This window comes from Pleurodeles waltl, chromosome 3_1 (genome assembly GCF_031143425.1).
Source record: "Pleurodeles waltl isolate 20211129_DDA chromosome 3_1, aPleWal1.hap1.20221129, whole genome shotgun sequence".
Lineage (NCBI taxonomy): Eukaryota > Metazoa > Chordata > Amphibia > Caudata > Salamandridae > Pleurodeles > Pleurodeles waltl.
Window position 1 is genome coordinate 967,193,706 of NC_090440.1, and position 72,089 is coordinate 967,265,794.

General features: G+C 44.5%; 1 protein-coding gene across 1 annotated transcript; it reads left to right on the forward strand.

Annotated features, from left to right (window-relative positions):
• The first annotated feature begins 1,928 nt into the window (after positions 1-1,928).
• Positions 1,929-22,615, forward strand: LOC138284833 (uromodulin-like). The gene is made up of 10 exons (XM_069224021.1): positions 1,929-2,078; positions 5,255-5,331; positions 5,703-5,795; positions 7,143-7,348; positions 8,148-8,308; positions 10,321-10,569; positions 12,956-13,112; positions 14,719-14,788; positions 21,094-21,126; positions 22,202-22,615. Exons 2-10 carry the CDS (start codon positions 5,283-5,285, stop codon positions 22,264-22,266), a joined length of 1,083 nt encoding a protein of 360 aa, XP_069080122.1. The 5' UTR covers positions 1,929-2,078; positions 5,255-5,282; the 3' UTR covers positions 22,267-22,615.
• Positions 22,616-72,089: the final 49,474 nt, after the last annotated feature.

Here is a 72,089-nt window from a genome sequence, read left to right on the forward strand (position 1 = left end):
TTTCGCACAGACGCCGCAATCCCCGACTTCGCGCATCGGCTTGTTTTCACTCTTCACCAAAGGTACTGTACTTGGGGGTCTACACGACTCCGTGTCCGGCGCCACTGGTGTCGGCTTGTTGGGAACATCTCATCGAAGCATTTTTGTTTCTAAGCGCTATTTTTGAGTTTAATCTCTAAAAATTCATAACTTGACTTTTGTATGTCGAATTTTTGTCGTTTTGGTCTTGTTTTGTTTAGATAAATATTTCCTATTTTTCTAAACCGGTGTTGTGTCATTTTGTAGTGTTTTCATTAAGTTACTGTGTGTGTTGGTACAAATACTTTACACCTAGTGCTCTGAAGTTAAGCCTACTGCTCTGCCAAGCTACCAAGGGGGTAAGCAGGGGTTAGCTGAGGGTGATTCTCTTTTACCCTGACTAGAGTGAGGGTCCTTGCTTGAACAGGGGGTAACCTGACTGTCAACCAAAGACCCCATTTCTAACACTACACAAGAAGAGAGATTCAGCTACTAGAGCCTCCTTAAAATATCCAGGGCACTACAGAACTCAGACCTCATCTATGTGAACAGTTACATCCCCTTTCACCAAATACCCAGACACCTCTTCTCCGCAGGACTCTCACTCGCACACATCCCACACATACACAAAACCAAATCAGGGGGACAGGTGATCTCTTACATCACTCCTAAAGAGTGAAACAGCTTACCACTGCACATCAGAGCCACCTCTACTCTTCTTGAAATCTGCAAGAAACTTTTCAATTGAGCAACTTAGCATAGGGAGACCTGGGCACATACACTTGCACTGTGCCGGGATACCCTCCCCGGTGATAGTGTGCTTTACAAATACACATAATATATGGATTGCTGTGGGTCTATAAAATAGAACTAAATCAACATACACATGGATGTATTAACTGTGAATTTCTTCTGACAATACAAGCAATTAGTAGATGGAGTTTCTGATATCGAAACAGAATCTAACAAGTGTTGTTAAGCTTCACTCACTGCGCTCATACTGTAAGTCGACAAATCTGATTAGCTGTGCCCGTTAAAGTACTCAGTTCTAGCTCATTGGTGCGATTACTAACGGAGCTTGTACACCATCCCAAAGGAATAGTACACTTACACATCGACAGTGTCATGATCCCTCGGCTGGAATTACTGCCTCCTAAGTGAGGGCAGAAGCCTGCATTTCAAAGCTCTAAAAGCATGTGGTCAATAAAGTAATATCACGCATTTGTGTGTTTGTATATGGTTTACCCCTTATTTGCACTAGCACAGTTGAGTCTTAGTGCTTTAGTGCTGGGGCAACAAGGGAAGATACACCCCAGCAGTACCGACCTCTCGCTGGACTAGCAGGGAGTGCAGCAAGCCAGTGTAGGGGATGTAAGTAGGGTCCCTGCTGTGGCACACAAATGGATTTTCAGGTCATTGCTCAAATAGACGTACTGGTGAGACAGGGCTGTATGTTAGCGGTCTTGGTACTGGAGTAACAATTGTTACATATCAGTGTTGGATTACTACAAAATGTGCTGCAGATAGGCATTAAGGTGTTTCATTACTCTGTAATGGAGGGATCACTGGTTCCGGTTGGAAATGTGCTGTGTGCGTGTATACGCATACACAAGAACAGCATAGCTCACAACAGGTAGCACCTTGTAATTATAGGGGACATTAGAAGATTCCTTCTAAAGGCCCGGCCTAGGAAAACAAAGGTATTCGCTGCACCCTGTGGCCCGCAGGCCCAACTCCATGTCCGCACTATTAACCACTGGTGATCCCATCCTACTGGCGTCACGGGTAAGGTGGAGTTCTGGCACCCTCAGGGGTGAGTGTCACCACCAAGGACAAATGTCACATTCCACAGCCTCTGTCAGCAGCCAGTGATGGCCAACTACGCAAGCCACGCCAACCCTCCAAACCGGTCAGACTCTCCCCTGCCACCTCTCCAGGGCCTATAAAATAGAAAGGAGAGGATGCAAAGCACAGAGCTGAAGCAAGGAAACTTGGAGTGACCAGGAGTAATCTTCCTGCAAAGATTTTCACAGACAGAAAGAAGACGAATAGATTATACGGTAACAAACAATACCAATACTAATCATTGAGAGAGCCGTCACGGGGAAACAATTATGTTATCTGATGGAATATGTTAATATCACTTTTAGGTATCTGACAGAATGTGTTGTATGATGAGATGTATTAGATGATGCATTATCTGTTGGGATAGGTTATCTGATGATTTATTTTTAATTTTATTTGCGCGCAGATTGAAAATGTTTACAACGTCAACACAGGTTTAAAGGGTCTGCACTAATGTGATGCATTAGCTGAGCTGTAATAATATGTGGTGTATTATCTCGCGTGTTATGTGTTGCTGCTTATTAACTTGTACTTTATCTGAAGAGAGATATTTGGGATGTGTTAACTTATCAGCCCTACTTTCTGACTGCATATACTAAGCACTCTTGTGTTCTGTGTATCTTTAGCTTCTGCTCTGGTGTGGACAGAGTGCTTTTACGGTTAAGTGGCACATTGTGGTGTCTTGGTGAGTCACTTGTGATGAGACCCTTTCAAGTAGCATTATGGCGTGTTAACTACAGCAGCACGAGCTGTAGAAGGGCCAGCAGTGCTACATAAGCAGGTTTAATCTACAAAGAGGAAGTCATCTATTTTCGCCTCAAAAGGTGTGCCTCTGTCTATTCACTGTAAAAATAACAGAAAGTTTGAGATACCCCGCCCAAAACTGGAGTGTAACTGGCCCCGGCCCGCAGTTCCTGCTCTACATGACATGGGAGTCATGGGACTGTGGTAGCAGACATTGACGTCCTGAAACATAAACAATGAGGAATATTTAAAATACTGGTGTTTGCTAAGAAAGTTTGGTTTTCCGAGGCATAATATATCTTGGAAACAGGCATCAGTCTTCACCCTGAAGCCTTCTCTATAGTCCTCTCTCAATACATAATCATTTATCAGCCCTAGCCTTACAGCTGTGCTGTCGTCCAGAATCCAGAGATATCCCTGGACCCCTAAACTGGTGCTATGCTCAGCTTCAAACCTTTCCATTTAAAGCTTATTTGTCGTCTGCATCTCATTGGCTTCATGGTGAGCACAAGAATATGTCCTTTGATCAAGTGTTTTGTTCCACACACAGAGTGCCACTGGGTTCCAGAACCTCAGGCCTGGTTCACAAACATCTTTAATCCCATGCCAGATAGGTACTAGTAAGAACAGGTTCAGCCATTTGCCTGACAGCAACGCAGCCAATCAACTTTGGCTGCTGAGTGATCATAGAAGGGGACTGGCGGCCACCGTCATGGGCACTAATTCTCTGGTCTGCTGTCCCATTTTTGGAATATTACTATCTCCCTCGCATCCTGTTACTTATTGTGAGAGTAACTATGTGAGAGAAACATCAGTAAATTTAAATCTGACGTACTATCCAGCTCCATGTTTAGTGTGGATTTGTATCGCTCTTTGTGCTATTTCATTATTCTTGCTGCCAGAGTTGGCAGGTCTCGAGGGATACGAGAAATTGTAATGCTTACAGGTCTCAACATCCTCTCGTCTGCCCTTAGTCAGCATCTTCCAGACACCTTAAACCTGCAGTTAACTAGCTGCTTTAAGAGAGAGGTAGACGAGCGTACTTGCCCTAGTGCATACAAGGCAGAGGCCCACACTACTGGTGGCCCCTTTGTTCACATCAGCTCTGTAAGGGGGGTTACTAGCCCCATCAGAATTATGAGATCCACGGTGAAAGCAGCTGAAACCTCTGGGTGAAAACCCTGGGAAAATTGAGGATTTAACAGGGAAATCTGAGGAGAAATTATGAATATCTTCGAAACTACTGATTTCTATGGGTGATTTTCCCCACCCCCAGATTTACTGATACAACAAGCATTGGTAAACCATGGCCATTTTCTGGGTCAGTCATAATGAGGGCCTCCGCTTTACTTACCATACCCTGTATGTTAATACAGCAAACGCACTATGTATACCCTTGGGTATTTGCTACAAGAGCAATACATTGGTCCAGAGTTTATAATCTCTGTAAAGTGCGCATGTTGTACGATTTGTACAGTACCCTACAGAATTTGATAAATGTCTGTGAAGAATATATATGTGTATTACAACACAGCATGCAAAACATCTGTGAGTGTGTCTATAGTGTTTACTTTTCGAATGGGTATGCACCAGGTGTCTACTCCCCATGAGGTGAGAGCACACAAACCATACAACGTACATACACCATAGGGATGTAAACATACTGTACTTCAATACACAAACAATGCTGTTCAAGCACCTCAGGTGGAATAAACCAATGCTGCGTAGTTATTGAAAAATAGGATTTGCTTGGCACACACCTGAAGTGAACAGTGTCTTTTGAGTCTAGCGCATTGTGGTCCATGTGACAAGTGCCATGACCACGGTGACTGGTTCTTGCACGGATGCTCTCACAGGAGCTGCTGGGACAAAGAAAGGATTTGTGCGGTTCCACAGAGAAGGGAGTTTGTTTGCCAGTGGGGTATTTTCATGAACGCTGAGTTTTTATAAAAGGGTTTTTGTGAGCGGGAGTTACTGACATAAGTTCAGTTGGTGAAGTGGGGTGCTCTACTCTTAGCTCTTCAGAGGCCAACGTTCTTATACGTTTCTGTGAGTAAACTGCTGTTATAAAATAGATCTAAGACGTATGGAATCCTACAGTGTGTCTAAGGATGGGTGTGCTATGTGAGGACATGTACCCTTTAGGCTGTGAGTCATAGAGGATCTCCTTCAAGCTATGGACATGCAGAATTTCTTATAAGTTCCCATGAGCAGGCCACTCTTTTACCACTATGCCTAAAGAACGGGTGACCCTACAATGTGTCCTAGGGATGGATGCACCATGTAAAGGTCTTTAGCTCTGTAGGGAGATGGTTGAGAAGATCTGATCTGATCAATGCCCCAGACAGCCACAAGTTCTTATATGGGAAGGTTCCAGAGGCAGACCTAATTTGAATTTATAACCCTGAAGGGCATGCGGTCCTACAATTGGTCCTAGGGATGGAGATGCTGTACTCCTGAAGGATGTGCAAAGCCAAGGATCTAACTCAGCTCTTCAAATCGAGACATTCTTATTAGTTCCAGTAAGCAGGCAGGTCTATGTGCATGAAATCCCAAAATGTGTTATTGATGCAGATGCATCTATGAGGGTCGCTACCCCAGTGCGTAGCTGGCTACACAGGATCTAACAGCTAACTTTGTCTTCTAGAGGCTTCAGCAATACCACAGATTGGAAGATGAAGGCTTGGTTGGGTCTTACCCTCGCTGTCAGCATTTTCTGCACAGGTGAGGATTTAAAACCCGTTGAATTTTCACTTTCTCCCCTCTGATTTTCTTTTCTATCCATCTACATCAGAAAGAGAGGACAACAACGCTCCTTTCCTTGGTACCCTTGAGTTTTTCTCAGTGGGAGGAAGTTCATTAGGAGGGGCATTTTGCTGCCGTCCTACAACTTCCTTTCATTCTTAACCTCCGTTTCTGCGCATGTATAATATTTCATTAAAAGAACTGAACTCTCGGCACTCCCAGAGACCGGTAACTGTGTTGTTTGTTCTCTTATGGATTGTTGCACGTTGAAGAAGGGTTTCGATGTGGATAAGGAGCCTGAGTGATTTCACTAACGTGTACCTTTTCTGTATCTCTGTCTTTCCCTGCAGCCTCGGCCCAGGCCTCATCATGTGCTACAGATGAGTATTTTAATAATACCACGAACACCTGCTCGTGCAACCTGACCATGTACACTTCTGCAGGTAAGAGAAGTGACCCCTCCCATCTCACACGTGCACCTCTAATAAGTTCCCTTATTAACAGCTTTACATAGGGCCAATATGAGGCGAACCTACAACCGCATGCACACATAGGGCGTTTATCACGAGATGGACCTTCAGGAAAGCAACACTGAGAGTCAAAGGGGCACAAATGTACGGGAGGTTTACACACTTTCTTTCCATGCCTGATACTAAAATTCTATTAACTCCTTGCAAATGTCATGAAATATATATATTTTTTATTTTTTTAGTTGTGGGATGAAAAGGTGTGCATAAATAGTTTCTTCGAGAGAAACAACAGCTTGACTTGTTGCATTTATTTTTAGCTAAATCGTTGCTTGAACAAAAATTAGCTAAAAAGTCATTATGTAGATTATTTTCACTAAGTACTTCAGCAAAAAATCAATCATCAAACTTCTTTGTGGCAAATTATTTTGCTGAAAAAACATTTTTTTTTGTTGTAAAAACTCAAAATTCTGCAATTTCATCAAATGGTTAATGTACACATTTCAATTATAATAGCATAATAGTTATTACTTCTATATGGGCAGAGATGTTGTTACTTAGATACATATTTTGCTTAAATATATGTCTACAAAAAGAGAATTTGCATGTTTCTTCTCCCTAAACCATTCTTGGGATTGTCAAAACACTGTACAAAATTTGTGAAGTTTGCCCAGATTTTCAGAAAATCCGCAGGTACGTCTCGCTATGTTTATACACCACTCAGCAGCACTCGATGTATGGAAATTACTCACAATTATATTCCCGTGCAGGTTGCATCCTAGTTAATACCCCTTGTTGCCACGCTCCCCCATACCATCACAGAGGGTTATCTAGGTCTTAGCTGTTAACTCAACCTCCTGTGCTTGGTCTTCTGCAAACTGGCATTAACCCGGCATACTCGTGAGCTAACCTGAAGGCCCTCCCACGATCCAGGCAGCACTATTTGAATACAGTCTTTGGAGATGGCACTTTTAGGTGGAACGTGTGGTGAGCATTCAATTGCATGACAGGTTAGCATGCCCTCTTTTGAAGATGGTTGTTTTTTAAATGTATTTATTTATAAACTGTGTAGAAGAAAACAACAAAACAGATTTATGGCACTGGACTTCTTGAGAACATAAAGAGAAAATAAATATAAGAAAATACAAATACTGATTAACAGGACACATCGTGAAAATGAGTCATCATGGAGTAAACTCTCCGAAATTAAGGAACTGACAATATTTTTAGCAAGACATAACTACACCTTTCCATACCTTTCTAATTCTCACCTGTTTCCTGCTTGCCCCTATGTTGAACTCTCCTGTTTGTCTCCCTCTACAGGTTCTCCTCCACCCCCCACCGTGCAGTGCCTGTCAGGCCTGATGAGGGTGAAAGTGAGCAAGTGCCAACTTGAGAGCAGCAAGTATGACTCGGCCAACCTGCACCTTTTGGACTCAAGCTGCAAAGGTGTTCGAGTGGTTGAAGGCACTGCCCTGGTGGTTGTATCCACCAACACCTCCTCACACGACTGTGGGAACAAACTGTCGGTGAGAGCTGCTTCTGTACAGTCACCCCATATATGCACAACGGTTTCTGCACAATGGGCCATTAATGGGCGGTAGGGAAGTGAGCACCCAAAATAAAAAATAAAATAAAAAAAAACTGAAAAACAGGCAGTCATGAAAGATTTTCATGGCATATTCATGACAGGCTTTCCCGGTCACACACAATGAGCCCTAAGCTCCAGTGGTGTGATCGGAAAACTTTTTTCTACCGTCTACTAGCCTGAAAGCACTGCTAAATGGGGTCTATACCCCATATGGGAACATCCCTTCATTAAAAAAACCCGTTCCGATCTTGCCAATCACAATCAGCAAAAGTGGTCAGATCCGGGCGTGTGTGTGTTGCCTTGATGAAATAGGCAAACTTTATTATCTTGCAAAGTTCTGAAATTGTGAATGTGTCTTAATTATGCCGCAAGTGAATTCACCCTGAATTTGTATAAAAACTGTGGTGTGTATAATCCTAGTTAAAACGGAGCACTTAATTTCAATCCCTGCACCTTGCTGCCTCTTCAACAACCTCTTAGTTAATATGCAACATGTCATCTGATGAAAGAGACCACCATATCTTGTGTGTCTAACAGGGTTTGAGCATCTTCTGCTGGCAGGGACCCCATCTCCTAGCCTCATGGACTAACCATCCTTGTGATCTTCATGCATCACCCGACCAGTTGTCTGCACCATCTTCTTACGACGCTTGATGTGTGCCACCCTGATCTGGTATTATGTGCTTTTTACCTGAATGTGTGCTGTCATCTCCTAATGTCAATTTTTTCACTTGCAGGTCAACAACACACATGTTTTTTATTCCAATAATCTCACCATCCCAGCAAAGGTGTCCCCATCGGGGTTAATTGCCAGAAACAACTTTACTTATACCTTTTCCTGCTCATATCCTCTCAACATACCTGTCTCCCTCGCAACTACACTAAACGTAACAATGGGGTGAGTATGATTGTGAGAGGGTGAGTACCTAATAGTTGTGATGGGGTGAACACTAAAAGAATGGGATGGGCTAACCACACAAGTGTGATGGAATGAACACGTAATGAGTGGGATGGGCTTATCACACTGTGAGTGTGATGGGGCTAGCATCGGATGAGCGGAGTGGGTTTATCACAATGTGAGTGGGATGGAGGGGGCATGTGATGAGTGGGATGGGTTTATCACAATCTGCATGTGATGGGGCGAGCATGTGATTGGTAGGACGGGCTGATCACACCATGAGTGGAATGAGCTGAACATACAAAGAGTGTGATGAGATGAGCATGTAATGAGTGGGATCGGATGATTACAAGAGTGTAACGGGGCGAGCATGTAGTATTTTGGATGTTGTGCCTGCAACATGAGTGTAATGGAGTAAGTAAGCCCTTTATATATATGTGGCTTTGGCCTTTTAACAGGCTACGTAGATGTGCCCCAATGTAGGGCAATTTGGCACTGACATTTTCACAGACCAGCCACTGCAAAACTACATTTGCATCAGTGGACACTGGCTGCTGGGTGCACACAGTGTGGATTTCATATCTTCATCCGTCAGTTACTGCACATATTTCTGCTCTGGTGAGTTAGTGGAGATGTCAGTGCAAAACTGCACTGCTACACTGCAATCTAGTTCCGGGTGAAGGCTTCCATCTGAAGACTTCGGGGTGGGGATATTGGATCCAATAAGGCATTTGTGTGAAAACTAGCTATAGAGGATCTTATTGGCAATTCAAACAAAACAAAAACAAGTATGTTTTTTGTTTAACTCTTTAATAATAAATGTTTACTTTTACTCTAATTTTCCTTCTCGGTCCAGTCTTAAATATTGGGTCTTTCTTGTTCTTGCCATATTTCTGCTCCATTGCCCTCTATAGCACCACAACGGAAGAACACATGCAATTGTTTGAAATGCATTGCAGCATAACATTTTAATGAATAATCATTTATAGGCAGGTAACTACACACTAGCTCCATGTTTTTGCAGGTCAGTGGAATTCATGTGTTGTTTCTTATTTGATAGAAAATGGCTCATTAATACTACATTCAGGTAGAAGCACGACTTTCCCACTGAGAACTAGCAAAAGTAGGTCAGAAGTGTCCAGCCTTGTTCTATGGCTGATATAGTGAAGATAGTGATGTGACATCATTTTACATGCAAGAGATCTATAAGAGAATTATTTATCCTGCAATGTGGCCTGGTCGGGCCCTCCTGCTTTAGAACTGATTATTGACACGTGAACGGTTATATCCCTGGTTTTATATTTACAGTCCATGTCCCTTCTCCCCTAAGCACCGTGATGAATATTCGCAGAGTCCAGTACAACCGGTTCTGGATCTAGCTAGTGCCTCTCATAAGGAAGTCTGGGATCCATTGACCTTCTAGAGTGAACATATCAGTTGATTTCACTTTAACTGCCAGTCAATGTCTTTTGGTTTTTACTGGTGATTTATTTTAACCAATCCCTTTGTTTTCACCACTAGGACATTAAATAGCCCAGTGTTCCATGTTCCATGTAGTACAAGTGGATCCAGTGGAAACCATTTTAACTGGACAGTTGTAATCCCCACCACGGCCAAAAGGACCCAGCTCTTTAGAAACCGCCCCTGAAGGAGAAAATATTTTATTCTGTCGTGCTCTGTCTGTCAGAGAAGGAGAAGGGTGTGTACATCGTAAATCCAGGGGAGTTGGATCTATGCCACATTTTCAGGAGAGGCACTTATTATGTCAATGATTTCCAGTTCGATTATTTGCATATAAATTATCTTGTGTGGATATCACAATAACCTTCTTCGAATCAAGCATTTGTGGACCTGCCTTGGACACCTCTTGTAAAGTAGCTGTGAGGGTTTGTATACTGTCGTTTCTTGGCTGCATTAGCTGGTGTCTGAACGCAAGAACCTGAGGGAAAAGATGTCTGTGACACACGGGCAGGAGCAGTGACAACTCACCGTTGTTTTTTTTTCTATTTCAGTGTGACAGATATCACACTCCCTGGAGGGGTTGGTGCAGTGACGGTTCTCATGATCGCCTACACGGATTCCACCTTCACCGTCCCTTACACCGATGCAACTATGGATATCAATGTTCAAGACCCCCTGTATGTATCTGTGTGGATTCCAGACCTCGATGCAACAACATTCTCAGTTTTGGTGACGCGCCTGTACGCCACAGGGACCAATGACCCCAACGCCACCCCGTCCTACAACATTATCAATAACAAGTGAGTACTGGAAGAGAGCCACATGAGAGCTTATCAGGGGCCTGGTGTCGAGTAGCTGGCCGTCACCTGTGCTAAGTAGGATCCCCAAGTATAGGCACTGACCTCAGGGAAAATGTGAGCAGGTCTCATTCAAAGGTGTCCATTCCAAGGAGAGCTTGAGCAAAATGGAGGGTGGGCGGGGGTAACTGAAGCCACAGTTCAAGAGAGCATACCTGTTACTCAAACAAAAACTAAAGAATGTGGAAATCTAATTATGAAGCTACACGCGCTTGAACTGCTACAGTTTACGTTCCAAACGCATCATTCATATCCGGGATGACAAATTAAGTGAAAGGCAAATGTGTATGGAAGTTTAAAAAATGACTAGGTGTATGAGGTTTGTGGTCACGATTTGCTTTATATTAGTGCTTCGACGTGGCTTCCAACAGCATGAGCGTTGTACATATGCCTAGTCACACACAGAAATGTGGAAATCACTTTGTAGGCTTCAGTTTTACTCTTGGTAAATATATGCATATTTCTACATACATAAAAAACAAATTGGGGTTAGAAATGAACTCACTGAGACTTGTAACATTTCTAATGAAAGGGAGGGTACTTATACATATGCGTTTTTTTAGAGGTATTGACTTTGTGGTAATAAAGGACCTCTGTTTCGGATTAATAACATCCAGTGTAGGGTCACCTTAAAAGTGTACGAAATCCTGGGATAGCATGTATTTATTGCATATACAGTTTTCTTGGTAGAGCACAAGGTTAACAGTTAACACCAAGATGTTATTAACAATAGTGGTTAGATATTATTAATTAACAGTGGTTACACCTCGTCCGCCCTCGGGCTTGGGCAGCGTCCAATCGTTAAAAATAGTGCATGGGTGCTTTCCATTCACCCACTCTTGAATTGTACCCCGAATGTGAGGAAAGTATTCTACACTAGCAGTTTCTGCACTGTCTGGTGAAACGCTCGCCTTTCATGCACTCTATGGTGATGTGGACTACCCCCCAGCGTTTTTGCGACATGCCTATCCAATGCTGTTCCTGCGGTTTAAAACGATGGCCCATATTTATACTTTTTGACGCTAAACTGCGCTAACGCAGTTTAGCGTCAAAAAATTTAGCGCCGTCTAACGCCATTCTGAAGCGCCATGCGGGCGCCGTATTTATGGAATGGCGTTAGCCGGCGCTAGCAGACCGGCGCTGCCTGGTGTGCGTGGAAAAAAACCACGTAGACCAGGCAGCGCCGGCGTAGGGGGAAAATGGCGTTAGGGCGTCTTAAAATGGGGCAAGTCAGGTTGAGGCAAAAAAATCGCCTCAACCCGATTTGCGCCATTTTTTTCGACGCCCAGACGCCATTTAAATGACTCCTGTCTTAGTAAAGACAGGAGTCATGCCCCCTTGCCCAATGGCCATGCCCAGGGGACTTATGTCCCCTGGGCATGGTCATTGGGCATAGTGGCATGTAGGGGGGCACAAATAAGGCCCCCATATGCCACCAAAAAAAATTACAAAAAATAAAAAATTATACTTACCTGAACTTACCTGAATGTCCCTGGGATGGGTCCCTCCATCCTTGGGTGTCCTCCTGGGGTGGGCAAGGGTGGCAGGGGGGTCCCTGGGGGCATGGGAGGGCACCTGTGGGCTCATTTTGAGCCCACAGGCCCCTTAACGCCTACCCTGACCCAGGCGTTAAAAAGTGGCGCAAATGCGGGGTTTTTTGACCCGACCACTCCCGGGCGTGATTTTTGCCCGGGAGTATAAATACGACGCATTTGCGTCGCCGTCATTTTTTTAGACGGGAACGCCTTCCTTGCATCTCATTAACGCAAGGAAGGCGTTCACGCAAAAAAATGACGCTATTTGCCCATACTTTGGCGCTAGACGCGTCTAACGCCAAAGTATAAATATGGCGTTAGTTTTGCGCCGAATTTGCGTCGAAAAAAACGACGCTAATTCGGCGCAAACGGAGTATAAATACGGGCCGATGTGTCTCACTTATTTTCCGTGCAGTGTGAGGTAAGGTATCCCCCTCACCGTGTGAGGAGGAAGGATCTCCCTCGCTGTACCTGCAGTGCGAGGTTGAAAATCTTCCTCAGTGTTCTGGTAGTTCGAGGTGAATTGTCTCTGTAGTGCGAGGTGAAGTAACTTATCCTCGCTGTCGCTGCAGTGAGAGTACTATGTAGTGTAACACAGGCCCAAGCCCTTGCTTCCGGTTTTCCCGGTTACCCTTTGCCCCGAGCAAGCCACACTGACTGGGCACCGGCCGGGCTGCGCAGAGTCTGTGGATGGGCTGTAGTAGGATGGAGTCAGGACACACGGATCAGAGTAGGGTCTGTATTGAGTCTTTGGATGGGTCCCCGGCTAACTGTCTCTTTTGTCTCCTCTGCAGGTGCCCCAGTGCTGAACTGGGTGACTTACTAACCATCGTGGTGAACGGTAACAACACCGAGGCGCGATTTAAGATTCAGGCGTTCCAGATCACAGGAATGGTCAACCTCTACCTCCATGCTGAGGTAGAGATCTGCACGACCAACCCCTGTAACCAGGTAAGCACACGTGACTCTTAGGCCTGAGCTGCTCTGTGCCCCTCGCTCCGTGTGCATAGGTTCTGCTCTCGCACTGGCCAAGAGCAGAAGCTCGCTGAATGCGCCCTGGGGAAGGGGACAGGGCGAGGGTGGGAAAAATGATCAACTGAAAGAGCGCGGTTGAGAACATCCAACATTTCGAGGTTGGGGATTGGTATAGTCAGTGCGCGGAATCAAGGAAGCCTTAAAGGAGGACTCCAGAGTGGGTGCGCTGCTGTTCAGACCTAAGGGCACTTAACTCACAGCCATACAACCCTCTTTCTTCAACACTTCCACTTCCCCTTTGTTTCTGGGCGCAGCTCTTCTTATATCCCTGGGCACAATCGAGCAGGAAACTACCTCAGGTATTATGAAAACACCCGCTCACCCAGCAACCACCTTCTGTTAAGTGTGCAAGCCCTCACAGGAGTACTGCTGCACATACAGCACTTCCTGACCAACCTCATCACTCCTACCCGGCTGTAGCATTTATTCTCTAAAACACTGACAGATTGGTGCATTATTTTCTCTGTTGATAACCGATTGATAGTCTCACTGTCCTCCACTGATATCTGATTCATAAGTTTGTGCTGCCCTCCACTGATGCCCTGATGGCTGATTGATAGCCATGCGTTCTCCTCTGATAGTGTTTTTGTGCTCTCTTCTATTGAAAGCAGGTCGACAGCTGTGTGCTGTTCCTCTTCCTTGGGTGATTGACAGGCATCTGCTTTTCTCATCTGATGCACGATGATTAATTGATAGCCACGTGCTGGGTCCCATTGATGGCTGACTGATATGTATTTGTTGCTCATTATTAATGCTTTGATCATTGTTGGATAGCTGTGTGTTGCCCTCTCTTGATGGCTGATGGTAAGCCTGTGTTGGGCTTCACTGATGGATTGAGGCTTGTATGATGGGCCTGCCTGTACTGGCCTGGGTGATGCATGTGCAGCTGACTGATAACAGTGTTCTACCCCTAGCTCGTAATTTATTGATAACCAAAAGCTCTCCTCCATGGATGACAGATTGATAGATTTGTGCTGTTGTCCATTATTGGTTGATTGATAAGCATCCACTGTCCTGCACTGATCAGTATTTGACAGCCGTGTACTAACGTGTGCTCCTCCCCTAATGTAATGGCGGTGGATAAATGGCTGTGATTGATGGCTTATTGGCAAGCTTGGTTTGTCTCCCATTGATGTAGTAAATGTAAATGGCAGGCATGTGTTGTCCTCCTTTCGAGCCTTGGTGTCTAATACTGGCGGTGGATTAATATCTATGAGCTGCCCTCCATTGATGACTGGTGGATAGATGTATGCTATTCTCCTTTGACCGCTGATTGATAGGCAGGTGTAGCCTTTCGTTAATGAATGATTGACATACTTGTGTGGTCCTCATTGATGGGTTGAAGGAGAATTCATATGCATTTGTTGCCCTCTATTGATGCGTTGGTGGCTGATTTATATCCGTCTAACCTCTGTTGGTGGTTGATTGCTAGCACTCTATTCCACTGGTCACTGATCGATTGTTCTGTATTTTTCTCCATCCGAGAGATTGCTGCTGTTTAACATTTTCTTTTGCTTTACAGACCTGTGGCAGTGTCAGCACTAGAATCGGCAAGAATGAAGCCCTTTTGTCTGGTGGACCTTTTGTGGCATGTGGGTACCATTATTTTCCTAGCTTTCATGTTTGCACTGCTTGAATTACAGCTGTAACAGAAGCTGTCTAAACCGCCCTACGTTTTTGATTGGCTTCTGTTGGTTTAAACTACAAACACTAAATAATAATATAATTAACTTAATTATCTGCTATAATGAATGATGTATGTTATGTAAACACTTAATGTATCCCTGGGCACAGCAGTGGTGCAGGGTCTTTAAGGGACACAACCAGTGCCATGTTAGCTTCCCTCCTGCACTGGAATATGATGGTGTTTGCTCATGGAGAATCCATACATCTGTTGGAAACTCACCTGCATGGCGATTTTGGAGAAGGTAGTAACACGACTTCCGCCTAAAAATGGAAAGGTCCGACCCACAATTCCCTGTATTCTCTAGCCTCTGTTTCAGCGCAGTGGAAGAAAGGGTTCGTGATGGGGACCCACCAATGGCTACACAACGGGGAAGACTTATGCTGTAGACATGATGCCAAGAGAATTGGCATCAGATCCTCCATCCAGTTGAGGATGGATGGCTAGCTACTATTTCCTGTGTTGTTCTTTCTGTGTATGACAGCTTTGTAAATCAATGTGGTCTTGCACAGAAAAGTCTCAGGTTGTCCTTGATATGACAGGAGAAAACTCCTATATTACATGGATATTTTAAATGTAGATACTGACAAAGTACCAAAGCTATGGGAGGTATATTTCCAGCTAACCACATTTGTGACAGCAGTCCCACAATACTTCCGTGGCCTGCTGGGCCTGCTGGTGGGGACTTTCCCATGTCATTTGGAGCTCTTTAGAGGAAAAACAGGTATCTTCATGCTGGGAATTTCAAAATATCTTAGATGATTTACAAAAGGTATGACAGAGCAATATCATCCCACTGATTTGCAGTCCATTTGCTACGCGTAATATCATTGTCTTAGTTTGCTGTTGTACCAAAGCCATTGTTGACATGGAAACTAACAGTTGCATGTCATTAAATTCAGAAGGGCAAGGCATCACATCACAAAAACCTTTGCTCCCTGATGACTTCAAGCTGCACCAAATGGTCTTTGGCCTCCAACAATGGCCTATTGTATGTTTTATTTTAATTTCCTCAATTAAATTTCTGCACTTCTATAAGATGATTACTTTTTATTGAAAAAAGGCCAAAACGACAAGCTACTCGAAGAAAGTACCAAATTCTAAAATCTAAATTTCTGCTACAGTTTCTCTAGTCAGATAGGTTCAAACTCAGGTGCTGCAAAGCAGCCTCGAGTTTGTACGCAGAAGGAGAGTGGTTGAAACTCTAGAGTGAGTTGAGGGTAGCCAGGGGAGTAGCGGTTAATCTGGGATTGCTAGTAGTGTTAGTGCTGTGCTAGTAGCTAGACAATTCACCGGCATGGGGTCACCGTCCTAATTACACTGTATGGGAGTTAAGGGATGAAAAAAAAGTAAATTAAGTGAACATCGGATTTCTTTCTCTGCTGCTATGTTTGCTTCAAGTTCCTAGTCAGATACACGTGGATCAGGAAGTCATGCTGTTGGATGTTGTGGATCCAGAAATGAATCAAAGGTCTTATGGGAAGGGTTTCTCACAGCCTAGCCAGTGCTTTTTGAGGAGTCTTCTCACAATTGAGAGGTTGTGTTGTGCCTAACCATCAGCTTTAAGGAGCAGTCAAGGCCACATGGGTTCCTATCAGAGAAACAACAGATATCCATGTGTTATATAATCAATGTAGTGAACTAGAAGTCTGTCATAAACTAGTTTCCATGAATGTTAGACAATGGAGATGAGGGAATGTCATTCACAGTGTACCCCCGCACCTCCTTCTGGTTGGTATGTATTGCATTGCTATTGCCATCCTGGTTAATAAATTAACCAGGGCTCTGATAACAGTAGATGTGAGAAGTTCCAAAGCCTGATGGTTCACTACTGCGTTTCTTTAAAATACTCGTCAGAAATGCTAATTAGGAAGGTCACAAATTTAAAAAGTAAATCCATTAAAAAAATATGTGCAGCAGCAAGACCTTTCCCTCTGGAGTGAGAAGAAAGACGCGACAGGCGATAACATGGCTGAGTATCTGCCTTTGTGTTTGAGTGACTGTGGGGAAACATAACGGGATCCCAAAAATTTAACAGTGCATTGGAGGAAACTACTTTGTAGTTTAGCACATCCCGTAGAACCACAAAGCAGCTTATCTGTGTGGTATTGTACAGTTAGGACCCTTGTGAATCAGGAGACCAAATCTGGCACCATCCTATGAGGCTATGCAGGTCCCATACTCGGCCCTGTAGCCGAAAGTTCACACTATTTAGTGGGTGAAGAACAGGTTATAAAGTGGACGGAACATGACTAGCATGGTGTTAACATCTGTCCACCTCTTTACCACCCCAGGATGCCTCTTAGCCAGGGTAAGCATAGGTTTCACTGTTAATACAATAGCCTGGTTGCGCTTCATTTCTCTGTGCATAGATAAGACACGACAGGTGGCACGACCTGTTGTGTACTCAGAAAATAATAATGAGAGACTGGAGAGAGATGCAGAAAAAAACTGGTGACAGAAAAGGAAAAAAATCTTAAATTGGAACACAGGGAGAGAGATAGGGGAATGGAAGGAGAGGTGCAGATATAGTGAGAACCAGTGATTTGGAGATAAGAGATAAATACAGAACAGGCAGGGAGGAATAAAGAGTGAAAGAGAGCGAGTCTAACAAGTTAGAATACTAGAAGTAGAGTGATCAAGAGAAAGGATGAGGAAGACAGAGAAAAGAGAGCATGAGAGAGTGTGTAAGAGGGAGAGAAAGAAGCGTGAGAAGGAGCGAGTGATAGAAAGAAGGAAGGAGTGAATGAGACTTAGCAAGAGAAAGGAGAACATGAGATGGGGAGATAGTGAGTGATGGCAAGAGTTAGAGAAAAAGAGAGGATGAAAGAGGGAGAAATAAGTGAAAAAAGAGGACACGAAGGAGAGCAAGTGGGAAAGACATGGATAAGAGTAATTGTTTTGATTAGACAGAAATTTAGAGAGGTTTTGCTGTGAAGGTGCCAGGGAATGAGTGGATAGGAAGAAGGATTAGAACAACAAGGGCTTAGATACATTGGCTCGTGAAGTGGGGAGAGGAAAAACAAGAAAGAGGGGAGAAACTAAATAGACAGGGCTGTAAGGACAAATTAGAGACTAGGGGCCTGATTTAGATGTTGTCAGAGGGAAATACTCCGGCACAAATGTGACGGATATCCCGTACGCCGTATTACGATCTCATTATATTCTATGGGGATTGTAATACAGTGGACGGGATATCTGTCCCGTTTGTGATGAAGTATTTCCTCCACCAACATTCAAATCAGGCCATAAGGGCCTGATTTAGAGTTTGGCAGACAGGTTACTCTGTTACAAACGCGAACAATATCCCCTCCACCATATTATGATCTTTGTAGGCTATAATGAGATCGTAATATGGCGGACACGATATCCGTCACATTTGTGAGGAAGTAACCCCCTCTGCCAGCTTCTAAATCAGGTCCTAAGTGTGCCTTTTAGAGCTGGACCGGAAAGAGGCATCTGCCTATCTGCGTAAAAACTACGACTGTAACATAATTACCGTTGTCAATAGCGCTGATTTAGGGTGGGTCTTCCAAAGCCATTTCCACCATTTTTTCCTGCTTTGGTCTGTCCTGCAAAGCCTGGTGGTCCCAGACTAGAAAATATATTCCCCACAAGCTGGCAGAAAAGTCATAATACAAGAGAAACATTCCCTTTTTAAAAACAAACGATCTTTCGAAGTTGAGTTTTTTTCAAATGAAAAAAATGCCAGCTGGTTCATGCTGCCACCACGACATCACAGGCTGACGGGCATTGGCAGGCTTGTCTGAAAGTGATGAACAGACAGGGACTCTAAACTGTGCGAGTCACTGGTCCGGCAGCGGCTGAGCCTCGCTATCACTCTGCCATTCACTTGTCGTTTGAACCACACAATTATTTTAATAAGGGTCTGAGTGTCTGAAGACGCAGAAAGTGAGCACTGCACTTGGGGGGAAAAGCTAGACTTGAAGGTAGCGAGAGACACTATTTAGCTCACTGACTAGCTCTAAGCTTTTGATAACAGGCCTGGGTGAAATTGTGTGAATTATGTGGAATGCCGAGCAAGGATGCGAAATGAAGCAAAATTAGGCAAAATGTCAGCTGGTACATGTTGTTTCTCCCACATCATTAAGAGTTGGGGGAGCGGCAGTGTTTCCGATGGCCCCAGTCCGGTCTGACATGGGAAGCTGCCTCCCACCCACTGGGAAGAACAGTGTTGTAGGGGCTATCCTTTTCAGAGACACCCTTCTGACTTCATTCCTGACAGTCCGTTTTTTTATGCTCGGAACCAACATGCATACCAATGAAGTATTGGCAGGAAAACTTTGAACATATTCCTCGCGCTGGAATAAAGTCTTACTTTGTCAAGTATATCTCTTTAGTGATCCATTCTACCCCTCCCCCATCCTTAGGGTCAGGGCCATAGCTTAGTCTGTGAGATTTAGGGGGAGTAAATCTTACATTTCCCACCTAAAAAAAACAATGGATTGCAGGGTGGAGTGGTGAGATGACCAAGGTTTAGGATGGACTGTTTCCTTGAGGAACAGGATCAGTACTGATTTGCATTAGGTGGGCTGCTGTCTAGAGTAGCATAGTGGGCTAAAAACAGTAGTTTGGAATATAACCCTGAGAAATATCCGTTGGTTAGAGTATGTGCAAGCATTCACTTCATCACCTTTGGGTGTTTGATTGCCAGTAGTGGGCTTGGAAACTTGAGACTCACACAACTTTTCAAGCCCACTACTGCTAATGTTTGTGAATTCCCAAAAAGATGAACATTTCCACCTATTCAAGTAATACTTCTCTGGGTGCAGATTTACTACTTTTTTGGTAAACGGCCACTTCAATGCTTCAGCTTTTAAACAGTGAACTTCCCCAATGCTACACGAGAGATGAAGTCTGTTGAGGCCTATCTCAGAAATTAGAAATGTATAAAGAGGATTATCTCTTTCAAACACAAACATGACTGTAACAGAGGAAAATATATTTTGTTTGTTTTTGCAATAACGTATTTTCTGGGACAGACTATCCACTCACAGAGGTATTCAACATGGCATGGGTTTTAAGAGACGTGGTTCATGTTTTAACACTATGCATCGGGCTTCAAGATTTTCCATACTACACCAAACTTATCTTACACCATGTAGACCACACACAATGTTCCCCATGGTCCCTTCAACATGCCCCCGATTTCACTCACACAATGCCAAGCTTTTGCACATGCTCTGGGATTGCCCTATATTGACCTCTTGCTGGGCACAAATCTCTGCTGCCTTGTTGAAGTTTACAGACCAAAATCATCGGTAGTCATGAGAGTACTGTATATTAGGCTTGTTCCCTAGACCCAAAAGTGCAAGAGTATTATTGTGTTTTATCAATTTGGCTCTAATTCTACAGAAGTGCCTCTTAACAAGATGCTGGAAATCCCAGAGTGTACCCATGGTCTTTATCTGGTGGGAAGATGTGGAAAAATGGGGATTGGAGGAGAGAGGCATATTACGCCAGGACGAATACCGGGAATTACGGAAAAAACACATAGTGCTGGAATAATATGCCCTGTTGGAGTCCTTGAAAACCTTAGGTTCTGCAGGCACTTAAGTTGCCACATCCAACCCCCACTACAGATGGGTATTATTCAGAATAATGCATAATTACCAGTGTCCTACACAGGCATGCTCTATCTCTACAGCACCAAGATTCTGTTGGGATCCATTCCATACACAGTATCCAATGATGAACCTGGCTGCCTCCTCGCCTTTATTAATTACAATCTATTACCACAACTCTGACAGGTCTATGGTTTTGGACATGCTTGCTACTGGCAGTGGCGGGTTTCAGTTCAGGGAAGTGGGATAGGGTTAATTTATTTGGATAAGATGGTAGTTCGAATTTGTTGAACATCAATATTAACTGCTCCTGAGGATCTGCCACATGTTTTTTAAACATTTACACTAGTAGGCTTACACCTGCACATTCAAACTTCGCTCTCTTTGCTGTGGAACCTGCGATGGTTTATTGAAATGTACCGGTCGATGGCAGTGTATATCACTCAAAAATACAATAAAGTTGGTGTTAAAAATACTAGTGGCTTCAAAGTCTGCACCTGCAATAAGAGGACATGAATAAAATACACGCAAATGATATAATGTGCCAACTATGGTTTAAATGTTCAAGAAAGAAGAAAGGTTATGTATGTTTGACTCAATAAGAATATTGTGCATTTTTTTCTCGTAGATAACCCTGATGACTTCAATGGGGCTTCTAGCAGTAAGTGTGTCCTTTCATTTTCCAATTTCCATATTCTATATTGGTCTTAAAATGTAACTTTATAATTCAGTTAATTTTTTATTTGAGAGAACTGTATCAGTGAACATTTGTTCTTGTTTAGTTGAGTCGGTGCCTCAAACTGTCCAACATACTCCAAGAAGCTGAATTTCCTGCACATTGTGGAGCGCATCTGCAGGCCCAATGGCTGCCCCATACAAAGATAACTGACAAGTTAAAATTGCCAGTGATATGTAATGTTCTCCTCTGGCAGTTTTGTGCATTATCAATTACGTTTTGTGTCTTTAATTTGCATCAATGTGCTCGATCAATTAGTTTGTCATGGCTTCATTGGCAATTCTGGTATATGTGTTTTGATCACCGCTGGTCACTCTGTAAACTGTCAATAAGTTGTTGTGATGGTTATTGGTGAAGGGCACCTGGAATAATGATTAGATCGGAACACATAAGCGATGTGTCCAGAAGCTCCTAACGTTATTTGTGTGGTGAACAGACCATTGAGTCAAGCATCAAGAGATTTATTTGCCAGGCAAGGGGGAAGAGTTATCTCCAATACCTGTAGAGGAGTGACATGTCTTTGATTGAAAAGGAGTGGAGGTATATCTAGTAGAGGGAGAAAAGTGTGTATATTGTGTGTAGGGGGTCAAAAGTTTCAATGATAGGTGCAGGGCTAGGACTATGCATAACAGAGGTTGGGAAATGGATGCTTGTAACTGATGTTGGGAACGGTTATTGAAATAAACAGGTATGTGGATTTCCCCTGACCTGCATGTCATCAATTGGCCATTGATGCTTTAAAAGATGGCAGAGGACAGCTATACAGCCCCAAAATTCCGTAGTCCCATTTGTTCTACATCCTATATGGGCAATGATATTTAGACAACAATATCAATGAGTACTTTGTCAGCCTGAAATCCAGGCAGCTCTGTCTGTCTGTGTTCTGGTACTTTTAGGAAAGCCATCAAAGTAAAGGTAGGCTTCCACTACTGACCTCATGTCTGTCATGTCAATGAGTTGCCTTGTTTAATTAATTACCCTCTTGATGTTTGGGTTCTAGGCTTCTCCTGGATCTGGACAGTGAATTCACTGCTGCTCTCACTTCTGGGACTAAGACTCCTGTAACTCATCAACAATGTCTGCGCCTGATGGACCCTGAGCATGCTCAATGTAAAAGCTTAAAGAACACTGGCCAGCCAAAGATGTCCACTGCAGATGAGGATCCTGGTTCAACATCTGAAAACCCCCTGCTGGCTAACGAATGACCTCTTCCATTGGGTTGGCTCTCAAAACCTTTCCTTAGAAAATTGCAACTGGCATTTGCGATTTCCCATTAGCCACCTTTATATCACTCACCCACCTTGCTTTGAAAATCTCTCACTGACCTTTGATCTTCCTCCTTTGTAATCCTCTACTCTAGATTTGTTAGTAGCTTCTCTGTGGGACTCGTATTCATTAAAGGATCAGCACATGATGGATGGACTGCAGGAGCTTTTTTTAAGTGTGTGTCAATAAACAAGTGTGAGTGCGATGCTATAGGTCTGTTAGGAACTCAGTATTGGTGCATGGCCAGCTTTCAGCTTGTCATCCTTACAGGAGCATACAGAAGAGCACTTCCTTCCTTTCTGACTTCCTGGACTTCAGCAGTGAATCTAATTTATTGTATTTTATGTTTGCTTGGATTGTGGAGAATATGTATATATATTGCCTATCTAAAAAGCCTTTTCTTATTTTCATGCATAAATAATATTTACATCAGTTCTTAACGTGTCCCCTTTGATACCTTCTCGTCTTTGTCAGACACGTACAGGATGAGTCAATGGAAGAAATTACTAATCTTGCAGATGTTTTCTGGAAATATGTGTCATGTTTTGGCAAGGGTACAGATGGGTTTACCTTCAAAATATTCTTTGTGGTAATCAGAGGGTGGGTACCCTAAATTCAAACAGGAGAGAGAAGGACAGGTCTATTGGCCCTACTTTTGGTGGACAAGGACTAAAAGTCCCTATTGACGCCACGTTGTGCAAACTACATAATATTATTGAGAGTTTATGAGGTCTTGGACCCCTAGGCCCATAACTAACTCTTTGGAAAAAAGCTTCATAATAATAATAACAATAATAATAATGGTTAGAAATTGGGTCTCTAGTTGGCAAAGATATACACCCTTGTCCAAGCAGGGACCACAATCTTAGTCAGGGTAATTCACAACACAATCCAAATTATCCTGTGCCCACCCTCTGGTAGCGTGGCACTGAGCAGTCAGGCTGAACTTAGAAGGCAATGTGTAAAGTATTTGTGCAATAATTCGTACAGTAACACAGTGAAAAGACCACACAAGTACACCACACAGGTTTAGAAAAATAGATAATATCTGAATAAAATAAGGTTAAAACAACAAAAATTCCAATAAGCACAAGTTGCAATATCACTTTTTAAATGTTTCAAAGAATCCCAGTTCTATAGAAACAGTGGTTGTATCTTTGTAACACACAGTAACTGGGTTGCGTCAAAAATGTGACGCATGGGAACCGCAAAAATTTCCTGCTCGGCACAGATGATGCACAATTTCTTTCCACGCTGCAAGGTGATGCATCATTTAGTTTGATGCCCAGGGATGAAGCTTTGAAAATCCTTGATGTGCTGGTAGAAGGAGCAGGCACTGTGTCTATCCAGTAGGAGATGTGGACATTTTTCCAATCAGGAAGCCAGTGCTGTGTCGTTCCATTCAGCGGTGCAGCAATTTTCCAGCCGCGATGCAGGCGTTGTGTCGATTTCTGCATGTGTTGCATCGATTTTCCAACACACGAGGATTTTCTGATAAGGCAAAGTCTTTCGTGGCCCTGAGACTTCAGAAACAGGAGGCAAACTCAATCCAAGCCCTTGGAGAGCAAGGCATAAAAGCTGTGAAGCAGTCCTTAGGCAAAGGATGCTGCCTTTGAAGTGTGGGTAACTGAAAGAGTGGTTTTGAAATGCACAAGTTCTCCTTTCAGCCAAGTCCTGTCTGCCAGTATCCCTGTAGGGGTTATCAGGCCTTTGTGTGAGGGCAGGCACCTGACCTTTGAAGTGTAAGAGAGAGCTCCTTCCCCCGTCCTGCCCAGGGAGACCCTTTCAGTATACAGATGAATACAGATGTGACTAACACCCATATTTATACTTTTTGACTCAAAACTGCACCAACGCAGTTTTGCATCAAAAATTTTAGTGCCGGCTAACGCCATTTCTTTGCGCTGCTCAGGGTCAAATTTATACTTTGAAGCATGGCGGCGCAAACCACCGGTGTGAGTAATTTGTTTTTACTTGGACCAATGCGTCACATTGTAAAGAAAAATTACGTTAATGTGGCGAAAATAACTGTGAGCCAGTTTACGACCTCGCAAACCGGATACGCGCCTTTTTTTGATGCAATAGCGTCAAAAAGTGGTGCAAACACTGCAAAATGTGCTAAGGAGAGCAAAAATGGATCCAAGATGCTTGCACAGACCCCAGGAAGATGACAACAGACCAGGAACCGGCCAAGAAGACCCACAGAAGGCCCAGGACAGGGAGAAGAAGAAAAGAAAGTGTTGCCTCAGTGCAGAGGAGCAGGAAATTCTGGTAAAAGAGGTGGTGGAACACCAGTACCAACTGTTTGTCACCTCAAAGTTGCCAATCAGTAGGAGAGAGGCAATATGGCAACAAATTGTTGAGACAAACAGTGTGGCAGAAGTACGGAGAACAGTCATCGAGTGCAAGAAACGCTGGCATGACTGCAAGCGCAGGACCAAGGAAAAGATGGCCAGGAACAGGAAGGCAGCACTGCAGACTGGAGGTGGGAGTCCAGCACCGCAGGATGCCCTGGACCACATAGAGGAGATGGTGGCAGCCGTCATCCCTGAGGAGATGGTCACAGGGATTCAAGGACAGGACAGCATAGACTACCAGGAGACAACACAGATGAGGGGTAAGTCGTATGGGGAATTAAAATGAACAAATGTTAACTGCAAGCAGGGGGTACATACCTACTACACAATGCATGTAAGTCATGATAATCAGGGAGTGGCATGGGTAAAGGGCCACAGCATGGGAGCATGGCCCGTTCAGAGGAAACCCGGGGCACAGTACTGCACTACACCAACAACCTTTTCATGGGGGTATGCTGCCATGCCAAGGATGTTGGAAAGGTAAAGCCAGTCCAGGAGGGTAGGTGTTAGAAATGGGGTTTTTGGTTGGCAGTCAGGTTACCCTCTGTCCAAGCAAGAACCCTCACTCTAGTCAGGGTAAGTCACACACAATCCAAAATTAGCCTGTGCCCACCCTCTGGTAGCTTGGCACGAGCAGTCAGGCTTAAATTAGAAGGCAATGTGTGAAGTATTTGTGCAATAAATCATACAATACCACCATATAGCACCACAAAAATACACCACACAGTGTTTAGAAATATATATAATATTTATCAGGATAATTGTAGGTCAAAACGAATAAAGTTGCAATGTGAGTTTGTAGAGATATCACTGAAAAGTGATATAAAGTGTCTTAAGTCTTTAAAAAGCAAACAAAGACTCTTTCAAATACAAAGTACCTGGTTTGGAGCGGAAAATCTCCTCAGAGGGCCGCAGAAGAAGAGATACATGGAAAAATGGTGTGTGCGTCAATTTCTCCACAGCACACACAGAATTGCGTCGTTATTTTTCACACGGGGAAGTCGTGCGTCGTTTTCCGGCGCGCGGACAGTCTCTTTCTGTGGATCGCAGGGATTACCAGATGTCCCGGGTCTGTGCGTGGATTCTCCTGCTTGTTTTCCAGCTGCGCGTCGTTCTGTGGGGCTGTGCGTCAAAGTTTTGCTCTCACAGCAGGCGTCGCGTCGATTTCTCCTCTGGAGGTCAGGCGGCGTTGTCCTTGCGAGGCCGTGCGTTGAAGTTCCGGTCGTCCCGAAGGCGTTGCGTCAATCAGAGTCGGTGTGCGGCATTTTTCTCGCCGCGGAACAAGCTGTGCATCGAAAATTTCAGCTCACGGAGCGTCCAAGTGAAAAAGAGAAGTCTTTTTGGTCCTGAGACTTCAGGGAACAGGAGGCAAGCTCTATCCAAGCCCTTGGAGAGCACTTTCACAGCCAGACAAGAGTTCAGCAAGGCAGCAGGCCAACAGCAAGGCAGTAGTCTTTTGTAGAAAGCAGACAGGTGAGTCCTTTGAGCTGCCAGGTAGTTCTTCTTGGCAGGATGTAGTTTCTGGTTCAGGTTTCTTCTCCAGCAAGTGTCTGATGAGGTAGGGCAGAGGCCCTGTTTTATACCCAAATGTGCCTTTGAAGTGGGGGAGAATTCAAAGAGTGGCTAAGAAGTGCACCAGGTCCCCTTTCAGTTCAATCCTGTCTGCCAGGGTCCCAGTAGGGGGTGTGGCAGTCCTTGGTGTGAGAGCGGGCCTTCCACCCTCACAGCCCAGGAAGACCCATTCAAAATCAGATGTATGCAAGTGAGGCTGAGTACCCTGTGTTTGGGGTGTGTCTGAGTGAATGCACAAGGAGCTGTCAACCAAGCCCAGCCAGACGTGGATTGTAAGGCACAGAAAGATTTAAGTGCAAAGAAATGCTCACTTTCTAAAAGTGGCATTTCTATAATAGTAATATTAAATCCGACTTCATCAGTCATCAGGATTGTGTATTACCATTCTGGCCATACTAAATATGACCTTCCTGCTCCTTTCAGATCAGCAGCTGCCACTTCAACAATGTATGAGGGCAGCCCCAATGTTAGCCTATGAAGGGAGCAGGCCTCACAGTAGTGTAAAAACGAATTTAGGAGTTTTACACTACCAGGACATATAACTACACAGGTACATGTCCTGCCTTTTACCCACATAGCACCCTGCTTTAGGGGTTACATAGGGCACACATTAGGGGTGACTTATATGTAGGAAAAGGGGAGTTCTAGGCTTGGAAGTACTTTTAAATGCCAAGTCGAAGTGGCAGTGAAACTGCACACACAGGCCTTGCAATGGCAAGCCTGAGACAAGGTTAAGGGGGCTACTTAAGTGGGTGGCACAACCAGTGCTGCAGGCCCACTAGTAGCATTTAATCTACAGGCCCTAGGCACATACAGTGCACATTACTAGGGACTTATAAGTAAATTAAATAGTCCAATCAGGCATGATCCAAAGTTACCATGTTTAAAAAGGGAGAGAGCATATGCACTTTAGCACTGATTAGCAGTGGTAAAGTGCGCAGTCTAAAAGCCAGCAAAACAGGTTCCAGAAAGTGGAGGGAGGCAGGCAAAAAGTTAGGGGTGACCACCCTAAGACATGTCAGGTCTAACATGTGTCCCCCCCAGCTGAAAGTGGGGAGAGCTACCCGACCTCCTGGGAGCTCTCATCACTAAGGCGGAAGTATCTGGAGAGACCATCAGCATTGGTGTGGTCAACCCCTGGGCGATGCTCCACCGTAAAGTCCATCCCCTGTAGGGAAATGGACCATCTCAAGAGTTTTGGATTCTCACCCCTCATCTGCATGAGCCACCTGAGGGGCCTGTAGTCTGTCTGAACCTGGAAGTGAGTCCCAAACAGGTAGGGTCTTAGCTTCTTCAGTGCCCAGACCACAGCAAATGCTTCTCTCTCAATAGCACTCCACCTTTGGTCCTGTGGTAATAGTCTTCTGCTAATAAAGACTACTGGTTGGTCTGAGCCTTCCTCATTCAGCTGTGCTAGAACAGCCCCTATGCCATGCTCTGAAGCGTCTGTCTGCACAATAAATTCCTGGGAGTAGTCAGGGGCATAGAGCACGGGGGCCGTGCACATGGCTTCCTTCAGAGAATCAAAGGCTTTCTGACAGGCCTCTGTCCAATTCACCAACCTAGGTTGTTTCTTGGAAGTGAGTTCTGTCAAGGGGGACACAATGGTACAATAGCCCTTGACGAACCTGCGGTAGTATCCAGTGAGGCCCAAAAAGGCCCTCACCTCAGTCTGTGTTCTAGGTGGTTGCCATGCCTTGATAGTTTCAATCTTGGCCTGGAGAGGCTGCACCCTGCCACCACCTACTAGGTGTCCCAAGTACACCACGGAACCCTGCCCAATCTGGCACTTACTAGCCTTGATGGTCAGGCCTGCCTGTTGCAGAGCCTGAAGCACCTCCTTGAGGTGGAGCAGGTGTTCCTCCCAACTGGAACTGTAGACAGCTATGTCGTCCAGGTAAGCGGCACAGAAGACATCTTTACCAGCTTGGACCCCGTTAACCAACCGTTGGAAGGTAGTGGGGGCATTTTTCAGCCCAAATGGCATCACCCAGAATTGGTAATGGCCATCAGGGGTGGAAAAAGCGGATCTTTCCTTAGCCCCCTCAGTCAGGCCAATCTGCCAGTACCCGGAAGTAAGATCGAACGTACTCAGGGACTTGGCAGCGCCTAGCCTGTCAACGAGCTCATCAGCTCGGGGGATGGGGTGAGCATCAGTCCGGGTGACTGAATTGAGACCCCGGTAGTCCACACAAAACCGGAGTTCTGGCTTCACCCCTGGGGCAGTAGCCTTGGAAACCAATACCACAGGGCTGGCCCAGGGACTACTGGACTTCTCAATAACCCCCAAAGTCAACATCTTGGAGACCTCCTCCTTGATGCTGGCCTTCACCTTATCTGACAACCTGTAAATTTAGTTCTTTACAGGGGAACTGTCACCTGTGTCAATGTCATGCATACAGAGGTGGGTTAGTCCAGGAGTAAGGGAGAACAGGGGGGAGAACTGCTCTAACAGCTCATAGCAGTCCCCTCTCTGGGTTGGAGTCAGGGCGTCAGAGAGAATGACACCACCTACTGACCCATCCCCTTCCTTGACAGCGAGGAGGTCGGGGAGAGGTTCACTCTCCTCTTCCATGCCCTCATCTGTGACTATGCGCATACTGACCTCAGACCTCTCAAAGTGAGCTTTGATCCGGTTGTGATGGAGGACCCTTAGGGGGTGCCTAGGGGTCTTGAGGTCCACTAGGTAAGTGGCCTCCCCTTTACGCTCCTTGATCTCAAAGGGGCCAGTCCAGTGGTCCGGGCTCTACTGGCTCCATCACCCAAACTTTGTCTCCCGGTGAGAACTCAACTAGAGTGGCCTTCTGGTCATACCACTCCTTCATCACCTCTTGACTGGCCTCGAGGTTACTCTGGGCCTGCTTCCAGAAGCGTTGGGTTTGTTTGCGGAGAGCCAGCATGTAGCTGACCACATCCTGGGGAGGGGCCTGTGGAGCTTTCTCCCAGCCCTCCTTAACAATGCTTTGGGGTCCTCTGACAGGGTGACCATAGAGAAGCTCAAAGGGGCTGAACCCCACCCCTTTCTGGGGCACCTCTCTATAAGCAAACAGCAGGCAGGGTAAGAGGACGTCCCACTTACGCCTCATGGCCTCAGTCAGGCCAGCAATCATGCCTTTCAGGGTCTGGTTGAATCTCTCAACAAGCCCATTGGTTTGAGGATGATAAGAGGTGGTAAACTCGTAGGTCACCCCACACTCATCCCACAGGGTCTTCATGTATGCAGACATGAAGTTTGTGCCCCTGTCAGACACGACCTCCTTAGGGAATCCCACACGGGTAAATATTCCCAACAGGGCTCTGGTTACCACCTTTGCAATCACTGTTCTCAGAGGGATTGCCTCTGAATAGCGGGTGGCATGGTCTACCAAAACCAGGATAAACCTGTTGCCCAAGGCAGTTTTGGGGTCCAAGGGACCAACAATGTCGATGCCCACCCATTCAAAGGGGGTGCCAATGACTGGGAGTGGGAGCAGGGGTACTTTAAGCCGTTTCCCTGCCTTCCCACTAGCCTGGCAGATGGGGCAAGCTCTGCAGAAGTTATCTGAGGCTTTCCTCATTCTGGGCCAATGAAAGTGGGTGTCAAGCCTGTTAAAGGTCTTGTCTTGGCCCAGGTGTCCTGCCAGGGGAATGTCATGAGCCAGGCCAAGTAGGAATTTCCGGTAACACTGGGGGACCACCAGCACACGGTGTGCCCCAGGACCTGGAATCCTAAGTTCACTGTAAAGGAGATAATTCTCCCAGTAAATATGGTGAGCACCAGAGGTGTCACCTGCTGCGTGGTCTGTGGCCTGCTTCCTCAGACCCTCAAGGGTGGGGCATTCTTTCTGCGCCTTGCAGAATGCTTCCCTGGTTGGCCCCCCTTCTACTTGCCAGCCAGCAAGTTCAGGTAGGTTACCCAGGGCAGCTATGTCCTCCCCGGTTGGCTCAGGGGCCTCCTCCTCTTCAGGGGCCTCGTCTACCACCGTGGGAACACTGGAGGCGAGTTTCCCGTGCCCCTGGCCCTCCCTTCTGGCAGCTGTCTGGGCCATCTTTCCAGGTTCCAGACACCCTTGACTCCATTCCCGGGCAGTCATGGACCGTGTGGTCATGCAGACCCACTCAGGTAACCCTAACATCTCCAGGTGAGATCTGAGCTCTACTTCTTTCCAAGCAGTATGCTCAAGATCATTGCCTAACAGACAATCTACAGGCATGGCAGGACTCACAGCTACTTTCAGAGTACCAGAGACCCCCCCCCCCACTCAAAGGGAACCAGAGCCACTGGTAGGTGACTCTCACGATTGTCAGCGACTATGACCTGGTGGAATGTATTAGGTACTATCTGCTCTGTGGACCCCAGCTGACTCTGGATAGTAGTCATACTGGCTCCTGTGTCACGCAGAGCCTCCACCTTCTGCCCATTAATGGTGACCCACTGCCTGTACTTGGAAGTATTTCGGGGAATGTGGGCTTTGAGCACCATTCTTCTTTCTCCCAGGGACACTAGGGAAATCTCTACCTGCTCCCCAAAGCTATCTGGGTCCATCTCCCCCCCAAGCGCTACACTAGTCAACCCAGGTGTCTGTCCGGTAGTGGACGGTGCCCTCGTGGAGCACTGGGGGTCGCCTTTATAGTGACCATACTGGTAACACTCCATGCATTTGGGGTTGGATTTCCCTGACCTATCATATGTCCCTGGCTTTTTCCCAAATCTGGAAAAGGAATGGTTGCCACCCCCTCCCTGGGAATTCTTTTGGGGGCCCTTTGAGAGTTCCTTATCTGTAAGTTTATGTCCCCCCTCTTTCTTCTGTTGGGAACCCTGACCACCTTTGTGGGTGTCCCCCCCAGGTATTTTTTTGGACACTCTGGGGCTAACCCAGAGGTCCGCCTCCTCAGCAAGCTTCCTGGGATCAGTCAGCTTACTATCTACCAAGTGCTGGCGCAACTCTGTATAGGTAACATTGAGTATATGCTCTCTCAGAATCAAGTCATATAGCCCTTTATAATTATCTACTTTGTTGCCCCGAACCCATCCATTCAGTGCCTTACTGGAAAGTCAAAGAAATTTACCCATGTTTGTGTGGTTTGTTTGGTGCTGTCCCTGAACCTCTAACGGTATCCCTCTGGGGTCAGCCCAAACTTGGCAAGTAAAGTGGCTTTCTGAAGTGGGTATGTGTTTTGATCAGGTTGATCCAATGTGAGAAGTGTGTCCCTCCCCAATGGCGGCACATAACCCCAAATAGCTACCCCCCATTGCCCTTCAGGAACCTCATGAGCCCTTAGTGCAACTTCATAAGCAGCTAACCATTTATCTATGTCATCTCCCACCACAAAACTGGGCACAACATTTTTGGGTATACAAATCTTCTTTTCTCCAGCAGGTCCTGTCTGTATGCTGCCACCATTATTGCTGGATTCAGACTGTCTCTCCTTGATCTCCAGCTCCTTGAGACTCAGTTCATGAGCCAACAATAGTTTCTTTTCAGCCAAAGCTCTTTCAGCTTCCACCTGTTTGGCTGCCCTTTCAGCTTCAGCTTGTTTGGCTTCTCTTTCAGCTTCAATCTGTTTGGCTGCTCTTTCAGCCTCAGCTTGCTTGGCTTCTCTCTCTACCCTTCTTTCCTCCTAATGAGCCTCAATTTTCAGTTTTGTCATTTGCAATTGGAACTCCCTTTCCTCTCTCCTTTCCTCTGCGGTAAGGCTTTGCACAGAGACACTGCTCCCTGGTCTGGAAGGGGGCACAATTGCAGTGGTAACATAATCCACAGATAGCAACAAATCCTCTGAGAGGCCATTTTCTGGCTCCTCTTCCTCATCATCCTCTTCTAAATGGGCTTCTGCCCAGGCCCTCAGCGCCACTTGAAAGTCCTCCTTTTTGGAGGCCCCTTGGGTGGGTACCCTCATTGCCCTGCAGAACCCTCTTAGCTGTTTGACCGTATATGTATCCAACAGGACTAGGTCAAAGTCTCCTATTTGAGACCCAGTCAGAGACATGTTGAGTGAGGATTTAGTTTTTGAAAATTGTCAGGAAAAAAAACGAATTTGCAAAAAGAGATAAAAATCAAGTTGACCTTCAACTGTGGGTAGGTAGTGAAATACTTAGCTACTGTATGTCACTGCACAAATACAAGTCCTATCCTCACAGCTGATCACCAATGTTAGAAATTGGGTTTTTGGTTGGCAGTCAGGTTACCCTCTGTCCAAGCAAGAACCCTCACTCTAGTCACACACTGTCCAAAATTAGCCTGTGCCCACCCTCTGGTAGCTTGGCACGAGCAGTCAGGCTTAACTTAGAAGGCAATGTGTAAAGCATTTGTGCAATAAATCATACAATGCCACCATTTAGCACCACAAAAATACACCACACAGTGTTTAGAAAAATATATAATATTTATCAGGATAATTGTAGGTCAAAACGAATAAAGTTGCAATGTGAATTTGTAGAGATATCACTGAAAAGTGATATAAAATGTCTTAAGTCTTTAAAAAGCAAACAAAGTCTCTTTCAAGCACAAAGTACCTGGTTTGGAGTGGAAAATCTCCTCAGAGGGCCGCAGAAGAAGAGATACGTGGAAAAATGGTGTGTGCGTCGATTTCTCCCCAGCACACACAGACTTGCGTCGTTATTTTTCACGCGGGGAAGTCGTGCGTTGTTTTCCGGTGCGCGGATAGTCTCCTTCTGTGGATCGCAGGGATTACCAGATGTCCCGGGTCTGTGCGTGGATTCTCCTGCTTGTTTTCCAGCTGCGCGTCGTTCTGCGGGGCTGTGCGTCGAAGTTTTGCTCTCACGGCAGGCATCGCGTCAATTTCTTCTCTGGAGGTCGGGCTGCGTTGTCCTTGCGAGGCCGTGCGTCGAAGTTCCGGTCGTCCCGAAGGCGTCGCGTCGATCAGCGTCGGTGTGCGGTATTTTTCTCGCCGCGGAAACAAGCTGTGCGTCGAACATTTCGGCGCACGGAGCGTCCAAGTGAAAAAGAGAAGTCTTTTTGGTCCTGAGACTTCAGGGAACAGGAGGCAAGCTCTATCCAAGCCCTTGGAGAGCACTTTCACAGCCAGACAAGAGTTCAGCAAGGCAGCAGGCCAACAGCAAGGCAGCAGTCTTTTGTAGAAAGCAGACAGGTAAGTCCTTTGAGCAGCCAGGTAGTTCTTCTTGGCAGGATGTAGTTTCTGGTTCAGGTTTCTTCTCCAGCAAGTGTCTGATGAGGTAGGGCAGAGGCCCTGTTTTATACCCAAATGTGCCTTTGAAGTGGGGGAGACTTCAAAGAGTGGCTACGAAGTGCACCAGGTCCCCTTTCAGTTCAATCCTGTCTGCCAGGGTCCCAGTAGGGGGTGTGGCAGTCCTTTGTGTGATAGCAGGCCCTCCACCCTCCCAGCCCAGGAAGACCCATTCAAAATGCAGATGTATGCAAGTGAGGCTGAGTACCCTGTGTTTGGGGTGTGTCTGAGTGAACGCACAAGGAGCTGTCAACCAAGCCCAGCCAGACGTGGATTGTAAGGCACAGAAAGATTTAAGTGCAACAAAATGCTCATTTTCTAAAAGTGGCATTTCTAGAATAGTAATATTAAATCCGACTTCACCAGTCAGCAGGATTTTGTATTACTATTCTGGCCATACTAAATATGACCTTCCTGCTCCTTTCAGATCAGCAGCTGCCACTTCAACAATATATGAGGGCAGCCCCAATGTTAGCCTATGAAGGGAGCAGGCCTCACAGTAGTGTAAAAACGAATTTAGGAGTTTTACACTACCAGGACATATAACTACACAGGTACATGTCCTGCCTTTTACCCACACAACACCCTGCTCTAGGGGTTACCTAGGGCACACATTAGGGGTCACTTATATGTTGGAAAAGGGGAGTTCTAGGCTTGGCAAGTACTTTTAAATGCCAAGACAAAGTGGCAGTGAAACTGCACTCACAGGCCTTGCAATGGCAAGCTTGAGACACGGTTAAGGGGGCTACTTAAGTGGGTGGCACAGCCAGTGCTGCAGGTCCACTAGTAGCATTTAATCTACAGGCCCTAGGCACATATAGTACACATTACTGGGGACTTATAAGTAAATTAAATAGTCCAATCAGGTATGATCCAAAGTTACCATGTTTAAAAAGGGAGAGAGCATATGCACTTTAGCACTGGTTAGCAGTGGTAAAGTGTGCAGAGTCTAAAAGCCAGCAAAACAGGTTCCAAAAAGAGGGGAGGCAGGCAAAAAGTTAGGGGTGACCACCCTAAGGCACGTCTGGTCTAACAGTAGGGTACAATGTAAAAGTGGCCTGCTGCCACACATCAGCTGGTATTCTCCCTACATGAACTAGGGCTCAATTAACAGTCTCAGACCATATCTGCAAGTGGAATTTAACACTGACAACAGTTGCCACTACCACCTCTGCTGTGTGTGCAGGTCAAGTAGCTAATGGCAGTAACGTCCCCATGGATCAAACACACCCAAATTAGAGGGTTCAGAAAGACAACTTTATCAATCCCCTGTAATCAATAAAAATGTTCTAATCCGGTCAAATGTGATTGTCCATAGTTGCTACAAACATCAGCCATTGTCATAAACATTATGAGGTACACAGCACTAATGTCATACCTAAGCAACATATGTCAGGGTCCACCCTGTGCCTGGGACACAATAGCTCCAATGACACCATGCAACATCCCAAATGCCATACTGCTCAGACAACAGCATTGAGAGAGAGGACATATGTCACCGGCTAGTGAAATTCACCCTCACAGTCAGAAGAGGAAATGGAACACTGCTAGGACCATCAGTGCAATCCAATGTACCACACATTCCCCAACATCAACATTACACACTACCAATGCTGACATATGTAGTGTGCTATGCCAATGCTATACATAGTATATGCTAGGTCTCAGCAACATATAGCTGGATTTGAAATATCTGAGACTGCCTCAGTTCCAGATTGTGAAGTGCGGTGCAAGTGCCTTCAGAACAACCACAGCCAGTGCAAGGCCTCATCATGAGAATGGAAGTAGACGGAGGGTTGAGTAGGACAAGAAGGTGGCAATTCACAATTTGGCCAAAACCAACACCTAGAGGATGTGATGCTGACAAGTACCCAAACTGACCACAATACCTGTGACATGTAGGTGGGGCGTAGGCAATGGGAGAATGCTAATATGAAAGACAGGAGTAATGAACATGAACCAAGATCACAATGTGCAACAAATAGGAAGGCAGGCACATCACATTACAAATCCCACAACACACACACACTAATTGTACAATATCTAATTGCAGAGGACGATGGCTCTCCTGGGGATATGCCTGTCCTGGAGTTTCCTGATTACATGGATGACGAGCTGACAAACATCAGCCAGCAGACCCTCCAAGAAGTCCTTGCGACCCTCCAGACCCCACCTTCAGTCACAAGGAAGAGCACAGATACAGCAGCCATCACAGAGGACCCACCCACCACCCCAATTGTACAACCTGCCAGCTCCAACCCAGCTAAGGACTCTGACAACACTGGCACCAGCTTTGAGAGAACTGTAGTTGGAATACAGCGGGAGCTGGCCAAGGAGGTGCGGGTGGGGATGGAAAATTTGGCAGCCAGCCTAGAGGGGGTGCGTTTGTGAATGATGTCAACTGCAGAACAGGCAGCAGCCATGCAAGGGTGAACATCAATCTTGCAGGAACTTGAAAAAAGTGTGAAGGAAATCAGCACAGCTGTAAGAGAGTTGACACAACACCTCCAACAACAAACTTTTCAACGCGTGCACAAATGCAATATTGACCCTCTCAGGGCCAACCTGGCTGCCTACCACAGTGATGTGGCTGCTATTCTTAAGAACCAGCAGCTCCTTCTTGCTGCAGTACTGCCCTGAATAGCCCCACAGGTGGCAGCTACAGGGATTTCTGACTCAACGTCTTCAAACACTGAGGTGTGTGTTGCCCCTTCACAACCACCACCTCCAAGGGCAGAGGAGAGAACACACACATCAGAAGATGAAGACGTGGAACAGATCACCTTCACCCGTAAGAGTACCCAGTAGCACTAGTCCCTGCCACCTGGCCACTTATAACCAAGGTCCTGTCCTTTGTACTATGCCAGTCTGGTACAACTGCTCACAAGCACTGTTCTCCAGTCCACTGTATATCTTGTCACCCTGCCCTATGATTGTCTCTCACTAACTCATTGGCGAATCCTGTCCCTCTGCACTGTCTGACACTTCACCCCAGCATGTCCAATGACATGTCCTTTTGCACTTGTGTAGGATCACAATGGAAGATGTCACACTAATGGACTCACAATCACGGACAATGTACATATAGCACTACAGCACTTTCAAATAAATAGCACTTACACAACAACTTTGTCTCTGTGTAATGTTACACATCAACCAAGATGGAGATCAGTGATGTTTACCTCAGGTCACTAATTATAGAATGTCAATACAACTGTCCTGAAAGAATGTGGGCTGATAACTATGCACTGTGGTCTGGATTGTACCATTGTCTGCCCTTCCTGAGGGTTAATTATGAGGGAAATAGTATAATGATGTGTTGGACAGAATAACGCTTCCTCAAGGGATGTCTAAGCCAAAAATGATTGCCTTCAACTTTTTCTTCAAGCCAATCTTTACGTATGTGACATTTGACCCAAATGTTTCCTAACACACACCATACAGCATGAATGGATGTGTATGAGTGTGCGTACAAATATGTAACCTGGCTGAACAATCTAACAAATGATAGGTGTGAGTTATGTATACCATACTACAGGAAATCATACTACTACTCACCTTATAAGGCTTCACTTGAACAACAGGCTGCGGGCAGACTTAACATAGTGTCCTCAATACCAAATCTGCCCCCAAAGTGTGTGAGATTGAAAACATACATCAAAAATTAACAACACTTTGGGATCCAGAGTAACCTTGAGTGGTGGGTGCAATGGATGGCAGATTCTTAGCAAGGTAGCTCTGGTGTAGCTGCCAATGTAACAGCTCAATTGGGATTTGGTTGCAGGATGGGACACAAATGCAAATACTAAAGAGACACTGTTCACCCATGCCAAGGCCCTGATCCCCAAGCATGTGACACATACTGTAAAGGATTACCTAAATATTTATTTAACAGTAAAAAAGGAAGCTAAAACCTGGGGAAACACCTTACCTAACCTAACCTATCCTAACTACACATTACCCACAACAGGCCCTAACTAACCTAATCTAAACTTACTTATCACATTTAACGAAACGATCTAAACATCAACCCCCCACCCCCCTTATAAGACGGGACACATGGAGGACAACATATACTAACCTAAACACATACTATCTTATACTAAACAAATATATATTTTTTGGGATTTTCATATTTTTTATATATATATCTATATATTTTTTAAACACCAAAACCCCAACATCATCCCCCACCCACCTACTCACACACATAATAAAAAACAGATATTAAAAGTATCATAAACATACCCCCCACCCACTACTACTAACTAAACTAACAGCCCATTCTAACCTAACACTAAGCCCCCTAAGCCTACTAATTAAAAGAATCAGGAAAGAGGAGGGAGGGGAGGAAATCATGGCTGAGGGTAAATTGATTACAAGTTCGCCCTCCACAGGGTCTTCTTTATGGCACGCACCCTCCTATTAATTTGTGCCACGTCCTGCTGCAGCCTGTTCATTTTCCTCAACATACGTTCAATGTCACGTTGCATCCATTGAAAATCTGCACGATCAATGACTGCAGCAGGAGTGGTCTGGGTGCAAGTTGAAGATGTATGTCCCATTGCCGGTGCCATGTGTGTAGGAGAAGGTGCAGGTGGTGCTGTGATAGGTCCGGGAGCAGTGGAGGTTGACAGTCCTGCAGTGGGGACTGCTATGGTTGGTGCCACTTGGGTGGTAGTGGTGGTGCTGGTGGTGGTGGCTGTGGTGGACACCAAACGGCCCCCATGGGCAAATGCACTCCACACTCCGGAGGCTCTTTCATGGCGATAACGCTGTGTCATGTTGCGGAACCCAGACTCCACGTCTAGAATGTGGCGGTAACGAATCGCCCAGCACTGAAACTCCTGAATCTGGATGGAATTCATATTGGCTGCTGTTAAAAAAAAGATAAAACCAAACATTAGGTACTTCATTGTGTGATATGGCTCCTGACGTAAAACAGACAATCCATCTAATGTACCAGAAACAGGCCATATCATCATACAGATCACAGATTGTCCCTGAGGAAGTACATGCCAACGCACCCTACACATGTCCTATCTAACAGCACAGCAATATTCTAAAAGATGTGTAACAACTTAAATGAACTATGCATCATAGTTCAGCCATTTGTCACATAACAAATGCTGTAAGTCCTCCACATGTGACAGGCCAACTAATGACTAACTTTTTGATGACAATCAAGGGCCACAAGATCTGTGATTTGTAAATAGAATTGCCAGAATAGAATGCAGTTGCTAATCATGAGTGGGTATCCTAGTTTTGGTGACTCATAGATTTACATGTCTGTGTACTAAACTTGGATCATCAGTCCTAGGTACACATTTCATAACCCTACGCCTGTGCCGGGGGGGGGGGGGAATGGACAAGCAACAAATACTTTCCAACATCTATGACACCCTTTGGACACTGTACATGGGTTTGGGCAGTCCACCACAGGTAATGAGGATGTCCAACTAGGATACACCCAAACCTTGGACAATCCCATCCACATTTATGTTTGGAAATGCAGACAATTGTCAACATCATTTAATATCAGTAATACATGACTTACAACAAGCAGATAGATGCAAGCACGCATCTGGTCATGAGCTGCATGCACACCTATGACATTGTACTCAAGTGCCACATACAGGTAGCACAACATGTGGAGCTACATGCTGCTAGGAAGTCAAACACACAGTCAAACATGTTCATTAGTGAACAGGAAGGCTCAAGTCTGTGGGTAAGACTTTGGCATCCCTATTCTGTGAGATTCAGGGTCTGACTTGCTGACTAAATCATAAATATGGTCCTCTGCTAAATTTTCTTATTAAAAGTTTTATCAACAAATGTCACCGTATTCACATGGCCATGCCTGCAGGGCTGCACTACAGTCCCAAAATATGACTATACGCTAATGATTGTCCAACTCAAAGATGGAAAAAAATGATACTCCATTCAAGTAACGTATCCGATTATTTACCAGCACATCAGACCTTTCTATGTGTCCAACACACAGGAATCAATCACACAACAGCAGCAAACACAACACAGAACAGAAATATCAACACTTACTGGAGATGTCTGGGTCCGCAAATCGAGCCACTTCTTTGATTGTGTAGGGGGCAGGTTCACCTGTAAAGCATGGAAGGGATAAATGTGCTCAATGTCTGTGCACTGTACAACACTTCCAAATACAATTACTGTGTGTAAGATTAAATCTGAAAATCCAGCCTCTCAGGCATGATGATACTGCTATCGACATACCACTGCAAACATGTACAGACCCGGTCACTCCAGTGAGTGATACACACATATCTGCACACATGCAGTGGTCCTAACTATCCTGTGGTGGCTAACATGCTCCATCATTACTTTGCAGAAACATTTATGGAGTATGCTCCTCACATCATGTGTATCAATGAGAGATATGCCCACTTCACTGACGCAATAGATGGCCAAACGTGTGGAATACAAATTGGTATTACCCAGTTTGAGCATGTTGTGCACCAATAGAGGACAGCAAGGCTACACAACTCAATACAGTAACTCATTGCCTGTGTGTTAATGTGTGTGAATTGGCTAATACTAATGTAGTTGTCCCACTGTGTGAACATCACAAGATGTGTTTTCTTAAATGTGCTTGTATGCATGTGTTCTCAATGTGGCCAACCATCAGATGCTATTCAGTGTGGAAATGAGAAAGGAAATGTGTTTGTCATACACATGGCAACAAATGCTGTGTGAACTTCCCAGGTATTTTGGGACATAAGCATCTCCAATGACAAACCATACACAGGATAGATAGAAGACTGTTAATCATGGCAAAGTTCCAAGACTAGGCCATCACATGTCCTGGAATGTTGGATACCACTTCCTGGGCACTTGTTTGTATAGTACCCATGAGTCAGGCGTTGGAAAATGCTCAGTGGGTACGGTGTTTGTCACGCCGAGTCCCAAGAACAATCCACAAATATAATGTAACGTCATAGTTTGAGTCATTTAAATGACCTATGTTTCTCCTGAGGCAGTGTAGGACCAGCAGACCGAGCAGCACGTGTGCACATATTTCCAGTGGTTAGTTGCACAAAGGTGTCCAGTTCAAGTGTGTGGGCCAATTTTTAGCCTGTATCATTATTGGGGTCCATGTTGTGACAGTTAAGTGCAAGTCTACACATGAGTCTGTGGAGCCATTTCCTGCATTAACAAAGTAACCTTCACAGCTGAATTGAATGAAAGCCAAAGAGGAATAGAAAACACACATGGGGATAGTCGAGCTATGGCACTGCAGAAGTTTTATGAGACTGACAACAGGGCAACCTTGGTGTCCTCGCAAAGTTAAAGAATCAGTCATTTTAAACCAGAAGGTTTCCTCACAACATTTGTACACAGGGTGGCCTCTAAAATTCCCACTGCATCCCGGAACATCAGTGCCTCTGTGCTGATTAATCTCACAGCTATTCCCCATGCAAGTCCCATCAATATGTTGGGGGCAATGTGAATCAGTGTGTGGACTGTCAGGGTACAAACATGTGTTGACATTTTATGCACATTAGCAAACGTTGTTTGTTGTGCTGGAGGCACCATACCCAATCCAAGCATACAGCCATGGTACACTGTCACTATTTGTCACTCATGCATACATGAAACCCAGATAAGTGATAGGACATGATTAGGCTATTTGAAGACAAGTTCCACCCCATGATACGATAAGTAAACTGATTACGCTATACAATGTATTTGAGTATTCATTGTAGAACTGCCTGACGCAATAGCCCAGGAGGAGAGTGAGGGCATGGAAAGCAACTATGAGACAAATGTAGCCACAGGGAACCTTTATGATAACACAAAGACAGGAACCAGTCTGGCTAACAGGATACAGGATCAATCAGGAACAAAAATTAACAAGGCAAATACACAGTGAGCAGATTGAGACTGGTCAAAGCTGGAACAACACTGTGGAAAATGAAAACTGTATTTGTCCTGTGTGTTGCAACGTAACACAATAACCCAAGGCCTGTGTTACCGAAGTGATTTATACAGCAACGCATAGAAGTGATATACATATAATGGGAGTTTCTATGCCGTTCCAGGCAGCTACAAGGGCAGTGCATGTTCAAATGTCTGGTCTGCATGGAGGTGCACACAGGTGTGTGCAGCTTCAGTCTCTCACAAGTCCTGTAGGTGAGAATCAAGTTCAAAGGGCCAACAGTACCTTTCACATGGGAAGCAATGGACAGGTGATTACAGGTCCTACAGACTACAAGGCAGTGCATTATTCGACCATAAGTCCATGCAGAGAGAAGAACAATGGCTATGGCATACCAAACTAAAGAGAGAAGCACACTGGAGTCAGAATGTGAGTCTGGGTGTGTGTTGATGAGGGGATTATCTAGGTACAAATATTCCATTTCCAGGGCCTCCTGAAGAAGGGTGGGGTTAGACAGAGAACATGGCAGTGACAGGACTTATGACCTGCGATGGCATGTGCAGGGGATGTCTTGTGAGTAATGCTGGTCATACCCGGGGCACTCGTTCTATCCATTTGCTGCTTACATGGATTTCTTGTCACACATATTCCTTGCAAAGATAGCTGATGTCACACTTACTGCTGTCAAGGGTCTGGTCATACCTTCTTGTTACCAATGCTATAGCACATCCACTGCCTCATGCATGAGGCATTTCTTTCCTTATTGAATGATGGTGTCTTAGTTGTGTGCCATATGCTGCAATGAACCATGTTGCCAACATGTATGTGTGAAATAGCTGTGCTCCTCTGCTATTGCCCTTCAAATGTGAAATGGACAGGATATATGTCATTTACAGTGTGTGTGAAGTTGGGTGTACATTCATACCCATCAAATGTGATGTGGATTTTTCATTATCCTAATATGTATTTCTGCAATGCTCCATGAGGCTACACTCTGATTATGATTCTTAGGGATAATGTGATGCAAAAATGATTACCCAGACCATGATATAGTGATTAGAATAGGTGTTTAGTGACATATGGAAAGACAGTGTTGATGGTGAGTAGAGTTAAAAGAAGTTTTGGACAATGTGTTGTCTCCGATGCAATCCTGCAGCTATGTTTGGATGGCCCCCCTCATGTTGATGGACAACGTCCTCCTCTTCCTCCTCTTCAGGCATTTGTGGGTCGGGTTCATAGAGGGGAATGTTCCTCCTTACACAAATGTTGTACAGGATGGTACAGGTCAAAATGATCTTGCAGGCCATTTCTGGTGAGTATAGGAGGCTGCCTCTGGTGATGTCGAGGCACCTGAATCTTCAGGATGCCAAAGGTCCTCTTGACTATGGTGTGTGTCCTCTGATGTGCCTCATTATAGGCACGCTCTGGTGCTATGCTTGGGTTTGCAAATGGGGTCATGATCCATGGCTGGATCCTATACCCCTGATCAGCTGAAAGAGAAAATGAGTGAGAAAATATTGATGTTGCTAGCACCATGATTATCACTTTGCATGGCAGTTGCTCTCTTGTGTTGTCTGTGACTCATCTGTGTTTGTGTTATTGTGTGGAATCCTAGGCTTCTAGGATGTACCATCAGCATTGGGTAGTTTAATTATCTGAACTGCCCTGACCCAGGCATTTTTTTTTACGCAAATCGGGCTGTGTATCATTTTCCGACTCTGTCTCCAGGCCGTGCAGGATTTTTGTGCGGTAGCATAAATATGGCGCACAGGTGTTTAAGTAATTTTTTGGACGGGAACGCCTACCTTGCATGTCATAAACTCAAGGCGGTTTTCCACATCGAGAAAATGACGCACACGGCGGACCTTTGGGGTCATTGTGTAAATATGGTACAAGGTTTGCGCCGAATGTGCGTCAAAAAGTTTGACGCACATTCGGCACAGTGTTTATGGTTGTCTGGGTGGAATTCACAAAGGGGAGCTGTCAACCAGCACAGATGTAATGTTATTTGGGTATTGGCCACTAATGTCGTGTCACACCGCTGTGCACCTGGCTTAGCTGCCTATTGTCACTTTAGTGGTCACCGGTTATAGACTCCATTTTGTATTCAGCCTAGACTCCATTTTGTGTTCGGCTTAGCTTCACTGCCACGTTAAAGTATTTTTCCATGCAAACATGTTATGCAATGTGTTTTTCTTCTTCTACATGTTTTCCTTCTCACAAAAGAGCTAGGACTGGTACACGATATGTAAGAGGTAAGCAGTCAGCACGATAAGCTAGTGTTTATCAAGGCAAGAGAACGGTTTGACTTTGGGAAGCGTGCCTTGGGAAGGTGGCCAGCTCCCAATGCATTCCTTTCAAGGTTTACCTAAACTAGCCAGTATTTTTGAATATTTCCATGAGAGGGGAGGTCTTCTAGAAGGCTCTTTCCATGGTTGTTAACGCTATAAAAATGTGGCCCTGCTCAGTAGCGAAGAATTCCGAGACCTCAGTCAGGATTGGACGTCAAATGCCTGACATTTTTCGAATGAGGGTGAGGATCTCTTTCTTGCAGTTGAACGGGGTCATCTTCTTGCTGGCATGAAAAACATGAAGCATCTGACAGGCCCTACGGTGATTAATTTTTATTAATTATTTGCTTTGTATTGCATGTGAATATATATCTATATATCAATATAAGTGTTTGTATCCTTGCATGTATATATTTGCTGTTTATAGATTGAAGATTCTTTATACATGGTCTTATGTTGTTGTTGCATATTTTGAAAGTACACTTTTTACTATTTAAACCTTCCTTCACGAACCTTGCAAAATGCTATAATAATAAATGTCTTCTTCAGATTAAGAAGTGCATTCCAGAGAATCTTTTTGACTCCTTTTAGAGTGTATATCTTGGCTAAGTCAAAAGTAAAACAAAACACTTTGGTTTGAGTTGGCAAGGAAAGGGTTTGTAGGTCAAAAGTGTACACCTAGAAGTGAAAATATGTTTGTCAGGAAGACTAAAGCATCTGCTTCTAAAAATGTGTCTGAAAAGAATGTTTTTCAAATTTCTGGATGGTGCCGTGCATCTTATGATCAGTTAGCTAGTGAATTTTCACATTCAGCTGGGTTGTCAGAAAGCTGGGACATATGTATGAATGAAGCGGAACCAGTTGATGTTCTGTCCTGCTTAACCCCTTCGCTGCCAGGCCTTTTCCCCCCGCCTGTGCCAGGCCTTTTTTTGCCTATTTGGAATAGTTCTCGCTTAGGCCCTCATAACTTTTTGTCCACATAAGCTATCCACGCAAATTTGCATACTTTTTTGCCAACATCCTAGGAATTCTAGAGGTGCCCAGACTTTGTGGGTTCCCCTGAAGGAGACCAAGAAATTAGCCAAAATACACTGAAAATGTTGTTTAAAAAAAAAATGGAAAAAAGGGTTGCAGAAGAATGCTTGTGGTTTTTTCCCTGAAAATGGCATCAAAAATGGGTTTGCGGTGCTAAAATCACCAGCTTCCCATCTTTCAGGAACAGGCATACTTTAATCGGAAAACCCAATTTTTCAACACAATTTTGGCATTTTACTGGGACATACCCCATTTTTACGATTTTTTGTACTTTCAGCCTCCTTCCAGTCAGTGACAGAAATGGGTGTGAAACCAATGCTGGATCCCAGAAACCTAAACATTTCTGAAAAGTAGACAAAATTCTGAATTCAGCAATGGGTAACTTGTGTAGATCCTACAAGGGTTTCCTGCAGAAAATAACAACTGAAATAAAAAAATATTGAAAGTGAGGTAAAAAAACAGCTATTTTTCTCTATGTTTTACTCTGTAACTTTTTCCTGCAATGTCAGATTTTTGAAAGCAATATACTGTTACGTCCGCTGGACTCTTCTGGTTGCAGGGATATATAGGGCTTGTAGGTTTATTAAGAACCCTAGGCACCCAGAGCCAATAAATGAGCTGCACCTTGCAGTGGGTTTTCATTCTATACCAGGGTTACAGCAATTCATTTACTGAAATATAAAGAGTCAAAAATAGGTATCAAGAAAACCTTTGTATTTCCAAAATGGGCACAAGATAAGGTGTTGAGGAGCAGTGGTTATTTGCACATCTCTGAATTATGGGGTGCCCATACTAGGATGTGAATTACAGGGCATTTCTCAAATAGACGTCTTTTTTACACACTGTCTTATATTTGGAAGGAAAAAATGTGTAGAAAGACAAGGGGCAATAACACTTGTTTTGCTACGCTATGTTCCCCCAAGTCTCCTGATAAAAATGGTACCTCACTTGTGTGGGTAGGCCTAGTGCCCGCGACAGGAAATGCCCCAAAACACAACACATTTTTCCACAGAAAACAGAGGTGTTTTTTGCAAAGTGCCTACTTGTGGATTTTGGCCTCTAGCTCAGCCGCCACCTGGGGAAACCTACCAAACCTGTGCATTTTTGAAAACTAGAGACCTAGGGGAATCCAAGATGGGGTGACTTGTAGGGCTCTCACCAGGTTCTGTTACCCAGAATCCTTTGCAAACCTCAAAATGTGGCTAAAGAAATACTTTTTCCTCACATTTTGATGACAGAAAGTTCTGGAATCTGAGAGGAGCCACAAATTTCCTTCCTCCCAGCGTTCCCCGAAGTCTCCAGATAAAAATGGTACCTCACTTGTGTGGGTAGGCCTAGTGCCCGCGACAGGAAATGCCCCAAAACACAAAGTGGACACATCACATTTTCTCAAAGAAAACAGAGGTGTTTTTTGCAAAGTGCCTACCTGTGGATTTTGGCCTCTAGCTCAGCCGCCACCTAGGGAAACTTACCAAACCTGTGCATTTTTGAAACCTGGAGACCTAGGGGAATCCAAGATGGGGTGACTTGTCGGGCTCTCACCAGGTTCTGTTACCCAGAATCCTTTGCAAACCTCAAAATGTGGCTAAAAAAACACTTTTTCCTCACATTTCGGTGACAGAAAGTTCTGGAATCTGAGAGGAGCCACCAATTTCCTTCCACCCAGCGTTCCCCCAAGTCTCCTGATAAAAATGATACCTCGCGTGTGTGGGTAGGCCTAATGCCCGCAACAGGAAATTCCCCAAAACACAACGTGGATACATCAAAATTATCAAATAGAAAACTACCTGTTTTTGCGGGGAGGCACCTGCGTTTTTCCTGAGCTCAGCAGCCATCTAGGGAAACCTACCAAATCCAGACATTTCTGAAAACTAGACACCCGAGGGAGTCAAGGGAGGTGTGACTTGTGTGGATCCCCCAATATGTTCTTACCCAGAATCCTCAGCAAACCGCAAATTTAGCTAAAAAATCACATTTTTCCCACATGTCTGTGTGGGATCACTGCTCCGGGACAAATTTCCTACCACCCAACGTTCCCCTCAGTCTCCCGGTAAAAATGATACCTCACTTGTGTAGGTGGGCCAAGTGTTTGTGACAGGGAAGAGCCAAAAACACGTCGAAATTGAGGGGGAACCAAAGTGGATCCAAAAGGGCAGTTTGAAAAAAAAAAATTTGGGCTGACAAGTTCAGCAGAAATTTTATTGGTATAGATGAGACAATGCTGGGTGGTAGGAATTTTGTGGATTACTGCAGATTCCGGAAAGTTCCATCACAGAAATGTGGGAAAAATGTGTGTTTTCCAGCAAAGTTGCAGTTTGCAGGGCATTGTGGGTAAGGAAATGGTGCGGGGTGCATGTGAAGCACACCACCCTGGAATCAACTAGAATGTTTAGTTTTTAGATGTGTCTAGGTCTTGTGGATTTTTCTGCATGGCAGCAGCCCTCACCATTCCAAGTGGGACGATTTTGATTTTGAGAGTTACAAAGCTCTCATGGCCCAAATGTAAAACAAAAACCAAAAATAATCAAACGTCCTCTTGCTTGCCATGGGATAAGATGTTTTACTGAGCTGGGGAGAGATGAAAGACTGTTAGCCCCTTCAGTTCGGGTGGGGGCAAAACCAGGCCCATACTGGTTAGTAGCCACCACCCCACTATTTTCTTTTATTTTTTTTATTCCCTGGCATCTAGTGGACTTTCTGTTTCTCCGGGCTGTGGATCGGGGGTAATTGCCCAATCTGCTCACTGGTGGGCAGAACAACTTTGGCCCCATTTATTTGGGGTGGTGGTATGGCCTCTTATTTTGAAAAAAAAATCTTCCCTGGTCTCTGGTGGGCTTCCTGCCCCCCTTGGGGACAGACGGGCCTTCCAAAATAGGCCAATCTGCCCTCAAGGGGGGCAGTTATTGCCAGCAGTAATGTGCCCCCATGGGAAGAGACCATTGCCCAAGGGGCTGCCCTCTCCAAACAAAACAAACACATACACACACCAATCCATGGTGTCTAGAGGTTTCTGCCCCCTTTGGGGGCAGATTGGCCTAACAAAAATAGGCTGATCTGCCCCCAAGGGGGGCAGAAATGGCCTAAATAAAATTTTCCACCAGGGGAGTGGCCCTTGTCTAAGGGGTCGGTACCCATACATAAAAACATAAAATAAATAAAAAATATATATATCCCTGGTGTCTAGAGGTTTCTGCCCCCCCCCACAGGGGCAGATCCACCTAATTATATTAGGCCGATCTGCCTTCGGGTGGGGCAGAAAAGGCCTAAAAATATTTTGTCCCCCCCGGGAGTGGCCCTTGCGAAAGGGGCCGTCCCCCTTATGCGCTAATGTAAAATCATTTGCCCCCCGAGGAGCAGCCCTTGCCCAAGGAGCTGCTCCCCTTACTTCAAATAGCCCACAAAACAATATATTCCCTGGTGTCTAGTGGTTTCTGCCCCCCCGGGGGCAGATCGCAATGCCGATCTGCCCCCAGGGGGTGCAGAAATGGCCTAATAATGATTTCCCCCCCCCCCCGGAGTGACCGTTGCCCAAGGGGTCGCTCCCCAAACATAAAAAAATAAAAACAACAATAAAAATAATTATCCCTGGTGTCTATTGGATTTCTGCCCCCCCTTTGGGCAGCTTGGCCTAATAATATTAGGCCGATCTGCCCCGACAGGGGGCAGAAATGGCCTGGAAATAATTTGCCCCCCTAGGAGCAGCCCTTGCCCAAGGGGCTGCTCTCCTTACTTCAAATAGCCCACAAAACAATATATTCCCTGGTGTCTAGTGGTTTCTGGCCCCCCGGGGGCAGATCCCAAGGTCGATCTGCCCCCAGGGGGGGCAGAAATGGCCTAAGAATATTTTGCCCCCCAGGAGCTACCCTTGGTCAAGGGGTCGCTCCCCAAACATAAAAAAAAAAAAAAAAAAAACAATAAGTAATATATTCCCTGGTGTCTAGTGGGGTTTCTGCTCCCCCGGGCAACAGCCAAAAAACCAATTGCCCCCCTGGAGAGCGGCCCTTGCCCAAGGGGCCGCTCTCTTTATTGAGTAAATAAAATAAAAAAATCCCTGGTGTCTAGTGGCATTTCTGCTGCCCGATCACATCGCGATCGGGCAGCAGAAATGCCCAGAAAAGCCTTAAAGGAGAGGAAAGGCCTTTCCTCTCCTTTCAGGCTTCTCTGACCCCCTCCATGTGATCGGAGGAGAAATGCTTTGCATTTCTCCTCCGATCGGGCGCTGGAAGCTGAGCTTCCAGCGCCGGAGGGAAGGCCCTGATGAGGTCATCGCGCGAAAGCGCCCTGATGTCATCAGATGCCAAAGGGGGGTGACGGGGGGCGGGGATGGAAAGGGAATCGATTCCCATTCCATCCCTGCCTAAGGGGGGGAGTGCCTGGCCATCGGGGAGCGCTAGCGCTCCCCGGGGGCCCCTAGCAGGACGAGGTCATCTCGTCCAAGGCACCGGGGAACCGGCGCCTTGGAAGAGATCACCTCGTCCTGGGCACACAAGTGGTTAAGGAAAGTACCGGTTGAAGGGAATGATCTTTCAGTTCTTGGCAGACGAGGGTCGATACTTGCATGATAAATTTAAACAGTTAGAAAAGGTAAATGAGCAGCTGGAAAAGCAGCTCGTGGATTCAAAGAATAGTGTTACTATGTTGTCTTGCCAAAATAAATGATTACAAGATAAGGCAGACATGTATCAAACCATTGCAGAATGATCTTCAATCAAAATAGCTCAACACAGATATCGTAAACGTAGAGGAAGGATAAATCAGAAAAAGGTTCATTTAGTCATTGCTAATGCTGGTTTGGATTGGTGCCCAGATTTGTCATGGACGGATAGTGTTTAGACAGGCAGTGAGTCATCAAACTCTAGTTAAGAGGAGAGTGAAAAAGATGGGGGACAGCGGGACCTACATGAACACAATGTGATGCGTGCGCAACCTACTTTTAGACGAAAACTCACCACAAGATTTAGCAGGAGTTGCATTACATGCTTTAGAAGATTACACTCAGCAGGAAGTAAATGACATTATGGATCGCTTTGAACAGAGAACAGAGGAGTCCCTACTTGCTTGGGTTGTGAGGCTGTTTGAAACTGGTGCTTCTGGTGTTATGTTAGATATTGGGGACTCTCGCAAGTTCTGTACTGTAAGTTCTGATCCAGTAATACAGGAACAGTTCAGGGGTTTTCAAGGAAATCACCAGACTACTTTGTTACAACTAGTTGGTGAGGGATGTAATTTGAAGTACCCCACTGATGCAGAATGGCCTCCTAATGAGAAACCCAGGTATACATTATGTGATGCAATGCAGAGAATTAAGGAAGAGGCAATGAAATCTGCTATTTTCCTGGGCACTGCACACCAATTGTTAGATGAACAGCTTACTGTGCCAATAAGAAACAAAATAATCCACATTGATCCACCTGCCTATAAGCACGTAATCATGACTTTATTAATCAACCAGACATGGCAGGCTTTGAAAGATGTACTAGAAGCCATCAGAGAGTTAGGTGAATTAGGAATTAGGGATAAACCTGAGAGATCTTCAAGGTCTGAGGGTCGCACAGATAACAACAGAGTGTCCAGAAAAGACATGTTCATGGCGCTACTAAAAGATGTTGTCAGAAAATAACAAATTGATGGGATAGATACCAAAAAGTTTGTGGGAAATGTACCGTAAAAGGGGCTTAGATCGAAAGGAAGGTAGCAGAAAGATAAGGAAGCAAGATAACAAGCGTGTAACGCAGAGTCAGTCGCAGATATCAAGGGAAGGAAAGGAAAGGAAAGGGAGAAAAATATTCCCTCACGAGAGAGTGAGGAAAACCTGGACAGTGACTGGTTAACTTCTGAGAACAGAGACGGGGCGAGCCTGCTCGCAAATATGAAAGCATATATCCAGATCTCACTTGGGCAAAAGTTGACAGGTTTAAATCAGACTAGGAAACTGGCCAAGGTCCGGTACAACGTTGGGCTCGTCGAGATAACAGACCACATGTTGATTTAGAAATACACTGGAAGCACAAATATGTACAAAAGGTTTGAGCCTTAGATGGCATCGGAGCGGAGGCCTCTTTGATTTATGGGAACCCTAAGAAGTTTAACGGACCTCATTACACCATCACAGGCTTGGCGGGAAGGCAGACCCCCGCTGTACAAGCCACAGTACAAATGAAAATAGGGAGAACAGCAAAAAGAGAATATACTGTGCTGATTGTGCCTCTTTTATAATACATACTTGGAATTGACAGTTTGAAAGGAATGAATGTATTTGGCTGATGGTTGCTATCAGTTTGGAATAAAAAGATACATTTCAGTGGCTGCCATGAAAGTGGGTCGTTTAAAAATTCCCTCAGTGAAGGTGCCTTTGGCAACTAAGGTAATTCATTTGAAACAGTACTGCATTCCTGGAGGGCATGATGAAATAAGTGAAACCATAAAAGACATGCTTGAGGCTGGTGTAATAGCTCCAACTACCACTGAATGGAACAATCCTCTATGGCCTGTGCGCAAACCTGACGTGCGGTACAGAATGACGATTGATTACCGCGAGCTGAATAAATATACACCTCCTTTGACAGCCGCGGTCCCACACACCATCACTTTGATTGAACAGATACAGAAACATGCAGGGACATGGTACGCTACCATCGATATTGTCAATGCGTTTTTCTCAATACCATTGGCTTCAGAATTCCAAGAGCAATTTTCAGTTTCCCATGGTGGCAGACAATTTAAGATGTTATCAGTACCCATGGGATACTTACATAGTCCCACTATCTGTCAACGGCAGGTGGCAGAGCACCTGGATTCAGTGTCTGTCATTCCAAGTGTGTGCAATTGACTCATTACATTGATGATGTGATGATTCAGGGAGAGACAGAATAACAAGTGTAGATTCAGTTGGAGAGAGTAGTGGAACTCTAGGCATTCAGTGGAATCAGGGACACAGAGAGGTGTTAGATTTGTGGCCTGTGCAAGATGGAGACATTGAGTTACATGTAACTATTCAGGGACAATATGCCAATTGGAGTATGTGGCAAAAACGGGGAAGGACGAGGGTGCCTCTGGGGTTTTGGACCAGAAAGCTACCTGACTCTGGGGAATGCTATACTCCTTTTGAAACACAGCTTTTGGCCTGTTATTGGGCTCTAGTGGGCACTGAGCAAATAACATTAGGTCATAATGTAATTCTGAGACCTGAAATCCCGATTATGCAGTGGGTGATGAGTTCACCTAAATCTCACCGTATAGGATATGCAAAAGAGGATAGCATCATATGTTGGAAATGGTACATACATATCAGGGCTCGAGTAGGACCGGCAGGCACTGCAGCCCTACATGAACAGGTGTCACAAGCCCCTTTACAGGATGAGGAGAAGGTGCAGGAGGCACCACAGGTAAAAGAGTCACTAGTAAGATGGGGTGCGCCATTTGAATCCTTTTCCCCTGAGAATAAGAAATATGTGTGGTTCACAGATGGTTCATCCAAATATGTGGGTACCAAAAGGCATTGGAAAGCAGTGTCATACAATCCAGTTACTAAAAAGTTGCTGACCACCAAAGGAGAAGTAAAAAGTAGCCAATATGCAGAATTGTATGCTGTGTATCAGGCTCTAAAGCAAGAGCTGCCTGGAACTTGTCATATTTACACTGATTCTTGGTCTACTGCCAATGGGTTAGCCACCTGGCTTCCCACATGGCATGCATATATCTGGTTCATTCACTCAAAGGAGGTGTGGGGCAAAGAGTTGTGGCAGAACATTTGAGATATATTGGAACAAAGTAAAGTCACTGTTTATCATGTAGATGCTCATTGTCCCATTGACTCATTAGAATGATGGTTCAATTCCCTTGCAGACGATAAAGCCAAAATTTCAGAGACAGAAGTGGCAATACCGGATTCTGACTTGGTGGGGATGGCTAAATGGACGCAACAAAAATGTGAACACCTTGGAGAAAAAGCCACTTATAGGTGGGCAGTGATTAGAGGGATGCAAATTCTCCTAGACTTGATAAAAACTGTAATTTTGCAGTGTCCTATTTGTCAGCACACACAACAGAGATCTGTCCCGCAAACCATTAAAGGTCAGTTAGGGTGAGGAAAGTTACCAGGACGGATATGGCAAATTGATTACATTGGACCACTACCGATTAGTCTTGGGTGCCAATACACCTGCACCTTAGTGGACCCTTATTCTGGATACTTGATTGCTGTCCCTTGCAAACGTGCTACTCAGCACAATACTATCAGAACTCTGGGCTTGTTAATGTTATACAATGGATCCAGAGTGACAATGGATTACACTTTAAAGGCAAATTGGTCCAGGACTACTGTTCTCAGCACAATATTGAGTGGGTATATTATATTCCTTATTATCCACATGCCTCAGGACTGATTGAGAGAATGAATGGTTTACTGAAAGCTCAATTGCGAAAATTATCTGATGGTACTTTGAAAAACTGGAGAGAGCAGTTAAATGAAGCCCTCCAGATTCTAGACAATAGACCATTAACAAATGCTGGAACACCTTTGATGCGAATGTTAACTCCAGCTTTGCAAATACAACAATATGTGGCCACCAATACCATCACATACTTGAAAATAAATCCTGGAGCGTTAGCTCCTTACAGAGCCACACCCGAATCTGCAGGTCTTGACTTACATGCTTTACAAGCTTACAGACTAAAACCCCTAGACATAGTGTTGTGTGAAGAAGGTGTTGGAATACAGATTCCCCCAGAGCATTTTGGATTGATTGCTCCCAGATCTGGGTTGGCCCTTAAAGGTATTCAGGTTTTAGGGTGAGTGATTGATGCAGATTACCAAGGAGAAATCAAAGTTATTCTGTTAAATAGTGGAGAAGTTGACTTATTCATTCAAATTGGAGATAGAATTGCCCAATTTGTCATAATTCCAGTGTATGGAGGATTGGTAAGAAAGAGGACCGCCCCAGCCCTTCTTACTGTACGTGGGGAGAAAGGCTTTGGTTCCACTGATAAAAACCCTGGTGCTAAAGTGTGGTTTGAATCCCCAAATGGCCCTCCAGGACCTGCAGAAATTATAGCAAAATGCCCGAATAATGTTCTGTTGATCATGAAACCTGGACAGGAAAAATGGGAACATATTCCAGCTGATAAATGTTATTTGTGAGAATGATCATACTTGTTTCTTTTACAGGTCATACTACAGCTTGTTTTTGCCGTGAGTGTTCCATGTGTTCTCCTTTTGGGCGTGTGCGGTCAGGAGGGACCCAACACCCCCAATTTCAACTTAATTGATCTACCATATCGTGCAACACCGTTACTGCATCTGAATGACAACATTTGGATTTATTTGGCGCAAACTGTGCTCAACAGATCTGATTTCTGCATGGGCGCCATGGGAAGCACTGTGGATGTTTTGTCAACATGTTTGATTGCCATACCAATGCCAACAAGCATCTTGTTAGAAATTTTCAGTGCTACTAACCGTGACATAGACGTGCAAGAACATGATGTTGAAACCCACTTCAGTCCCTATGAGTATTGCAGGGACTGTCAGGAAACAACCAATGAAAAGTGGGACAATCTCACTCATATAATCACCTACACTATTACTACCGGTGACGTGTGTTACTACATGTCCTGTAATTCTCGTGACATCGGAAAATGCGTTCAATTGCGCTTAGAAAAGAAAACATCAACTTCTCAATACTTACAGTGGGAACACAGAGTTTTGTGCTTTTACTGAACGGACAGACATTGCAAAAATATGTTGAATCATATGGTTTGTTGTCATCATGTGACTGCTGCCAGTCGCATCAAACATGCCAAGTTGCCAGTTGGATGGCTGTTTTCGTGTGGAAACCTGACTTTCACTTACATTCCAGCTAACATAAAGGGCGAGCAGTGTACCTTTACAGGCCTGGGACTCATGATGTTTCTATCTAACTCAATACATACTTGCTATCCCAGAGATGTTATGCAACTAGATGAAAATTGTGATTCAGGTATTCAGCTATTATCCCAATCAGAGTATCTAAGCTTAAGTCCTTACATTGTAGGCATGCATGGTTTAACTGTATACAACACGGGCTAATCAATAAGCTAGCGTGTCTAATGGTTAAAAATATTAACCATAGTTCTATTGCTGTATCTGAATTTTTACTAGTTGTGCGTGGTACCAGGAAAGCTGCATTACAAAACAGAGCTGCTATAGATTATCTTTTGCTAAAATATAATCATGGTTGCTCCGAATTTGAAGGCATGTGTTGTTTTAATCTTTCTGACCACTCTAAATCTATCCAGGCCCACATTGATACCCTACATATATTAGTGAAAGGGGTAAAGCAGGATATAGATCAGGGATTGTGGGACTGGTTACTTCAATGGCTATGCGATTTTGGACAATTATGCAAGGTTTTGGGTGGAATTTCTGTAGCATTAGTTCTTATTATATCATTATGTTGCTGTGTACAATGTATTCATGATTTGCTTGTAATGTTTAAACTGAAAAAAGTTGATTTGAAACCTGTAGGCTACACGACACACTGGTCAAAGGGTGGAATGTAATGTTATTTGGTTATTGATCACTGATGTCGTGTCACACCGCTTTGCACCTGGCTTAGCTGCCTATTGTCACTTTAGTGATCACTGGTTATAGACTCCATTTTGTATTCAGCCTAGACTCCATTTTCAGTTCAGCTTAGCTTCACCGCCACGTTAAAGTATTTTTCCGTGCAAACATGTCATGAATGTGTTTTTCTATTTCTACGTGTTTTCCTTCTCACCGAAGAGCTGGGACTGGCACACGACATGTAGGAGGTAAGCAGTCAGTTCAATAAGCTAGTGTTTCTCACAGGCAAGAGAACGGTTTGACTTTGGGAGGCGTTCCTTGGGAAGGTGTCCAGCTCCCAACTCATTCCTTTCAAGGGTTACCTAAACTAGCCAGCATTTTTGAATATTTCCATCTGAGAAGGAGGGTCTTCTAGAAGGCTCTTTCCATGGTTGTTTGAGCTATAAAAAGGTGGCCCTGCTCAGTAGCGATTAATTCCAAGACCTCGGTCAGGATTGGACATCAAATGCCTGACATTTTTCCCCTGAGGGTGAGGATCTCTTTCTCACAGTTGAACCGGGTCATCTTCTTGCTGGCATGAGAAAAATGAAGCATCTGACAGGCCCTACGGTGATTAATTTTTATTAGTTATTTGCTATGCATTGCATATGAATATATATCTATATATCAATATAGGTGTTTGTATCCTTGTATTTATATATTTGCTGTTTATAGATTGAAGTTTATAGATTGAAGATTCTTTATGGTCTTACGTTGTTGTTGCATATTTTGAAAGTACACTTTTTACTATTCAAAACTTCCTTCACAAATCTTGCAAAAGGCTATAATAAATGTCTTCTTCAGATCAAGAAGTGCATTCCGGAGAATCTTTTTGACTCCTTTTAGTGTGTATATTTTGGCTCAGTGTCAAAAGTAAAGCAAAACAACAGACCAAATGTGGATTGAAGACAGGCTGTAAGGCACAGACAGCAGTAAGCGCAGAGAAAAGCCCCCTTTCTAAAAGTGGCATTTCTAAAATAGCAATACGAAATCCACCTTCACCAGTAAGCAGAATGTTGTATTACCATTCTGGCAATACTAAACATGACAGGGCTACTCCTTCCAGATCAGAATATACCAGTTAAAAGTATATGAGGGCAGTATCAATGTTAGTCTATGAGAGGAGCAGGCCTCACAATAGTGGAAAACGAATTGGTGAGTTTTTCACTACCAGGACATGTAATACACATAAGTGCATGTCCTGCCTATTACTTATATAGCACCTTGCCCTATGGGTTACCTAGGGCCTACCTTAGGGGTGACTTATATGTGGAAAAGGGGAGTTTCAGGTTTGGAAAGTCATTTTAAATGCCAAGTCAAAGTGGCAGTGAAACGTCACACACAGGCCTTGCAATGGCAGACCTGAGACATAGTTAAGGGGCTACTGATGTGGGTGGCACAATCAGTGCTGCGGGCCACTAGTAGCATTTATTTACAGGCCCTGGCACCTCTAGTGCACTTTACTAGGGACTTACAAGTAAATAATATATGCCAATTGGGTAGGTACCAATGTTACCAAGTTTAAGGGAGAGAGCATATGTACTTTAAAAGCAGTGGGCAACAGCGGTAAAGTCTGCAGAGCCCTAAAATCAGCAAAAACAGGGCCAGAAAAATGGAGGGAGGCAGGCAAAACGTTGGGGGATGGCCACTCGAAAGCTGTCAGATCTAATAATAATAATAATAATAATAATAACAACAAAACCACTTTTCCCATTCACCTTTGCAAGTAATCTGGTTGCTGCATTATTCATGCATTGCACCGATTCTGTTTTACAGGATTGATCTGTATTTTGATATTGAAACCCTAAACAATGATTTGTTAATTGTTTTGGCAATTGTCCAAAGGAACTGGAATTTTCATCATGAATAACAAGGAAATTATGATCTGATTAGCGCCCCAGAAATTCACCATCTGTTTCAGTGTCTGGAAATAGAAGGAGGACTTAAGGGACAAGGCCTCACTTTATAAAGAGTACAATAGACTGCAACAGTAAAACCAAGGAACCCTTTTCCATTGTGGAAGTGGAAACAGAAAAGGACTGTGCTGCCTAATAAAAAAATGTTAAAAGAAAGTCGGAAACAAAATTAAATGATAAGTGAGGTAGATAGAAGAGGCGGAGCTCCCTCTGTCAATAAATAATTAGGAATAAAGTTGTAAAAAAATTTAATTTATCAAAAATTGTGAAGACAAAATCCTCAAAGACGACTCAGTTAAACAAGTGTCTGTCTCAGAGTAAGTGAAATGCCATTTAAATCTTTGACACCACCATTATCATCGTGAAATCGACAAAAGAGGATAAAGGCGTCGTTGTCAAATGTTAGTAATAGGTTAAATCAAACAATGGCCCTTTTGTCAATGGTGCCTTTTCCCAAAGCAATAATTATCTAGTAATGACAATAACTCTGACATAGTCCTGAATAGTGAGCTCAAACGTCTTGTTGAGAATGACACTCGCTGTCAGTTTCTACCTTACCAGAGTTGATCAGGCGCATGTCTCCAATATTTTGGATACAAAATGAAGTTGTGGGATCAACCACAAGAATTACGGCTCAGAAGGATCTACTGGAAGCCTACCTACTGAATATAGTGATTATTGTATTCATCATTGAAGCAGCTGCAAGATCAGAATGAAACAAGTAGGTAATGCCCGAAGAAATAGTGAACCAGCATGTATGTATTTATGTATGTATCTATGTAAGTACGTTTGTATGCCATGTGCGACTTTAAAGATTGTAATAATCCTCTAAGCGCTAACTGTTGAAAACTGATCAAGAGCGTTAACATGGTAATAGTCTCATGTTTAATGTGCCTGGGATATCCCATGCCACTATATGCATGTGCATTTGACTTGCTACGAAATCAGTAGTCAGGATGCTCTTAACTCATCAGTAAGTCCATATTACCAGTGAGTGGAATCACAATATTAGATTAGCAAGGGCAGAGCAACGATGAGTTTGATGAGGTTGGGGACATGCCGATGCCCCTCTGGCGAAAAATAAAACAATCAACAAAAAAAACACTCTTTAAACAGCAACCAGCTAGCCACTTAGGGGTGTGTAAAATGTCTCATCACTTACAAATAAATATTTCAGCAAGAAACAGAGAATGAGAGCTAGAGCAATCTGCTCCCTGTATGCACTTCAGAAAAGTGGGGAATGAAGCACAGCACAACGAGTATTATTTGTTAAAAAAATGTTAAACAAAGGTGTTCTACTAAAGTGGCTTTCAAACAAGTGTATTTAATGTACACATGACCTCTCTTTACCCTGTTTTATTATCTCGCTGTGCTCAACTCTTCCAAAGTAAGTCATGGATGGAAGTTGCACATGATGAACTTTCATTTGTGTATTCCCATTGTGTAGCTCAAAGGGAGCTTCTCTACGTGGTGCGTACGGACAATCAACACACACATATTCGGAAAGTGGCAGATACTTTGATTATTCAGATACAAACAGAGGGAACATGGTCTCAGGAACTGGGTGGTGCGGAGAATGAAGTCAGAACAAACAAGGCCACAAAGTGCCGAGAGTGCGGGCAGAGTGAGCAGGGTCAGGGCGTGCCGGGAGTACTGGCAGAGTGAGCAGGGCCCGGAAGTGCTGAAAAGACACGCAGAAGGAGCAGATCCATGAAGTTTCATGAGTGCAAGTAGTGAGCAGGGGTAGCTGTGCTGAAAGTACAGACATAGGGGGTCATTCTGGGCCAGGGTTGGCGGGAGCACCGCCAACAGGCTGGCGGTGCCCCGCAGGGCATTCTGACCGCGGCGGTTTGGCCGCGGTCAGAAGAGGAAAACCGGCGGTCTCCCGCCGGTTTTCCGCTGCCCTCAAGAATCCTCCATGGCGGCGCAGCTCGCTGCGCCGCCATGGGGATTCTGACACCCCATACCGCCATCCTGTTCCTGGCGGGTCTCCCGCCAGGAACAGGATGGCGGTATGGGGTGTCGTGGGGCCCCTGGGGGCCCCTGCAGTGCCCATGCCAATGGCATGGGCACTGCAGGGGCCCCCGTAAGAGGGCCCCACAAAGAATTTCAGTGTCTGCTCAGCAGACACTGAAATTCGCGACGGGTGCAACTGCACCCGTCGCACCTTCCCACTACGCCGGCTCCATTCGGAGCCGGCGTCCTCGTGGGAAGGGTGTTTTCCACTGGGCTGGCGGGCGGCCTTTTGGCGGTCGCCCGCCAGCCCAGTGGAAAACCCAGAATCACCGCAGCGGTCTTACAACCGCGGAGCAGTGTTCTGGAGGGGGGAACTCTGGCGGGCGGCCTCCGCCGCCCGTCAGGGTGAGAATCACCCCCACAGTGAGAAGCACCTGGAAGTGCTGAAAATGCATACAGAAGGAGCAGATCAATGATGTTCCGTGAGTAAAAGCAGCGCGAAAGGCGGCCAGTAGCTGAAAGTACAAGCAGAGTAATTCGGGACAAAAAGAGCTAAATAATTAACATAGTGAGCAGAGCCAGAGAATGATCCCAGCATGCTGAAGGTTGAAGGGGAAAAGGCAAAAAGTGCAGTGTAACTTGGTTCTTGAGGTACACAAATCAAAGTCTGAGTAAGACCTGAAAGGGGTATAAAATACAGGCACAGTGGAACGTTTTTAGGAGCTCTGGTAATAGACAGAGTAGCCAGGCACAGAACCGATGGGACTACAGGGGCATACAACCTGGATCCAGAGTGGCTAAGTGAATAGACACCAACTTGATGGGTATCTGCAAAGGTCTGTTGGGAGCACAGGAAGAGGACCACTTAGTAGCCATCCCAGTGACACAAAGTACTGTCAAGAAGGCCACCTCGAGGATCTGGATGGATCATTGGATGGATCATTGTGCGCACCTTGGGCGAATTGCTTAAAGCCTGAAGGGCTTTCAGCATCAGTATTGATGGTGTTGTTTACATCAATGATACATGCGATCTCAGAATTCCCGTTAAGCTCTTTTTTATGAGCTTTGAGTAGGAGGGAATAGTTTCTTAAACTGGTCCAACCGGTTTGTAACACAACACTGTACGCAGCGCTCAGCGCAGCACTGGAGTGCACATTCGCAGGTCATTCTCGTCAACACATCTACGGATAAAATCAAATCACACTAAGCTTACAGCGTTTCGTTCATATATTGCTACAAATAATCATCACCTTGCCAGTTTCACTTATCCACGTCTTACTCGCCCGTGGGCTAGTCTCAGGGACCTTGGTTGACTAAAGCACAACGAATCATACCAATTTTACTCAAACAGCTCTTCAGAAACAGACCCTTATTTTTATGTCTTGAGAAGTAGACTCCTCGAAGATTTTATCTATTATGAAATACATGAAAACCTTCATATTTAATGGATTATTTGTCCCGCATTGGGGCTTCAGAGCCTGTGCCTACCCATGCTGATATGGGGAAGTGGGTGGCTTTGGCCTCTGTTTCCAAGGGAGTAGGTGCTTATTATGGCCATGGGTCAGCCTTATCGGCCTGTAGATCCTTCCTGGCCTCGGCTTCCTGGATAAATAGCTTGAGGTGTGAGGCAAGAGAACTGGTTATGACCCACCAACAAAAAGACCTACTCTTATTATTTTATGGTAATACTGACATTAACTATAATTTTAAGAACACATACTTAATTTGTATTGACATATTCCGCAACGTGGTTTTATTTTTATATGTAGCTCGCTTGGCAACGTGTTTGTTGAACAAATATTTACTGTGTAAAAAAATTAAAAAATAAATAAATAAACATAAATAAATCAATTTAGCGTAGTGTGAATAACGTCAGTGATTGGCACCACCTTTTCTATCTGTGGCAGTCAGGTTTCTGCCTGGCTCTCAGGAGGATCTGCCACATTGACAGCTTTAAAGGGCGAAATTACAGCACTTCAGAAAAATGGGATTACTGTTTCACTTCAATTGGAGGAATTGGGCTAGAGGTCATGAGATTGGACACTTTCCTAGATTAAAAACTGCTAGGCTTCTTCCATTCCTTCGCTAGCCCCGGGAGAATGGGCATATCCCTTAAATCCATATCATAACGTGAAATCGTGGTGCCCATACCATAGACGCCCGTAGTCGCTGGCAACGTATGCATTTCTATTAACATTTTATGGAAATTCCTGAAGATTGCAAGTCTGTGCAAACACTACCAGTTTAATGTGCTTCTTTTGGCCTGAAATCGGTTTCCAGGGTATCAGGGTCAGTTATAAACCATAAATCAATATACGGCAATATATCCTCTATCCTACATAGATTATTGCCTGAATCAGTCTGAGGCTCGTGAAATAAAAATCTATGAATCCCAAATGCATGGGTTAAGTATCGTGGTTTTTTAACATATCTTTATTTGTTTTGTAAGTAATACAACACCTTTGGCATTATGTAAGCTTATGTCGCAAGTTTCAGGGCTTATTTGTTAAGGCTGACATTATATCTGTGCCATTCAGAGTATTTCAAACATTCACACGCTAATAGATCACATATAAACTTGAGTCCCTCATGACAAAATAATTCTTGTTGAATTTACAGTCTGTCGCTCTATAAGTCTGCATCCAAATGAAGAACCATGAACAACAAACATAGCTTGTAACAAAAAGTACTCAGTGTATTTATCTGTAGATGGGTGTGCTGCAGTCAGGTGCAGTGTCTAAAAGACTGTCTTCCATTTCACGTCATGGCGAAGTTTTCTGCTTAGCTACAAGATTTTCCATCTAGACCCCCCCAGGAACCCCATCTGATCTGATAAGAGTTTGGCTTTGAACCTCCCGTCAGAATTCAGGCACGTGTTATCACTCCTTTCAGGAGAAAGTGCAACAATAATGTAGTGTGTGTGGCAGCAGGTAGGTAAAACAGAATTATTTCAAACTTATAACTCTCTCCTCAATCTGTAACTCTTTCTTTACTAGAAGGTCAAAATTCCGATCCATTCTGCAAGTCAAATACTTGCCTATATGTATGCCCACAGGAACACAATAGACATTTCAGACACATCTTTTATGCTGTGGATCAATCGCTCTCTAATCTCCTTCGAGGCACAGTATTCTGTCTTAATCACTCTTTTATTTAACAATTCGACTCCTTTAGTTAACAAGTCGTTGTTGCCCAGCTGGAACTGGTCTTCATTAACCATGCCAAGTTCTCCAATACCTGAGCTCTTCCGCCTCAATTTAAACAGTTACATGCCATGTCTTACTTAAAAACAGTAAACTTACGCCCATATTTATACTTTTTGACACAAAACTGCGCCAACGCGGTTTTGGTAAAAAATATTACCGCCGGCTAACGCCATTTCTTTGTGCCATGCGGGCGTCAAATTTATACTTTGACGCACGGTGGCGCAAACTACAGGTGTGAGTAATTTTTTTTTACTCAAATCAATGCGTCACATCATAAACGTAAATCGACGTTAACGCAGCGAAAATGACTGTGTGCCGATTTACGACGTCGCAAACCGGATACGTGCCTTTTTTTACGCAATTGCATCAAAAAGCACTGCAAACACTACAAAATGCGCATAGGAGAGCCAAAATGGATCCCAGATGCTTGCCCAGACCCCAGGAAGATGACAACAGACCAGGAACCAGCCAGGAGGACACACAGAAGACCCAGGACAGGGAGAAGAAGAAAAGAAAGTGTTGCTTCAGTGCAGAGGAGCAGGAAATTCTGATTACAGAGGTGACGGAACACCAGCACCAACTGTTTGTCACCTCAAAGTTGCCAATCAGTAGGAGAGAGGCAATATGGCAACACATTGTTGACAAGATAAACAGTGTGGCAGAAGTACTGAGAACAGCCATTGAGTGCAAGAAATTCTGGCATGACTGCAAGTACAGGACACAGGAAAAGATGGCCAGGAACAGGAAGGCAGCTCTGCAGACTGGACGTGGGAGTCCAGCACCGCAGGAGGCCCTGGACTAAATGGAGGAGATGGTTGCAGCCATCATCCCTGAGGAGGTCGTCACAAGAATTCAAGGACAGGACAGCACAGACTACCAGGAGACAACACACATGCAGGGTAAGTCGCATGGGGAATTAAATTGCACAAATGTTAACTGTAAGCAGGGGTGGTGGACATAACTACTACACAATGCATGTAAGTCATGATTTTCAGGGAGTGGAATGGGTAAAGGGGCACGGCACGGGGGCATGGCCTGTTCTGAAGAAACCTGGGGCACACTACTACACAACACCAACAACCTTTGCATGGGGGTATGCTGCCATGCCAAGGATGTTGCAAAGATAAAGCCGGGCCAAGAGGGCAGGGTACAACGTAAAACTGGTAGCCCGTCTCACGTCAGCCAGTATTCTCCCTACAGTAACTAGGGCCCAATTAACAACCTTTGGCCATACCTGCAAGTGGAATATAACATTGACAACAGTTACCACTACCACCTCTGCTGTGTTTGCAGGTCAAGTAGGTAATGGCAGTAACGTCCCCATGGATCAAACACACCCAATTAGAGGGTTCGGGATGACAACGTTATCAATCCCCTGAAATCAAGACAAATGTTCCAATTCAGTCAAATGTGATTGTCCAAAGTTGCTACAAACATCAGCCATTGTTACTAACATCAGGAGGTACACAGCACTAATGCCATACCCATGCTGCATATGTCAGGGTCCCCCCTGTGCTTGGGTCACAATAGCTCCAATGACACCATGCAACATCCCAAATGTCATACTGCTCAGACAACAGCACTGAGGGGGAGGACACATGTAACTGATTACAGAAATACACCTGCACAGTCAGAGGAGTAAATAGAACACTGCTATGACTATCAGTGTAATCCAAAGTACCACACACTCCCCAACATCAGCAGTACACATTACCAATGCTGACATACATATTGTGCCATAACAAAGCTATACATAGTATATGCCACATCTCAACCACAGATAGGTGGATGTAAAATATCAGAGACTGGGGCAGGTCCAGATTGTTAAGTGTGGTACTAGTGCCATCAGAACACCCACAGCCAGTGAAAGGCCTAACCATGAGAATGGAAGTAGACGGAGGGTTGAGTAGGACAAGAAGGTGGAAATTCACAATTTGGCCTGAACCAACACCTGGAGGATGTGATGCTGACAAGTCCACAAACTGACCACAATACATGTGACATGCAGGTGGGGCATGGGAGAATGCTAATATGAAAAACAGGAACAATGAACAGGAACCAAGATCGCAATGTGAAAATAATTGGAAGGCATGTCACATTACAAAGCCCACAACACAGACACACTAAGTTTACCGTATCTCAATGCAGAGGACGATGGCTCTCCTGTGGATATGCTTGTCCAGGACTACCCTGATGACATGGATGACGAGCTGACAAACATCAGCCATCAGACCCTCCAAGATGTCCTCGGAACCCTCCAGACCCCACCTTCAGTCACAAGGAGGAGCACAGATACCCCAGCCATCACAGAGAACCCCCCACAACCCAATTGTATGACCTGCCAGCTCCAACACAGCTGAGGACTCTGACGACCCTGGTACCAGCTTTGAGCAAACTGTAGTTGAAGTACAGCGGGAGCTGGCCAAGGAGGTGCGGGTGGGGATGCAAACTATGGCAGCCAGCCTAGAGGGGGTGCGTTCCTGCATGATGTCAACTGAAGAACAGGCAGCAGCTATGCAAGGGCGAACAACAATCTTGCAGGAAGTTGAAAAAAGGTTGAAGGAAATCAACACAGCTGTAATAGAGTTGAGCCAACACCTACAACAACAATCCTGTCAACGCGTGCACGAATGCAATATTGAACCCCTCAGGTCCGACCTGGCTGCCTACCACTGTGATGTGGCTGCTATTCTTAAGAACCAGCAGCTCCTCCTTGCTGCAGTACTGCCCTTAAGACCCCCACAGTTAGCAGCACCCATAAGAGTACCCAGTAGCAGTAGTGCCTGCCGCCTGGCCACCTATTACCAAGGTCCAGTGCTCTGTAACATGCCAGTCTTGCAACAACTGTACTCAAGCATTGTTCTTCAACCCACTGTTTATCCTGTCACCCTGCCCTGTGATTGTCTCTCACTAACTCATTGGCAAATCCTGTCCCTCTGCACTGTCTGACACTTCACCCTAGCATGTCCAATGACATGTCCTTTTGCACTTGTGTAGGATCACAATGGAAGATGTCACACTAATGGACTCACAATCATGGACAATGTACATATAGCACTACAGGACGTTTAACTAAATAGCACTCATGTTGATGGGCAGCATCCTCCTCTTCCTCCTCTTCAGGCATTTGTGGGTCGGGTTCATATAGGGGAATGTTCCTTCTTACACATATGTTGTGCAGGTTGGCATAGGTCAAAATTATTTTGCACACCATTTCTGGTGAGTATAGGAGGCTGCCTCCGGTGATGTCGAGGCACCTGAATCTTGACTTCAGGATGCCAAAGGTCCTCTCGACTATGGTGCGTGTCCTCCTATGTGCCTCATTATAGGCACGCTCTGCTGCAGTACTTTGGTTTGCAAATGGGGTCATGATCCATGGCTGGATCCCATACCCCTGATCAGCTGAAAGAGAAAATGAGTGAGAGCATGTTGATGTACCTTGCACCATAAATATCACTTTGCATGGCAGTTGTTCTCTTGTGTTGTCTGTGACTCATTGGTGTTTGTGTTATTGTGTGGAATCCTAGGCTTCTAGGATGTACCATCAGCATTGGGTTGTTTCCTTATCTGAACGGGTGTTTGGCTGTTGACCGGATGTCAGCAGTATTTCTGTAGAGCTGCAGTACAGTGTGTACTCCCTTGCATTGTGAATTGTGAAATAGGTGTCCCTGTGTCTTAACTGGGGGTGAGATTATACTTCCATACACAGAATCAATTTGACAGTGGTGGTAACACGGTTGCATCTATATACCCTGGACATCCCATACAATTTCACATATGCAATAGAATTATTTAACCATCAGTGAGACCCTTAGATTTTGAAAGATGACAATGTGCAAAACATCTCCGTACGTTGTGAGCACTGACGTGTTAACAATTGACTATGCACTAATTTCACATGTGACAAGTTCACTGCAGACCTATTTCTCTGCCCTTGCCAAGTCGACTCAGGTTGTAACGTGTACCTATACTACTGAACATGTTCTAGTTCAGATGGCTAACTTGGTTGTGAGGTTGTCATTTAGAGTTTCAGAAGGTCCGTATGCCAGTACATCTGTTGTGTGTGTGTTAATTTGTCGCAATGCATATGTGTAGGAATGTGCACTTTCAATATTGTCCCATCAATATGTGTTCTTTACACAGTCCACTTGCTTCTTGGTAGTGGGCAATGTGAGAGCAGGAGTGATGTGAGATATTGGTACAGCCTCAATGATTGCACATGACCTTCATTGGAGTCATCATCATGCTATGTGTGTCATTGTGTTTGACCTGCAGCAAAAAACATTACACACCCCTTACAGAGTACGTATTGGTTTGAGGGGTGTTGGATTGAGTTTTATTGATGTGATATTGAAAGATTAATCTTCCCAAATGTACTGGCAGTTGGGGCCATGTCTTTGTCATTGTGTTGTTTTACATTTTTCCCTTGTGTCTGTGGAGTGGCATCTGTTGTTATTTGGAACTGCCATTTGTCCCTAGGTGTGTCTCCCATTGGGTGAGGCTATCAAACATGCCTAGCGGTGTCACAACCTCAGTGTGTTCCTGTCCACATGTCGATGTTGTGGTGTATGTGTTGTGTGTCCTAGAGGGTTGCTGTGCAGTATGTATATAAGTAGGTTTCTGTACTTACCAACAAGTAGGCCATTTCCATATCGTCCATCCCGGAAGTGTTGATTGATGGTGCAGTGATGGAAGATGAATGAATCATGTACACTCTAAGGATACTTTGCCAAGATGTTGGTGATCAAACCCCGGTGATCGACAATGGCCTGCACATTAATGGAGTGTGTGTGCTTCCTATTGCGGTGTAGATGTTAGGTTGCAGCAGGTGGCACAATGCGTACATGTGTGCAGTCAATGGCACCAAGGACGTGTGGGAAGCCATTAATTTGGTAAAACCCCTGTTTTGTCTCCTGCTGCTTCTGCTGTGTGTTGGGGAAGCTGATGTGGCAGGGTGTGAGGGAAATTATGGCAACCAGTACGTTGGGTAGGAAGGCAGAGAATGATGGCTGTGAGATCCCAGCAACCAGGGCACCAGTGGTTTGAAAGGAGCCACTTGCCAACATGTGTAGTACAGCTAGCAGGTTGGTTTCTGGTGGAATGGTGCAGGGTGTCTGCAAGCTGGGTGCCAACTGTGGCTCAATGTTGTGCAGCAGCTGCTGAATGGCTTGCCAGTTAAGCCTGTACCTCTGAATGATATCTTGTTGGCGGAGTCCCAGAAGGGTTGTCCTGGTGCGGAATATCCTCTCCTGCCTTCTGCGTTGCCTTTGGGGTCCCTGCTGGTGTTGTGGAAGCTGCTGTTGTTGGTCCTGTGCTCTGCGTCTGCATGCATGCTGGATGAGAAGCACCTCCATGTCTTTGTTTTGGAGCTCTGCTGTTGCTTCTGTGTGTTTTCATTAAGAACAGGTGTGTTTGGCCAATTTTAACGCCTGCCCTGACCCAGGCGTTATTTTTGGACACAAATCGGGCTGTGCGTCATTTTTGCGCGGGAGCATAAATAAGGCGCACAGGCGTTTAAGTAATTTTTTGGATAGGAACGCCTACCTTGCATGTCATTAACGCAAGGCGGTTTCCCGCATCCAGAAAATGATGCACACGACAGAATTTTGGTGCTCGCGGGCTTGTGCGTCAAAGTTTAAATATGGTGCACGGTTTGCACCGAATGTGCGTCACAATTGTTGACGCACATTCGGCCCAAACAGAGTATAAATATGCCCCTTAATCTTCAGAATTCTTCTTCGTTGGATACATGTGTGCCTATCAACCATAATAAAACTTTAACGAGGTGCCCTCACTCTCTTTGGTACAAAACAATCTGAATTTAGGTAAACATACTTGTGAACTAGCAGAGCATCTCTGAAGAAAACCTTCCAGGTACCCTGAGAGACAGACTTACATCACTGCATGAAGAACTTACAGCACATCCATCAGAAGAATATGTTCCTTTTTTCGCTCAGAATGTATTTTTGTTTAATTTTTATTTTTTTAGTGAAGAAGAAAAACTAGAAATCATAATACAAGTCAAATATTCAACAACATAGTATGATGTGAAAAAAATCAAAATATAGAGAAATAAAAACAATCAAAATGAAGAAGTCACAAAAAAGGCAATGTATGGTGTGATATTATAATAGAAAAGCAGGAAGAAAGCTATTAAGAAGGTATTTCTGATTGTTTCTGAGCCATCTTCCGCTGATTGCTGTTCCTCTTGAATTACTGTTTAACTTGATGTAGCAAAGCTTCTCTTTTCTCTTCTAAATATTGACCTGCTGTCTCTAGCTTTCCCTTAGTACCTCATGTTTCAAGCATTACAATTTAAGCCCTGATTCTTGTCCAATTAATAGTTCTGATATTGCTATGCTGCTTCAGTCCATATGTCTCAAACAATATCTGATCCAAATTTTCTTCCATCACTTTAGGATCATCTCTCGACCCATGCCCTGCTAAATGTCTTAAACCAGCTATAGATATCAGTGTAACTCCGTTGTCTGATGTTCACAATCTTTCCCTGACTTCAGAGTTTGTTTCTAAGACTTGAAAGATGGCTGTACTTTCTCCCTTACATAAGAATACCTACACTGATCTGTTGATACTTCTCAATTATTCATCTGTCACTGAGTCTATTATTAACACCCAATTACCTACTTCCTTGGACACCAATGCCATTATCAATCATCAGCAGGGTGGTTACTGGTCTACCCATATCATGCTATGATATCCATTCTGGTAGCAGCTCTGGAAGATTTGCGCCTTTCTTGAATGCTGGTGAATTTGCCATCTTGACCCTCCTAGATCTTTCAGTGACTTTTGGTACTTTCTTACACATCATTCTCTTAATCAGGTCATGAGAGGTAGGGCTGCCAGACAGTATGCTACTTTGTTTCTTGCTTGCAGACAAAACAAGCATTTGCAATACAATGGGTCTCACATTTGCTCGAGTTAGAACTATTAGCGTTGTAAATTCCAAGCTGGATGTTTCTTGCCACATACATTGGAAATTAAAAGTAAAACAGTTAACAGCAGCAAGCCAATTCAAAGCGCCACCGCCGCCATGAGGGTGAGAGTCATTGGCTCCCTGCATGAATGTCTTGAAAGGATCACGGCTGGGATGAAAGGCAAACCAAAACCGGAGGAAGGGCCATCACACGCTGTAACACGAGGAAGCGTGACATAGTGTGATGGCCAACAGAAGTGTTCACTTAGTTAAATCACCTGGGGAGGGAACTCAGCACACAAATGAGGGGCATTTCAGAAAATGCACCAATAAAAATGAGCATTTAAGACAAGCACAACAAAGAATGAATAGCAAGAGTGGGAGTGGTTAAAAGCCCACAGAGAGATTACAACAGCATAGAGTGCTTGCTCACTCGACACTACAAACACACTGTTCAATTGTATCTGATAGATGCAATATCTGCCCACTGACCAGAAGTGTTCCCCAGGTATCTGCAGTCCTCTACTCTTTAGTTGACGTTTAAAAGACATCCAAGACACATTTGATTAGCTGCCATAGGTTGGATGGGCTCCCTTGAGCATGTTGCTCTAGGTACCAGTGTCTGAAGGATGCAAGATTGGTCAGAACAGGTCAGAGATATGATATTAGAGAATTTGGCATCCATAAGTGCATGAAGGATTAGTTTTGAAGCAGAAAACATTGTTGCAGGAGAGGGCATTAGACATGAGTTCAAATATTTGGTAAAATTTACATGATGTAAGGCAGTGGCTACTGTGGTACTGTGTGGTCCATAAAGAAACTAAATTCCCTCATCACAAGTTACCTATCTGACTAGAAGGGCCGTGGCAGGTGAGGAAATGAGGATAACAAGGAAAGCTGATTTGAGAGGTGATTTTTCAGATGGGACTATTAGGTAAAGGGAGGGAGGGGTTGAGGATCAGTTAAGGTAGGGGAAGGCCATAACTTTAAAGGAGGATGTATGAATGCAAGTGATATTCCTGATTTTCTTGGAAGATCTGATGTAAAGAATTGTGAAATATTTAGAAGAGACAACATTTGTGAGATGTATGTTACAATGCAATGTTACAGTCGCAGTGAATGATTTTCTTCCACTAGGACTAGGCCATGAAGCTTATGATTAGAGATGATGTTTTAAAAGAGCTGCCCATGAAGGATGACAGACCAAAAATTAGGCAGCTTCAGCAGAGGTTTGCTGATGAAGTGGGCGAAAGATGTGTTTAGGAGAGGAGGTGCACATAAAACCTAGGGCATGAAGAAAGACTCATAGTTTTTCCTTTCCTGAAGCTGAAGTTAAGCAGAGTATTGAACAGCAAGATATAATCGTTGGTGTAGGTCATGAACATGTAAGCTGGCTGGGGAGGGACCAAACACTGGATGAAATAAAGAATATGTGTTTCGGGATGCTTGTCACTAAAAAAAGAAGGGATTAGGGGTCGTAGCCAGGGCAGAGAACGTTAGAAGCCAAAGTCTAAGAGACAACACTCTTCCCAGTTGACATGTAAGCCTGAATGATCTGGGGTTTTGTAATTGATTTGCAGTTTAATTGGGCTGGATTGAACTAGTTTGAGTGGCCTGGGTTAAACAATTTCATATTTCTATTTCAGTGCTTTTGAATCAGCAGGTTTTACGTGGGCTAGGAGGAGACGTGGGGCCTACTGGGCATAGTTTGGTGCTTTTCAGCTCCAAACCCAAAACAAAGCTGATGGGTCTTCACACCTTATGAGTGATGAAGTTCATTCTGTCACAACAGGACAACATCTCTAAGGAAGAAAACAACAAGAAGTCAGATGTGTAATCTCCAGAAAGTGTGTATTGTTTTGGCACTAGAAAAAAGAGTCTTGCTTCTTTAGGAGGGAAGCCTCACTCAACAAGAGGTAGCATGCTTCATTGTACATTGTTGGATAAGGTACCTCTATGCCTGATTTGGATTTGAAGCTGTAAGCTGCGTTCATGCAGGGTATTACCTGTGGAACCCAACCAGAAAAAAAAATTGGTGATTTATCGGCACTTTTCTTTCTCTCTCTTATATCCTTCATACTCACAATGGCAAAAAGGAAATAGTCCTGATGAATTCTTCTGCTTTTTTTAAGGGAATTACCCTGAAGCAGAAATATGTCAACCACTCTCTCCATCTGAGTTCAAAACTCTTCCCATTTCGGTCTATAATAAAGTTTCAGTAAACCAAGTGGGCGTTTTATTCTCACTTCCCTTATGACTTCTCTCCACTTTTGTAATGTTCGTCATACAACACTCTTAATAGTATCACAGATACCCCCTTGTTGCATCCTCCAAAGAGCTCCTCTCAGAGGAGGGTTTAAGCTCATGCTGGTGTTTATTTGGTCTTTAGTTATTTATTTATAAGAGGATGCGTTAGAGGTTTGAAGGACCTTTTGACACTGCTTAGAGTGATTCCACCATATATCATAACTTCAATTAGCAATGCAGCTACATATTCAATTTAACATTAATAACATTTGGAGTCAATAAACTTTACGCACCATGACCCATGCGGCCATAAAAAACTACACCTTTAGTTAAGTTCGAAGATTTATTTCCCTATATTAACAATGCTAATACCATGCAGATTAGTCTCAAAACCAAATGGTAGGCGTATACAAACAACACAGG

Excerpts from the sequence above, each read along its gene's own strand:
- LOC138284833 (XM_069224021.1), top strand. The coding sequence starts at position 5,283 with ATGAAGGCTTGGTTGGGTCTTACCCTCGCTGTCAGCATTTTCTGCACA. Across the intron at positions 7,349-8,147 it reads ACTGTGGGAACAAACTGTCG|GTCAACAACACACATGTTTT; the intron begins GTGAGAGCTGCT and ends TTTCACTTGCAG. Across the intron at positions 13,113-14,718 it reads CGACCAACCCCTGTAACCAG|ACCTGTGGCAGTGTCAGCAC; the intron begins GTAAGCACACGT and ends TTTGCTTTACAG.